Source organism: Pinus tabuliformis, chromosome X (assembly GCF_031772625.1).
Source record: "Pinus tabuliformis cultivar Carrire ecotype Pingquan chromosome X, CPIR1, whole genome shotgun sequence".
Classification (NCBI taxonomy): domain Eukaryota; kingdom Viridiplantae; phylum Streptophyta; class Pinopsida; order Pinales; family Pinaceae; genus Pinus; species Pinus tabuliformis.
The window spans coordinates 1,334,852,977-1,334,925,065 of record NC_142308.1 but is presented as its reverse complement, the minus strand read 5'-3'; the positions used below and the strand labels follow the sequence as shown (position 1 = coordinate 1,334,925,065).

The following is a 72,089-nucleotide window of genomic DNA, read 5'->3' as shown; positions in this document are numbered from 1 at the left end:
TTAACTAAGTTAAATTGACTTTTTTGGTTCAGGTAATTCGAGTTGAGGGTCTAACATGAGTCATGTAAAGTGTCTCCTACATTATAAGAGCCCTGGTTGAGTTTATTTTGTGTTGTAATTAATTAATTTATTTTAACTAAGTTAAAGCCAGTTAAACTAATTCCAACTGTTGGAGGAACTAGTGGGAGGTCTATAAGTGTGGTGTGTCTACAATGATCAACCAGTTAATTAATAATTCACTCATAAATAACTCATGAATATCAGATCTGAGAGTTACTGATTTGAGATTGGAGTTTAGGGACAATGTATTATCATTTGTATAATCATTTGAATTGTACAGGTAGTGCATGTAGTCAGAGGAAGGCCTACGAGGATTGCACAATTCCAATTGAGGAATTTCCCTATAATAGGGGTTAATTCCCAAGGAAACAATGCAAGAAAATAGGGACTTGGGCAAGTAGAAAATTGGTTAAGTATTGGCCAAGGCTCATCTAGGAAGTAGTGAGATAGATAGAGATAGTGAAGAGGTTGCTCGAACTTGAGAAAAGCATTGTAATCTTCTCATATTTTCTGACTAATGCAATATACATATAGCAGGGATTTTAGCATGGATTTCCCAAGGAAATCATTGTGTAATGTGTTGATTTAATTCTTTCTCTTGTATGCTTCATGATTTTGCGATCGTTTAATTGTTTCTACTGATGAGTAGAGTAGATTCAAGTCTATTGTTTTAGTAAATTACAATTAGTAGTTTGAATCTACAAGGAATTTCTACAAGAAACTCGTTGCAAAGTCACTTCAAGGAGACACACTGCAATTCCATCCTGTCACCTTCTTGTCCCTCAATACCATTTAATGGTCATATATTGTTCCAATTTTTTCCATCAACCAAGTTTTCATGTGGTGGCCCTATGCCCCACCTCCCTATCATCCCTAGGACTAACATAGTTTAGCAATGGGTTGGAAAATAATGAAGGTGCTCATGGACACCCCCATTGATGAAATCATGATGATATTGCTAAACTTTAGGAAGGTAAGATATTTTTTGAAGGCTTTTAGAATTTATTTCCTTGTTTGAAAAACATTAATAAGAAATTTCCAAGATCACTAAAATTTTATTTAGTTAAAAGGTTAATAAGGTTGGTATAGTGACAAATATTTTGAAATTTATATCTAATTTAAGTATATGGTGGAGAATCTAAGAGAAAGTTCTTTTCATATTCAACCTTCTTAGTGTTACAAAAGTGATAGACTCTTTCATCCCATGGTTTTTTGGCAATTGACCAACCCCAAGTTTCACTATGTAGCACATGATAATTGTTCTTACTTTAGCAATGCTTATTTTCTTCTTTACAAAAGTCAAGACATAGAGATAATTTTTTATTTTTGAGTTTTGGGTGAATTACCTCCTTATAATATCTTAATTTCCTTTAACCCTTTAGCGCACCACAATTTCTCCTTAAAGATTAATACAATAGTATTTTAAACATTATCCTTATTCTAAAAAATGATCTTTCTTTACCCCTCAATGGTCCCACAAATATTTGACATCCTTATGCCATCACTTCTTGAGATAAACATGGTTTTCGCTGTAGCTTCAAGCAATTTTAGGAAATATCTTTTCTTCCATGTTGTTTAACCTCTTCTTATACATTAGTTTATAGTCATTCTCTTAGTGGAGGAGAGTCTTGCTATGATGAGGACAATAGGATATGGTGTACTTTGTTTTTTGGTATTATAGGGTATACATTTCTTTTGGATCTATTGTATATTTCTCCATAACTCTCTGGAGATGCTGGATCACCAAACCTCAAATTGATATAAATAATAAGGGTAACGAGAGTCTAAAAAAGGATCTTTTTTTCTTTTATCCCATATCCAAATTCTTTTTATTGATTTATAATTGTTTTCATGTCCATAACAAGCTTTTCACCTTCCATTTATCCTTTTGTCAATTTTATAATACTAATTGAGCTTGTGATGGACATCAATCTGAGATATTTGTATGAACAAAATCATCCAAGTTATTGTTTTTATATGTGGAAGTAACATATGTGATCCTTTTGAATTTAATTATCATGAATTTTATTTTGTTAGTATTAATAGTGATACCTATCTTGGAACATAAATCTCAGAGGATTCACAGTTTCCTTCCAAGATTGTAATGGCTTACTCACCAAAAGTAGCTAAAATAGAAATATCATCACCATAAAAAGAAGAGCTTTGAGCATTGACTAAAGCAGTGAGAGTTGGGGCAACATAACTTGCTTCTTCCAAACACTCTAAAAAAAGGGCAAGGGATATGACATATTGTTGTTTGAATCCAATATTGTATTTAAATTCTTTTGACCAACTCTTAATGGCCCTAAACTAGGAAATGCCATTCTTATACAACCTTGCCACAATAACCTCAACTCAAAAGGAAACTTAATCCCTTCCAACCTCTTCCAAAAGTCTATTCTAAGAATGGTATCAAATTTAATTTTAATATTAGTTTAGTGATAATTTTGTTTAATTAATATTTAAAAAATACAACCTATCAATGCACTGTTAAGATACTCTTTGATATTAACATTAGTAGTTCAAAACCAATGAGTAGTTCAACTCGCTAAACCAACAATAAAAAAGGTATTTAAAATATACCAAAGTTTAGTACTTATTAAAATTGAAAATGAATTATGTTTAGTGTTTTGAATAATATATTAGATATTAAGTTTTAATTTTTTAATCCTTAAATTAGATATAGGGCTAAGGGAGAAAACTCAATTGGTGATTGCTAGGTTATGAAGTATTATGCAAACTCGAGATTCAAGGTTAAAATCCCTTGTGGGTTAAGCAAAAAGAAAAAAAATACATTCCTTTGGACAAGTATAAATACATTCCTTTTTTGGTTTTTGGTTTATTAAATTATTAGTAGCTCTTCTAACTCTTTATGACTAGTTTACACACAACTACTTTAACTCTTATACAAATGTAAGAACATATAGTTCTATGATCATGGAAAATATATGAATATTGTACTTTACGATAATAAAGTCACATTAAAAATATTAGTTTATCTTTATTATATTTTTCATTAATAATGCGGAAATAATATATTATTATCATTCATATATATATATACAAATATATATATATATATATATATATATATATATATTTATTTATTTAATTATATAATTTTTAATAATTTATTCGTAACAAATATTCAATAAACTCTTTTGCAACAAATTTCTTTGATTAATATATATCATTACTAATAAAACTTCCAAGGATATCAACAACACTCAACAATTTATGTTAAACTCACATGAAATGATAGATACCAGATTTCATGTGAGATGCATATTATTCACAAAGATATTGATGCAAGTGGATATTGGTGGCCACCCGCCAATTCCAATTGTACCCCACCTTTGTTTCTTTCATTTTTTCAGTTTCCTTAATTGTAGCACAATTTACTATTTTTAGTAGTTTTTCAGGTCCTGAACTTCCGGAGCCATTTTGAGGCCCTAAACGACATTTTTTTTTGGGAAAACAAGGAGCAACATGGGTCCATCATGTTATCGGGAAATCTAGTGTCCACTCGGAGCTGCTAGTCCCACTAAGACTGGTAGCTATCTTAGAAACAAACAAACTAAAACTACTTTCGCTTTCCTTTATGAGAAGTAGATAAGAGGGGAACAAAGGACACCAACCTCAGTCTTGCGCTTAGTTCCTTGCTTGGTTCCTCTCCCTTCTGACAGATCTTTGCCGCTTTGCCTTCGTCTACTCAGCTTCAAAGAGCACCTGTGGAATCAAAGCAGCATAATACTATTGAAGAATAGAGATCTACAATCATAAACAATATAGGACCAGATATATATTAACCACACAAATTCATATATCATCAAACATACAAGAATGTGTAGGAAAACTTGAATAGCTTTATTAATATCAAGAATAGCAAAGATGATTACAATCAATTGTTTTGACCTAGCATCATCCTCCCAGCATGAAAGCCCTTCTTCACCTCATGAAAAGCTTAGATCACCCAACACTATGATATTCCACCAAGAAACCAACAACACTTCCTTACAAGATACAAAATTCCAGCCTCTCGATCTCTTGGATGAGGGATCCATATATAGATGATTGCAGGGGGGTGAGTCAGCTTCTAGGATTTTGATTAGTGTCCTCTCTCTGATAGTTCTTCATTCCACTTGGAGATTGATGATCTCTTACTCATCCCTGGGCGAATTCAGAGAGGCAAGTGTCACAGGAGAAGTTTATGGAAGATTCCATGACAATCCACCTTGCAAAATGTCTCTGCCATTTGTCTACTCTCGCCCATCGCACCCTACAGAAGGGCTTTCCAGTATGCATCACACCCTTTACACTGGGCAGGTGAGATGCATCACACCCTCTACTCTGGGCAGTCTGTATGGTCCAACTTTGACTAGTTCTGAGCAGTTTTATGTGGAGAACTTCTGGGAGATGATGTAATCAGCTGACCTTGTTCCTTTAGGGTGTGAAGCAACACTTTTAGGGAATTAGGAGCCCTTGGTTTATGGACATGTATGATTGGGGTTGTAGTGCCCAAAAATGTCTATAACAGTTGCCCCCTAAAGCATGAGGCCGTTAATCTTTTGATGTCGGGTGAAATGCTTTATCATGAGGATCCAAAGTTTTTTCGAGCTGGAAGGCGACTTGTAATAATATACAATACAATACATTATCTTCATAATATTTTTCATGATCTAGCTGAGGCGGGCATTCCCATGCTCAGCTTTATAAATTCATTCTCATGTACATAAGACATACAACCGTCTGTGTGGCAGACTGATGATTCTAATACAGTCATCATCCTTTGATTTGGATGATCATCTGTGCAGCAATGATGTACATTTGATGTCTTTATTTTCCTGAATATACTGTAGCCCGGATGGATGAAACTAGATCCGGGGTCTTCAAACTCGTCCAATCTTCACTCGGAGTACAAGTCGATCCATGTGAAAGATGTTATGGAGTCAAACATGGAAAGACATCGCCTGAATACCAGCCAATGATGTAAGCTGTTAACAGGTGCGAGAGGAATCACCGATAATGATGATGACCCTCAAGGTACTACAGTACAATTTGCATGGTGTGAAAAGGGACTTGGCATTGAACACCACGCAAAATCTTTCAGTCGAAGGCCATTGATGTAAACCTGTCGCCGGAAGTGAGAAACTTGCCATTGAGGCATGCAAGCTTCAAAGTACTGAAAGGGTTGTCCCTAAGTCGACTTCTTGGATAATGAGCTGATGTCGACAAGAAGTGACCCGTCGTATGAAGGCCTTAATGAATCCCATATCTATGACACGGAACAGAGTAAATGATTTTTGGAGGTGAAAACGATCTGATGATACAGGGTTCAGGGTGGCGGTCATGAAAGAATGGAGCGTGAATGTATTGCAGCGGATGAGACACAGGTGAATTCTCTGAGCGACTTCTCTTGAACATACCGGCGACACTATCATGGATTGGTAGCATTAACCCCAAATATGGATGGTGCGATAGACCAATGGTGATATGACTGGTGAACGGACTAACCCGACCCGACTCGGACGTGGAGTGAAAGTGTCATGTTCAAGAGCGACTTGCTACCAATAAAGTTTCTTCAAGTTTTCTTCCCAATTTTTCCCCAGTCATTGCTGACTAATAACTCTTTATTTTGTCAAGCTTGAGGAGGATAACATATGCTTGTTCTATAATTTTCCCTTTGGGCAAACCCGTTGCTATGTTTTAATGAGCCTGGTGACAGTGAAACTCATTCTTGTCTATATGGAAAAGTTTGTCGCTATTCGGTTTTAACGAGTTTAATGACAAAGATAACTCAGTCCTTTTCAATTTTAAAGAGTCTGAAAGGGACGTAAAGGAGACTCAAATAATCCTTTTTCATCATATAATCCCTTAAGTCTGAAAAAGTATAAAATAATACGAAAGGGATGAATTTTCGGTAATTTTAATGAGCCGAACAAAACAAACGCTCGATATTTTTGTGTAATAATCCCTCAGGTCCAAAAAGATTAAAATCTAAAGGAGGGATAACACTTCCGGTAGCTTTTAACGAGCTGGAGAGGTCAATTTCTTGGCAATATTTTCATATTTTACGAGTCAGATGAAAAGAGCTTAAAGGAGACTCGCCTTTCGAGGAACGAGTGATAATTTCAGGTAGCAGCTGATTCCAGGTAAGGTTTGGAATTTTCCAATCACAGCAGTGTCACAAGGATGGCTAATAGGATAACTCATCGCAGCTGTTCGTCAAAAGGGGTAAACAATCAAGTGGAGGTGAATGATCGGCTAAAACAGAGTGGAGGTGATGGTAAGAACACGACCAAGGCTCAAACGCTGATGATAATGCATTCACAATGGTTATTTATCGGGGATTCGTTCATTTTTTAATGAGCTTAAACTCTGGGGGAAACATTTGCTCATTGCTAAGGTTTAATTTTTAACGAGCTTGAAATTTGCATATAAACTGCTCGTGCTAGTCGTATAATAAGGATGTCTCATCGATAGGTTCAATTTTTAGGGAGCTTGCACAATTCGAAACTCTGCTCTGGATCCTTTCACTATGCAAGCTAGGAATGACCAATCCTACGAGTTTAAAGGGTTGAGAAACTACAAACTAAGAAAATAAATGGTTGCTATTTACTTTCAGGAAAAAAGGTTGCATGCCCCCAGGCATAGCGAAGTAGAGTTTCCAGGTTACCATAAGATTGTTCCATCCGCGTTGTAGACAAAACAATTCCTTGGCGATGTCTACCGAAATAGACAAAGGTGAGTGGCGCGGTCGCCTCCACTCACATAACTTTGACGAAGGAATCTTATTCCAATCTAATCCCATTTTCCTAAACGGATGGGTGTGTCAGACTAGTCATATATCCTCTGCAAAAACCTACCCTATGCCCAAGGTTTTCCTACTGAAACAGAACAGGGTGCATGCCCCCTAGGTTTTAGTCATGTCCCCTCGAATCACTCACACTCTTCAGGTGGATGGACTGGAGATTGATGAGACATTCCTTCCATGAAAAGACCACTTAGGGATGGCATTTGACTATTAGCTATGTGTGAGCCGAGGAACAAACGCTGGTCTACGAGCCGGACCACTCGGCCTTCATGCGGAAAACACATTACTCTAAAGAGTGAGGAGACAATGGCTCCCATGCTATAAATATAGTCGCGCCAAAGGAGGAGATTATAATCTAGAGGTCCTTGGACTACCATTACGTTCATATAAACGGTTTTCCTTCTCAATGTTAAGGGCACATTGGGAAGGATCACTAATGGTCGACTGGTTCCTTTGTTGAAGCCTGTCAGATTTCTCATTTCAGGTAGAAGCGATGGCGAACCAAGCGCTTCCCAAGTAGTTGAGGAAAGGATACTCATAGAAGCCCCTTCATCTATGATGGTAACGACCATGATCATTTTGTAATCTTGTACAATAATTCGGAATGGCACATTAGCCGGTAAACAGGGTCTGCCTAGTAGGTTCCAATCGAAGGAAACGACTAGGTTGCTTGGAGGTGGGACCGAATAGACGGCTGGATATGACTCTAACGAACTTCCTTCCTGTGGTAAAGGACAGGTAGATTTCCCCCATGTTCATCAGAGTCTGTGTTTATGAAAAGAATTTGAACGGTGTCATTCTCATTCTCTTCGGTGTTTGTATCATCTGAAGATGGACCTTCTGAAGACAAGACCGGGTCGACTGCCGCCTCAACCTTTTGACTTTCATCTGGTATGGACTCAGCGGGTTTATCTTCAATGATAGATGCTTTGATCAACCACAATGACGTGTCAGTCGGATTTTCAACTAGTGATGGACTTGGCAAGAGTTTCTTGTATCTAGGAGGAAGTCGTAGCGGTGAAGCAGGACGGTTATCCAAGACTCTTTTAGTTTCATCTAGGAAGGGACAACGGTGGATGATGTGATCGCCTTCACACAGTTTACAAGGAAATTTACATTTCCTTTTCTGCCCAAATGCTTCGCTTTCACTAGTTGATGGTGTACTACCAACATGATCTTCAAAGGTTGATGACACCAGATTGTGCAAATGAGGAGACCAGTCCCTTAATATCTGAGGGATGCAAGGACAATCTCGATGATAGTGGTCTCCTTTATAAATGACACATGGAGATTAAGGCTTGGACAATGCAGTGTGTGGATTTTCACTAGACGATGCCTGGTTACCCCTTTTTTCCTTTGGCTCCTTCTTCTTCTTCTCTTTCTTCTCCTTCCCCTTCTTCTCCTTCTTAGTTACTTGATTTTTGGCTTTACCAGCTTTATCAAGCGAAGAGGAAGGAGGAGAGGGAGAATCAGATGAAGTAGAAGGTTTGGGGGTAACTTTAGTATCATCCAGTTGCTGACTCGATTGTTTAGGAATCACGGTGTTCTGAACGACGGAGGTCGAGGAGAGCCATATTGGCAAGCCAATCGTCAATCCTTGAAGTGACAATGTGGCCATATGAGGTGCACCAACATCTCCCCAAGAGGAGAAAGGACTTGGATTTCCTCCAAGGGGAAATCTTTGGTTGGTGGACTCCATTTTCCTCAACCTAAGACCAACGCAGGAATGGTGATATTATTCCGATTAAAATAAATTTTAGACACTTTGACACAACTTGTTTTTTCAATTTTTAAGAGTCGAGAAAAAACAAAAGATGACTCTAGTCGCCTTCGATTTTTAATGAGCTTGAAGTGACAAGTGCTCAGATGGACCTTTTCCTTTAAGGAGTCTGAAAAGGAACGAAAGAGACTACTCTGGAAATCTAGACAGAGGGATTATCAAACCAATTGCAAAACTGCAAAATACTTTTGACGGTACGGCAGTCAATCTTCTCGAATGCTGTGTTCAGTGCATTGCAATCGATAGGGCGACACACACGGCTTCCTATGGATAAAGGATATAGCCTATTGTGGTCTCCCAATATATACTCGACGGTACGTGGGAGCACAAGTCCATACTGGCACTTTTCATCTCAGAGAGGAGGAATCACCCAACCAACAATGAAAGCGACAATTACTAGGCTTTACGACACTGGAATATGTCTCTAGCCTAGACTTCTAGATGTTGTGCGTTAGGTTCCAAAGCGTTTTTATGTTCACTAAATTTATTTTAAAGTTGATCTTTCTTAAGAAATTTGCCTTTCAGGTTCACCGCGTGATGCATATATAAAATTCCTAAAATGCAATCTAAGATGATAAACAATCATTTAATCTTCTTTTTGCAATGAAAATCCTAGCTACTAAAGAAAGGGAGATGATATTCTTTCAACATAGAGCATAGAGCACACATTAGATGCACTGTCCTAAATCAAACCAACAAGTAGTCTAAATGCAAATGCACATGCATGTATTTGTTTTCAGCGTTCTTAATGTGTGAATGACAAGAAGAATGCTAAGTACAAATCTGAATTATCTTTTCAAAGTGACAGTACTAACAAATTTCTCTTCAAAAATGAAAGGAAGATAATGACGACACTTTGCAATTTTGAATTGAAAACTGCTTTCGACACTTGAAAAACTACTAATTCAAATCAAATACAAGAGTAACTGTATAATAGACCACCAAGAACGATATGATTCTTTTCCATGACTGAAAATGACACTTGCGACACTTCCAAATCAAGAAACGATAGTTCGATTATGCTACTACTTTGTAAAAGAGAACTGAAAATGGCTCACAATACATAAAAAATTTCATAGTTCTTTGCACAATGGAGGTGGAATGATGGAAAGGAAGGGGGTTTCCACAGTGGTATACTGATCACAGACAACAAAACTCCTGAATAGAGCTGAAAAGAGTGAAGAAAAACCAAAACCTGGAGGCAAGATTAGCCTTTTCTGATCATCACACCTGTAACACAGGGAATGGTACCAGGATGAGACTTTACTTGGCTCTTGGTCACAGTTTGCAGCTCAGTTCAGGGATTTAGGCCGAGCAAGTGATGTTCAGTAAATATAAATCATAGGGGTTGATCTAATGAGGTTACTACAGCTACCACTAGGGAAATTAGAATGTTTGCAAATCAATTGTTCAGTCTATAAACAAAACCTGGAGATAGACTGAAGCAACATTGATCTACTTTGCACTTGCATAGCAGATGCAGTTTGAAGGCCAGCTGGCTTGACTTTAGGCTTCGTCTGTAAGTTTATAAAATAGACAAATATAGACAAGCAAACAACCTATTCGCTATCCTACTATGGTCACCATTTTGTTATCGGGAAATCTAGTGTCCACTCGGAGCTGCTAGTCCCACTAAGACTGGTAGCTATCTTAGAAACAAACAAACTAAAACTAATTTCGCTTTCCTTTATGAGAAGTAGATAAGAGGGGAACAAAGGACACCAACCTCAGTCTTGCACTTAGTTCCTTGCTTGGTTCCTCTCCCTTCTGATAGATCTTTGCTGCTTTGCCTTCATCTACCCAGCTTCAAAGAGCACCTGTGGAATCAAAGCAACATAATACTATCGAAGAACAGAGATCTACAATCATAAACAAAATAGGACCAAATATATATTAACCACACAAATGCATATATCATCAAACATACAAGAATGTGGAGGAAAACTTGAATAACTTTATTAATATCAAGAATAGAAAAGAGGATTACAACCAATTGTTCTGACCCAGCGTCATCCTCCCAGCATGAAAGCCCTTCTTCACCTCATGAAAAGCTTATATCACCCAACACTATGATATTCCACCAAGAAACCAACAACACTTCCTTACAAGATACAAAATTCCAGCCTCCGGATCTCTTGGATGAGGGATCGATATATAGATGATTGCAGGGGGGTGAGTCAGCTTCTGGGATTTTGATTAGTGTCCTCTCTCTGATAGTTCTTGATTCCACTTGGATATTGATGATCTCTTACTCATCCCTGGGGGAATTCAGAGAGGAAAGTGTCACAGGAGAAGTTTCTGGAAGATTCCATGACGATCCACCTTGCAAACTGTCTCTGCCATTTGTCTACTCTCGCCCATTGCACCCTACAGAAGGGCTTTCCAGTATGCATCGCACCCTTTACACTGGGCAGGTGAGATGCATCACACCCTCTGCTCTGGGCAGTCTGTATGGTCTAGCTTTGACCAGTTCTGAGAAGTTTTCTATGGAGAACTTCTAGGAGATGATGTAATCAGCTGACCTTGTTCCTTTAGGGTGTGAAGCAACACTTTTAGGGACTTAGGAGCCCTTGGTTTATAGACATGTATGATTGGGGTTGCAGTGCCCAAAAATGTCTATAACACATCAACTGATGTTTCTCTTCCCAAAGTTGTAGTCCTCTGATAGATCCTTCTAACGAGGTATTGTGCGTGTCAAATAGATATCATATGCCAAAGTTACGACCTCGGGAAGTTGATGTACCAATTTACCCAAAACAGGGCCCATAGTTTGGTGCTTCATCTCCTAGGGTTAGATTTTTGGATGTTTAGGGTTTTCCATTGCTTCTTAATAATAAATAGGCCTTCGAGCCTCATTGTAAGATAGTTTAGAGGCATCTAGCTCCCACATCTCTTCTAAGAGATAAGCTACGATCGCCCTAGCTAGTTTATTTCCATTTCTATTTGTAAGCATATTTTAGTATTTTACATTAATGAAATGAAGTATTATTTCTGCTGCATCTCTATATGTATGATTATATCAGTATTTTTTTGCATTCTTGTTTAAATCCAGATTAGTGGTATCAGAGTGGTTGCTCTTTCTCTGTCTTTCTTTGCATGTCCCCAATGAGGTTGGGATATAAGGAGTTAGGGCTTGAATTGGTCAAACCTTTGCAAGATCAACCTCGCAAATCTTGACGGCCTCCCATGGCAGATGAAAAGAAAGACAAGGGAGCAAGAGATCCTATCAAAATCTTGCTCGAAGAGGCCCTCAAGCAACAAAGGAACGCGGTGATTGACAACTTTGCCTAGATCCTTCAATGGCTACCTAGGGGCGATACATCTAGTTCTAACAGCTACTCTAGAAGCGCCACACCCTTTAAGGTACAAGTTAAATTTGACATTCCCATATTTTAGGGTTAGATAGATGCAGACGCCATAGATAAATGGTTAAATCTACTAGAAGGGTATTTTTATGTTCATGATTTTTCCAGATGGGAAAATATTACTTTTGCTCTTCTCAAAGCTGCCCCCCATGTCAAGGACTGGTGGGAAACCTACTACAAGTAGAAGGATGAAAGTACGGCTTCACTGTTTTTAGCTGCACCGACTTGGAATTCATTTTGGGCTACGATCAAGGAGAAGTACTACCCTGTTGGAAGTTATGAGGATCAATACATAAAGTGGACCACGCTGCAGTAGGGAAGGGACCAAGAATTGCTAGAGTTTACAAATATTTTCCACGCCCTTCGCACAAAGTTGGGTATCAAGGATTCAGAGTAGCATTTGGTACCCAAATACCGCAACTGCTTGCACAGGTACATCCAGGATGAAATAGAATTCCTGAACATGTCCTCTCTTGGCACGACCTACTAATATGCGGTCAAGATCGAGCAAAAGTTTAAACAGAAGAAGCAAGACTTTGGATCTATGAATCTGAAGCAAGGGAAAGGTGCCCCCAAACCGTAGAACAAAAGGCAAACCCAAGGTGGGGCAGCCCAAGACAACCGACCAAAGCTGCAAGCAAAAAATAGTTCCGTGAAGCCAAAAAAGGGCACGGGAAAGTCGTGTGAGTTCCATAAGAGCTCCACTCACAATAAAAGTGAGTGTCAGGCCAAGTAGTCACTGGTGGCCGAGCTAAAAGTTTTAGAATCAGATGCATGTTCTGACTCTGAGTCAAAATCCGACAAGGGGAATGACAAAGGTAAGAAGATTATCGATGCGGAGCCTAACGCCATCATTGCCACCATGAAGATCCAAAAGGAGGAACATGAATATCCAGAGGAGGAGAAGCGCCTTTTCCACTCTAAGATGTGGGTAGAGGGCTCCCTGCTACAGTTCATTATCGACAGCGGGAGTCAAAAGAACCTAATTTCAGCAGAGGTTTTGAAGCGGTTGGGCTTATCGACCACAACACATCCACAACCGTACACCATCGGATCGCTTCACCAAGGACGAAATCTTTGCGTGAGCCAACAGTGTCACCTTCCATACAACATCAAGCCCTTCACGGATGAGGTATTGTGTGACCTTTCTCTCCTTGATATTTGTGATGTATTATTAGGCCAACCATACTTGTGGAAGTGATATGCTGTGTATGAATCAAGGCCTCATGTTGTTATTGTTACTTTGGAAAATAAGTTGTACATGATACAGGAGGTAGCACTACCTACCACCATCTCTTTGGTTACTGCAAAACAATTCAGTAAGGTCATTTCCAAAACCGGGAAATTTGTTTTCCTGATGATATGCCCTCAAGAAAAGAAGAAGACGGTGGCCACGACCTCGAGACAGGGCCCCTCCGCATGACAACTACAGATGGAAAAGGTCATGGAGGAGTACAAGGACATGTTCACCTCCTTTGTAGGGGTTCCTCTGCACTGTTAGGTCAAGCACTCCATCGATCTAACCCCAGGTGCACCACTACCCAATGGACCAATATATTAGCACTCCGTTCTAGAGAACAATGAAATCAAGAGGCAGATTCAGGAGCTGCTATAGAGAGGTCACATACGACCGAGTTCATCACCCTGTGGGAGCCCAATCATGTTGGTACGGAAGAAGGATGGGACTTGGAGACTCTGTATTGACTATCGCGCGCTGAACAAGATCACTGTCCAGAATAGGTACTCGATCCCATGGATTGATGACCTTCTGGACCAACTGAAGGGGGGAAAATATTTCAATAAGATCGATTTGAAGTCAGGATATCACCAGGTACCAATCGAACCCTCCAATGTGTGGAAGTTTCCTTCAAAGAAAAGGAGGGCCTTTTCGAATGGTTGGTTATGCCTTTCAGGTTGATGAATGCTCCTGCAATCTTCATGAGTCTAATGGATGACATCTTGTGGCCATTCACCAACTCATTTGTAGTGGTATACTTGGATGAAATCCTGATCTTCAGCCAGAGTTGGGAAGAGCACCTCCACCACATCCGAAAGGCTCTCCAAACACTGCGGTAACACAAGTTATGTTCCAATTTGAAGAAATCCACTTTTGGCATGACCCAAGTTAAGTATCTGGGATACATTATTGATGAACAGGGGGTGCATGTGGATTCATCCAAGATCCAAGTCATTTGGGATTGTCCATCTCCAACCACTCTGATAAAGCTCCATAACTTTCTGGGTCTTGCCAATTTCTGCTGTAGGTTCTTGTTGGGATTTTCTCATATCACTTGGCCCAAGTCACCAAGGGAGGAGCGAAAGCAAAATTCTTTTGGTTTGAATCTCAACAGAAGGCATTCATAGAGTTGAAACATCACCTCTGCTTGATACTTGTGCTCGCATTACCAGACTTACAACAACCATTTGAGATTGAGATAGATGCCTCTGACTATGCTATTTGGGTAGTCCTTACTCAACACGAGCATCCAGTGGCATATCATAGTGAGACACTTTCAAACATAGTCCAGAAGTATCCCACTTATGACAAAGAGATTTATTCCATTATGCAGGCCTACCGACAATGGAAGCATTACATTTTGGGGAAGGAAATGGTCATCCACACAAACCACCTGCCCATGTAGTTCATACAGATGCAAGGGAAGTTGCAAAATTATCGCCATCAAAAGTGGTCCACATACCTGCAAAATTTCCATTTGAATATCAAGTATAAGAAGGGCAGCACCAATAATTTTGCAGATTGCCTCAGTCGACAACCGATCATGGCGTTAACCACCATGCTCAACTCTTGTGGGCATGAGACTTTTGATTGGCCATCTCTCTATAAAAGCAACCCAGAATTTGGCCACACATAGCAGACACTCTTGGAGGGTTAGCATGTTCCAGATTTTCACCTCCAGGATGCCCTGTTATGCCACCTAGGTCACCTTTGTGTTCCTTCAAGTGAGCGTGCTAAGATGATTTGGGAAGCACACTATAATCGAGCTACTGGGAATTTTGAGGTTGAGAAAATGGTGGTAGTACTACAGAAGTATTTCTATTGGCCAAATCTTCGATAGGATGTCGGGAAGTACATCAGATCATGAACTGCCTGCGCCATTTCCAAACCAACCATCAAGAAGCAAGGCCTCTATACTCTGCTTCCTACCCCTAGTCGACCTTGGGAATCCATCTCCATGGATTACATGTCGGGCCTTCCTTCTATTAAGCATGGAAACGACTGTGTTTTTGTGGTCATCGACAGGTTCTCAAAGATGGCTATTATGGCGGCCTGCAAGAAGAATATCATAGCAGAAGCCACTGCTAAACTCTTCTTTGAACAAGTGTGGGTACACTTTGGGGTCCCACAATCTATCATCTCGGATTGGGATAGCAGGTTCCTCAGTACATTTTGGTCCAATATCTGGTCGATGCTGGACAACAAACTCACTAAGTCCACAACCTTCCATCCCCAAACTGATGGCCAGACGAAGGTTGTCAACAGGATGATCGTACACATTCTGCGATGTACAACTCAAAGCATCCAGGCACATCAGATGAGAGCCTCCCCTATGTTCAACATAGCTATAACCGGGCTCTCCACAGCTTGACTAGCCACAACCCTTTTTAGGTGGGCTTGGGATTCCACCTACTATGTCCCATTGATGTGGTCAAGGCTTTTGCAGCTACTCAGGCAGATTCGGCTCATGTCCAGTTCGAAATAGATAAGGAAAACAACCTCATTGAGCACATCCAGCATATTCACTAGTAGGTCCACGAAATTATGGAGAAATTAAATGCCAAGTACAAGCAACGACATGATCAACATCAGGTGCCACACAAGTTTCAGGTGGGAGACAGAGGCTGGTTGCATTTGCAGAAGGAACGTCTTATCAGAGCCTATCAGAAAATTTGACCACTCTGATATGGTCCTTACACCATTACCAAGGCTGTGGGAGACAATGAATTTGATTTCAGCATTCCCCCATTCCTTGGTTTGCACCCAGTGTTCAATGTGGATCGCCTTCGGCCATACTTTTCACCATTACTAGACACATCCGACATTGCAGAACAGCTCACACCAAAAAAATTAAATCTAGATTGCATGGAAAAGGATGCAACTGATGAGATCATGGACACACAGATCAAGCACACTCGCCAATAGAAGATCCACCTATATCAAAATTTCAAAGCAAGCCAACTCCTTCACTAGGGCAAGTGGCTTACCAGGGACCAACTTCAGTAGAAGTTTCCTCATCTAATGGAGGAACTCAACACAATGGGGACCATTTCTTCCTAAGGGAGGAGGAATGATCCAGGTGGATATTCGTGGCCACCTGCCAATTCCACTTGGACCCCCACTATTGTTTCTTTTAGTTTTTCAGTTTCCTTATGTAGTGTCCTATCTAGGGTGCTAGACTAGGCTATATTTATTATCGACCAGGATGCGTAAACTTAGAGGCATGCGTCTAAAGTATATATACATAAAGGATTATTAGCTAAGTGGTTATGATGGTAGGTCACAGAACTTCTTTACGGAAGAGTGAGGTATGTTACCTATCACCCAAACACTTAGGTCACTCAGTTAATCTACCTAATTACCACACTGTCACTCAATTCATTTATCAAATTAAAACACTGTGTATCACTTCAAACCAAGATTTCAATCTCCTTACAGAGACACCATACACGAAACCTCTGTTTAACAAATACTCAACATTCACTAATATTCATGCAAGCTAAAGACATCTGGAAATTATAAACATACTTTGAAATGAAAGCAAAGTTCATAACATTGCTTTAGAGGACAACAGAGGACCGAATCCCTTACAGGATACGATTCACGATCCCGATGATGAACTGTTCAAGCGATCTCATAAACATAAACCATACGCATTCGATTAAAATCAACAACCAATTCTAATTACTGTGCGTGTCATGTAATACCCTAAGTTGCAAATGAAAAGGAAATATCAGTATACCAGTTTAACGCAGGGCCCGTCCGTGTTCCAGAGGTATACTAGACTGTGTTCAACCGATTATCAAATCAACGCAACAAGACAAAGATCGTAACTGTAACTGTGTTCTTGATATTAAGTTCAAACTCTGTTTCAAATGATACAATGATTACCCAAACATTGATTACACAGGACTGTATTTACATATGTTTTTACAACCCTTACATTTCGAAAACGAATGTACATTCATGATATGGCTATTGCCGCTTTTATCATGTCGAGATTTTTAAAATGTTTCTATCCTAAACTGATTTCAAAAAGGAACAAAACTAAATCAATTTAGAATGCTTTGTTGTTGTTGCCTTTGTCGCCAACATGTTATACTTTGACCACTGTTGACCGCGCATGTAGGAAGGTCGATTCTACTGTAGGATAGGTATTCGTCCATGCTTGGACATTCTACTTTTCATCCCTACCCTTCGTTCTAGCCCAGCTGTCATGCCACATGTCAAACAATGAACCAATTACAGGATGTTAGAACTTCTTGTAGCCATTTTACCAAAAATCCCTAATTCTTTAACATAAAACTCATAAATCAATTTCAATGCATTTTAATAACTATAGGACTATTAACTAATCAATTTCCAAGGGTTCTAAGAGATATATGATGGAAAGAAGTAGGAAAATGATATGTTTTAGGAGGAAAAAGGAGGTCATAGGATGGTACCAACATCTCTCCCCGACTTAATGAATTAGCATGTCCTCATGCTAACCCCGAAGTGCTTCCCTTGAACTCTGTCCCTGCCTGGATCTCTGCTGCCTTTAGCAATGTGTCCACATTCTTTTTCACCCGGGCATCTTTCTGAACATTGAGCTCCTGCTTTAATCTTTTATACTTTTCTTTGAGGGTCTTCTTCTGGTTGTACCACTTGGTGGCCCATTTACAAATATCCGTTTTCTCAGCCTCAAGTTCACTGATTCGCTCCCTTAACTTTTCATTCTTCTGCTGAGTCTCTTTATTCTGTGCTCAGAGCATCTCATTTTCTTTCTTGATAACATTTTCTAACATATTAGCCTCCATGAGTTCTTCCTTCAATTTCTCAATTTGTTTCTCCTATTTCTTCTGTTTCTTAATGGGAGGTGGTGAACCTTTTTCCTGCCTGTTATGGCTTTCAACTTCTATATCAGCTCCTGGTCCTGGTGGTGAGTAGTCACTACTCTCAATATCCATTGGTATAGGTGCATTGGATTCAAGCTGGTCTTCTTGTAACTGGGCTTTTGGTGCTCTCCTTGTTCTTCTTGAATAAGTGGTGAAAATTTTATCTTGCTCTGCCTTCTGAGCATCTTATTTTCTCATTTTCCTAGTCCTTATGCTGCTCATAGGTGGAGGTACCTTGCTGGGTTTGGATACTGGGATCTCTTCATCAATATCCTTCATGAAACCTGAGTTCTCCTGCAGTTCTTCTTTGTCTTCCTCATCTTTAATTTGATTAGCAGCTAAGAACTCCTTCCACGGTTTCCCTCTTCTCTGCAATTCATACTCAATAAGAATTTTAATTAAGCCAAAGTGATATAGGCTCTTGTCCTCATTTCCCTTCTGCTTTTGTATGGTATTCGACATCTTGGTTAAGCTTTGTAATAGAAAATATGGTAGGCTGATAACGCATTGTCTTTTCAAGTGTAGAAGTAACTTAATATGGTATAGATAGACAATACTATAACGGCCTTCGCAGGTTACGAATTTTTGGAGAATATAGACCATCTCATCCCAGGGATGCATCAACCAACTCCTTGGAACACCTTTCTTCCAGTTAACTAATGAGACTCTGGATCTAGACATAAAATGAGTCCACGATTTCTCTTTAAATTGCTTTGTTTTAAAGTACTTCTCCCCTTCTGGGCTAATCCCTATTGACTGAGCTATAGTGTCCTCTGAAACCCTGAATGAGAAGTTACCTATCAGGGCTTTTTCTCCATTGAATGTGAAGGCAAATTGCTTGGTAACCTCTTCATTACTTCCATGAAATTTCTCTAAAAATGGCAACCACTGTATCTCTCTGAGAATCGAAATGCAATCTTCATGATATTGAGAACTATCAAACATGTTCGACTCGACCCTATTGGTCATTTTGGCAGAGGGTCGTGCTCTAGCAATTTCAACAAAGAAATTTCAATTTGTTACCTAGTGTGTCGCTCCCTTAATATTCAGTATGATGCTCGGTCGGTCGACTGTCTTGTGACTTTGGTGGGAGTCGAAACCGAATGGTTATATTCCCCTCTTGTGGTGCTCACTGCTTTCAATCCTTACTGTGGAAGTCACGGGAGTCAAATGCTAGCATGAAATAACTGAGAATGATGGTGAAATAACCACTATACTTACTTCATAGTGTATTCATCCTTTGGAACAGAGGAATGGCTGTACCGCTTGTATAGATGTCATCAAAGGAGTGCTGGAAGCGTATATGCAATACTGGGGTATGATTTCAGGGAGTCCTCTAAATCATTTGACCACGTCGGGTGGTGGAATCATAATTCGGCCATGTGGAATACAATGAATAGGCCCGCTTTAACATTTGTTTCCTTCCTTTTTTTTTTTAAAACACAATCCACCACGTGTCCTGTTTCTATTGGTACTCGGCCAAATGGAAGATGTTGGTATGACTATAGGGTGCAATTGGCATAACAAGGTTGATATGAAAAGGGGTAATGGATTTAGAAGTATGAAATACGTTGGGGTATGACAGATGATAAGAATTAACAGTGAGATAAGGGATGATGGAAAATGTAGTGCCCTTGAAATCGATCATAACAGTCACAGTCATTAAAATTAACATTAAAAATTAATCTAAGAAATTAAATGTTAGGAATAAGGAACATATTACACTTTTGTTGGTTATTGTTGCATTGACATGCTGAGTAGGATTGGCATTGGCATTGGCATTGCTGACTATTCTTTGCTGTTCATCACAGGTCCCCTGAATAGATTTGAATGCAACAGGTCCCTCTGAAATCTTGAAGATGTTCATGCAGCTCCTTATATGTATACAGGTTCCTTGAGCTTGGGCATTTGATGGAGTCTTGGTGCCCAGCAACCTGTGAATCCTTGTAGAAACTTGATGAAACTTTGTTGAAGTAGCCCTGAAGTATCAATCTCTTAACAGGTCCCTTCTATGTGTCTTAAACAGGTCCCATTACTGCTGGTGTTGGTAGCATGGTCTTCTGGACAAAACAGGTCCCCCTGCATAATGTTTATAACCAGGTCCCTCTAAGATAAAACAATGACAAAACAACTTATTTATTGAAATCTGGAATGCTGGAACAAATTTCTTTGAAGATGTACAGTGAGGAGATGAGATAAGAAATCTTTAAGAATTTACAATGGAGAGATAAGATAACAAAATTGGTCTTCTGGACAGAACAGGTCCCCCTACATAATGTTTATAACCAGGTCCCTCTGAGATAAAACAATGACAAAACAACTTATTTATTGAAATCTGGAATGCTGGAACAAACTACTTTGAAGATGTACAGTGAGGAGATGAGATAAGAAATCTTTAAGAATTTACAATGGAGAGATAAGAGAACAAAATGCTGATGCTTCTCTCCCCGACTAAAGTTTGGCTTGTCCTCAAGTCATTACTCAGTTGATAAATCAAACAGTGAACAAAAGAAAGAGAACTCTTACCCGCCAACGAATTGGTTTTCAAGTAGGAATTCGGGGTTAGAGTGTGCCAGAAGCTGGTTTTCACATCTAACCCATTGTTATTATATATATTTTTATTTTTATTTTTATATATTTTTTTTAGTTTTTGTTTTATGTTTTTTTTTTTTTTTTTTTTAATTTTCTTTTTGAATTTCTAAATTGAAAGGAAATGAACTAAGCCAGGGATACTGCAGCTGAGGGCTGCAATATCTCAACCTCTCTTTGCTGAGATACTGTATGGAGAAAATCTTTCTTGCTGATGGGCTTAGTGTATAGTTTCAGGCGATGACCATTGGCAGTAAAGGAATGACCTTCTCCATCAATAGTTTTGAGTTTGACTGAACGATTTTCGTAAGCCTGAATAATTTGGTATGGGCCCATCCAATGGGTGGTAAACTTGGCTTTATGATCTCTGAATTTAGAGTCAAAAAGTAAAGCCCAGTCACCTTCCTTGAACTGCTTCTTCTTGATATGTGCATCATGCCACTGCTTCCTTTGTTTTTGCATGAGGATTGTGGTTTCCTCTGCTTGCTGCCTCATTTCATCCAGCTGGTTTAAGTGCTGAATTCTCTCTTGTTGTGCTTGGTCCAAGTCAATTTGCAAATCTGCAGCCAGTTTAAAAGTATGTATTTGAAACTCAATAGGAAGCATTACCTCTTTGCCGTACACCAACTGATAAGGTGTAAATCCTGTAGTATCCTTCCACGTAATTCTGTAAGCCCAGAGTGCATCTTTGAGCTTCTCTTCCCAATTCTTCCTGTTCATTGCCACAGTTTTAGTAATGATCCCTTCCAAAGTTTTGTTTGTGGATTCCACCTGCCCATTGGCCTGTGGATGGTAAGGGGTACTTTTCCTATGCTTGATTTGGTATTTGTCTGTGATGTCCTTCACTAGCTTTGAGGTGAATTGAGTACCTTGATCAGTCACTATTTCCCTTGGTACTCCATACCTTACAAAAATCTCTTCAAAAAGGAAATTTACCACTGTGTGTTCGGTGGCTCTAACTAGTGTTTTTTCTTCAACCCACTTTGTGACGTAATCAGTACATACTAAGATGTACTTCTTACCATTGGAGGTTGGGTTAATGGGTCCTATAAAGTCTAGAGCCCATTTGTCAAATGGCTCTAGGTGAACTTGGGGCTGAAGGGGCATCTCATCTGTAGCTGTTGGCCTGCCCATTCTTTGGCAGCTGTCACAACTCTTCACATACTTCTTGGCATCCTTGAAAATGGATGGCCAATAGTATCCAAGAGTAAGAACTTTGAATGCTGTCCGCTTAGCTGCAAAATGCCCACCACACGGTTCATCATGGCAAGATTTTAAAATATCAATTACCTCATCATTTCTTACACATCTTCTAATGATCATATCATAACCAGTGTAAAATAGATTGCCATTAAGCCATGAATATCTAGCACTTTGTTTGACTAGTCTCTTCTTTTCCTTTGCAGTAAAGTGTGGAGGTGTCCTTCCTGTAGACAAATAATTGGCCAAATCAGCATACCAAGGATTTACTATGGAAATTGCAAATAAATTTAAATCTGGAAAAGAATCTTCAACCGGAACAACCTCACCTCGATTTTGCAGTCTAGAAAGAAAATCTGCCACTTGGTTCTCTTTGCCTGGTCTATCTAACACTGTGATGTTAAATTCCTGTAACAATAATAACCACCTTGTAACTCTGCCACTAGTTATTGGTTTATTCATTAAATGTCTAATGGCAGAATGATCAGTATGTACAAAGACCTCATAACCAGTTATATAATGCCAGAATTTATTCACATCATATATGATGGAAAGTGTTTCCTTTTCTGTGACTGTGTAGTTTAACTCTGTAGGTGTTAGATTTTTGCTAATGAAATAAATGGCATAATTACAAGATTCCTCTTTTTGGCCTAATGAGGCACCCACTGCAGTGTCAGATGCATCTGTAAAGATATGAAATGGTAGGCTCCAATTAGGCCCTCTCAAGACTGGTGCGGTTGATAACTTCTTTTTGAGTAGTTCGAATGCTTGTTGGCAGTTCTCATTCCAGTTGAAAAGTACATCTTTGGTTAGAAGTTTACACAAAGGTAAAGATATTTTACTAAAATGTTCAATAAACCTTCTGTAATAGCTTGCATACCCAAGGAAACTTCTTACCTCTCTTTGATTCTGTGGAATTGGCAAATCAACAATGATCTGGATCTTTGCTGGGTCAACTTTGATGCCTTGAAAAGAAATATAGTGGCCTAATACTATCCCTTCGTTTAACATCATGAAGCACTTTTCATGGCTGAGGGATAGATTAGCTTCAATACATCTTTTCAAAACTCTCTCAAGGTTTTCTAATGCATGTTCAAATGAATTGCCATATACTGAAAAATCATCCATGTAAACTTCAACACAATCATGAATTAAATCAGCGAAAATAGCTAACACAACTCTCTGAAATGTAGCTGGAGCGTTGCAAAGTCCAAATGGCAAAACATTGTAAGCATAAGTTCCCCAAGGACAAGTGAATGTGGTTTTGCCCTGCTTTTCTGAGGCTATCCTGATCTGGTTGTAGCCACTGAAACCATCAAGAAAAGAAAATGATGATTTCCCAGCTAGGGTGTCTAACACTTGGTCAATAAATGGTAGTGGGAAATAATCTTTGAGCATTGCTTTGTTCAACTGTCTGTAATCAACACAAATGCGCCACTTGCCATTTTTCTTGGGCACTATAACCAATGGGGATACCCACTGACTGTCAGAAATAGGATATATGAAATTAACTCTCAAAAGTTTTTGCAATTCTTCTCTGACAATATCTTGGAGCATGGGGTTCATTCTTCTCTGTGGTTGCCTCCTGGTTTGATGGTGCTATCTGTATAAATATGGTGAGTGCATGTGTCGGGTTGAATCCCATGCATATCGGTGTAGTCCCAAGCAAGGGCTTTCTGGTATTTTCTCAATAGTCGAATCAATTTCTCTTGCTGAGATGAGTCTAGGTGATTGCCTATGTTCAGAGTTTTCCCTGGACTAATCTCTATGATCTGACTCTGTGTGTTGGTGATGGATTGAACTGGAAAAATGTCGTGAAATGTGGTTTGCAAAGATTGAATGGTGCATGTTTCCTGAAAGTTTTGGGCCAAAAGTACATCTGCAGCATGATATTGGTCATTTCTCAAATTTTCGGACATATCAGGTTGAGAAAGGAATAATTCTACCAAATCATTATTGTCTTGTTCTTGGAAATCATAGATTTGGTCAATGCTAAAAACAGATTGTACTTCTTCTTTATCATTTAATTTATCATCAAGCCACAAATTGTGTGTTACTGCTGGTGATTGTGCCGATGGATAAAGGGTGAGTTGTTTTCTTTCGGTCCCTCTTGAAATGATCATGTTGCCTGATCGACATCCTATGAATGCATCAGCAGTCGCTAACCATGGTCTACCAAGGATGATAGGGTGCCCTCCTAAATTGGATTTGGGTTGAAGAACTAAGAAATCCACTGGATACTCCCAAGAGTCCAGTGAGACAATTATGTCCTCCAAAATCCCTTCAGGAATCACTTTAGACCTATCAGCTAGTTCTAGAACAATCGTTGTATGTTGCAAATTTATGAGCTGGAGTGTTCTCATGGTTTCAAGAGTCATGACATTGATTGCGGCCCCAAGATCTATCAAAGTGTTTGGAATTTGTATGTTGTTGATGATGGTGGTCACTTTGGGAATGCCAGGATCAACATACTTTTCCATGGAGACGGTATTGGTCATAAGGCCTGCTAAATGTCCTATAACATGAATGGTTTGAGGATCAATCTTTTTTCTAGCAGGCTTCTTGAGGCATATGTCTTTGATGGCTTTAGTATAGATGGGAATGTCTTTTATAGCTTGTAGCAGTGGAATTTTTATCTAGACATTCTTGAGTTCATCTAAGACATCAAACTGTGGTATAGACAGTGGAGGTTTTATTTGGACCAATCGGTCTGGAAAAGGTGGATGCAGTGGTTGCATCTGCTTATCTTTGGTATCATCATTTGGTTTTCTTTGATTTGTCATTTCATTTTCATTTTCTGTGTTTTCTTCTTGCTTATCTGTTATTGGAGAATCTTTGTGGAGTACCCTACCTGACCTCAAGTTGATATTTTGCAAGGGTAGTGTGGAATATGAGGTTCCCTCTTCTACATTGTAGGCTGGCCTCTCTGCTCTATTATTTGGATTTGGGACAGTTTGAGCAGGAATTTGAGTGGGTCTGGGAGGTTGTGAGTTAGCTGGAAATTGCAGTTGTGGTGGATTTATTGGTGGAGGAGCATGCAGTGCTTGTTGAGTAGGTTGAGGCTGATAAACAACTTGCTGAGGATACTGCTAATATGGTTGCGAATGTGATGAATAAGGCTATTGGTATTGCTGATATGGTTGTGAATATGGTGGGTATGATTGAGGGTATGTATGATAAGATTGAGAGTACTGTTGAGATGGTCTCCATTGTTGCTGTGGTTGGTTTTGGTGCTGCCATGGAATGGGTACATTCCATGAGTTCTGTGCATACATTTGATCATTTATAGGAAATTGCAAATTTTGATTTGGAAACATACCTTGAGGTGCTGGCCTTGGCTGCCATGGTCTCTTTGTGCCCATGTAATACACGTTTTCCATCTCTGCATTGGCTGCCATATTACAGTTCTGCAAAACCTTAACTTTAGGACAGTTAAACATATCATGATGTTCAGTACAGAAAGCACAAACTTGGATGTTTTCTAGTGGGCAGTCTTTTAATGCATGTTTCTTCCGGCATTTTGGGCAGAAGATAGCCATTATCTGATCTTCATCTTCTTGTTTCTTCTTAGCTTTTAAAGTGTCAATTTGGTTCCCTAGGGTGCTTAACAGATCTGTTTTAAACTCTTCTAAAAGATTCCCTATTTCAGCCCTTGTGACACTTGCAGAGGCAGATTTTGTGACTTTGGATGACAGGGTTCTTTTTCCCATTTTAGCTTTACTCCTTGAATACTTTTCGCACAACTCAGCGATTTCTTCAAAGGGTAAGGCAGAAATGTCACCTTTGCCCATCAAGTTAAGATCATCCATGTATTCCTCTCGGATACCTTTCAAGAATATTGTGCGGATCAGATCAAGAGGCGTAGTTCGGTGTTTGGATTTTTGTAAGTTGTAGACAAACCGTTCTAAATATTCCTCTAAGGTTTCATCCTCTTGCTGGCTCATTCTAAAGATATCATCTTTAGAATCTTTAGATCTGCAATAAGGTTGATATTTCCTTAGAAATATTCTCCTCATGCCATCCCAATCAACTATAGCATGCTCACCAAGCCTCATGAACCATCTTAAGGCTGATGCCTTTAATGTCGCTAGGAAGAGTCTAAGCCTATGGGCATCATTTGTATAGCCATATGTTCGACATACAATGTCAAACTCGAACAAGAATGAGTATGGATCTTCCGAAGCCATAGCATAGAAGTTTGGTAGCACGGATGGGGGTATGTTTTTCATTTTGATCTCATCATCTTCTTGTGGTTCATGTATAGGAAACTTAAAAGTTGACTCCTCTTCATCTCCTTGTCCTTGATGTGGTATTGATCCAGCTCCTTCCTCAGCCATTCTAATAGGTCTCTCTATGTCAGTGTCACTTGTTTGATAGAGGAGATTAAAGAAAGATTGTTCGGTCACTGTGCTACTTTCTCCTTGTGTGGAAGATCTAGGAAAGTGCTTCTTCTGTGATTTATGTGTGAATAAAGTTTGCCTTTCGATGAGGGTAAGTCTCTGTCCTGAATTTTGTTTTTCTTCTAATGCTTGGATGACTTCCTCAGCTGGTGTTGTATTCCCTAAAGAGTCTGCTCCTGATGATGATGGGTTAGTTTTTAGATGGTGGGGGGTTTTTACGAATCTACCCTGACTGTCTCTAAATCTAGGCATAAATGAACATGATTTCTAACTGTGTTTTTGTTTGTTTTTGTTTATTGAATTTTTTTCTTTTTAAATCCTTTAAGTACACCTCCCCGGCAACGGCGCCAAAATGTAGTGTCCTATCTAGGGTGCTAGACTAGGCTATATTTATTATCGACCAGGATGCGTAAACTTAGAGGCATGCGTCTAAAGTATATAGACATAAAGGATTATTAGCTAAGTGGTTATGATGGTAGGTCACATGACTTCTTTATGGAAGACTGAGGTATGTTACCTATCACCCAAACACTTAGGTCACTCAGTTAATCTACCTAATTACCACACTGTCACTCAATTCATTTATCAAATTAAAACACTGTGTATCACTTCAAACCAAGATTTCAATCTCCTTACAGAGACACCATACACGAAACCCCTGTTTAACAAATACTCAGCATTCACTAATATTCATGCAAGCTAAAGACATCTGGAAATTATAAACATACTTTGAAATGAAAGCAGAGTTCATAACATTGCTTTAGAGGACAACAGAGGATCGAATCCCTTACAGGATACGATTCACGATCCCGGTGATGAACTGTTCAAGCGATCTCATAAACATAAACCATACGCATTTGATTAAAATCAACAACCAATTCTAATTACTGTGCGTGTCATGTAATACCCTAAGTTGCAAATGAAAAGGAAATAACAGTATACCAGTTTAATGCAGGGCCCGTCCGCATTCCAGAGGTATACTGGACTGTGTTCAACCGATTATCAAATCAACGCAACAAGACAAAGATCGTAACTGTAACTGTGTTCTTGATATTAAGTTCAAACTCTGTTTCAAATGATACAACGATTACCCAAACATTGATTACACAGGACTGTATTTACATATGTTTTTACAACCCTTACATTTCGAAAACGAATGTACATTCATGATATGGCTGTTGCCGCTTTTATCATGTCGAGATTTTTAAAATGTTTCTATCCTAAACTGATTTCAAAAAGGAACAAAACTAAATCAATTTAGAATGCTTTGCTGTTGCTGCCTTTGTCGCCAACATGCTATACTTTGACCACTGTTGACTGCGCATGTAGGAAGGTCGATTCTGCTGTAGGATAGGTATTCGTCCATGCTTGGACATTCTACTTTTCATTCCTACCTTTCGTTCTAGCCCAGCTGTCATGCCACATGTCAAACAATGAACCAATTACAGGATGTTGGAACTTCCTGTAGCCATTTTACCAAAAATCCCTAATTCTTTAACATAAAACTCCTAAATCAATTTCAATGCATTTTAATAACTATAGGACTATTAACTAATCAATTTCCAAGGGTTCTAAGAGATATATGATGGAAAGAAGTAGGCAAATGATATGTTTTAGGAGGAAAAAGGAGGTCATAGGATGGTACCAACACCTTAATTGTAGCATAATTTACTATTTTTAGTAGTTTTTCGAGTCTTGAACTTCTAGAGCCATTTTGAGGCCTTAAACGATGTTTTTTGGGAAAACCGGGAGCAACATGGGTCCTTGGACCATGTTGATTTTCTCAAAGTTATAGTCCTCAGATATGTATTTCTAACGAGGTATTGTTCATGTCAAATGGAGATCGTATGCCAAAGTTACGACCCCAGGAGGTTAATGTACCAATTTATCCAAAACGGGGCCCATAGTTTGGTGCTTCATCTCCTAGGGTTAGATTTTTGGATGTTCAGGGTTTTCCATTATTTCTTAACACTAAATAGGCCTTTTGGCCTCATTGTAAGACAATTCAAAGGCATGTAGCCGCCACATCTCTTCTCAGAGATAAGCTACCATCGCCCTAGCTAGTTTATTTCCATTTCTGTTTGTAAGCATATTTCAGTATTTTATAGTAATAAAATGAAGTATTATTTCCACTGCATCTCTGTATATATGATTATATCAGTAATTTGTTGCATTCTTGTTTAAATCCGGATCAGATATACATATAAATATGTGGTTTCTGACCCTTGGTTTCATATTCCAAGTGGTCTCTTGGACTCCAATGACTGTTCACATTCCACACCACAACCTTTAGCGAATTAGGTATCCAACATTCCCCCGTTAATCTGAAGGGGTCTATATGATTCCAAGAAGAGAGTTGTAATACAAAAATGCAAAAATTGCATGGCAACAATTAGCTGGGTGTGCTCTCCGAAATGATGATATAAGGTCAAAGAACTCGAGGTCTCAACCAATGGTGATTTGAGGCCGACCACCAACACTGTGACGTTTGGTGCAGTTCTTGGAACAATTCCAAATCTGGCTAGAAGTTGAAAACTTTTGCTAGAGGAAGTGCTCCCTAATGTTGTGAAAAGGGAGACCATTAAGGTCTCAACCCAAAACACTTGACACGGTTCTTGGAATAATTCCAAATTTGTCTAGAAGCTGAAATATTCTTCTAAAGGAAGTGTTATGAAAAGGGAGACCATTGAGGTCTCAAATGATGGTGGTTTAAGGAAGGCCACCAACCAAAAGCACATTCAAGGGGCATTACTCTATCTTTGGCTACAACTCTGAATCTGGGTATGGCTGACTTTGGCTCTAAACTCAGGAAACAAGTTTAGGTTGTGGCTCAGGTTTGCTTATTTATATTTGAAGCTTGTAGATGACCATCAATTCTCCCCTATAAGATACAAGGTGAGAGATGAAGAAATATCAACTACAAGATGTGTCAATACTCGAGAACAAATTCTGTGGTATGATCGAAATATCTTCTTGGTTGTTAAAGGCCATTACTAAGAAGCCATCCATGAAAGGCTAATCTTCGTTCTTGCAGGAGGCTTGTGTTTGAAGCATCTATTTGAATGCTGAGTATTTTTATGACAATGATAACACAAGTGAAGATTAAAACAATGATCTTTCACATGGCCAAATCTATCACAATGTTGGACTTTAACAATCTGTGCCTTCTGTGGAAGAGGAGCAGTAGGTGAAATTGATTTGCCTTGAAGAAATCCAACACTCTAAAATTTGATGGGCTTAGAATAGTCTAGAATATGAAAGGAAACATCCTTTTCATATAAAAGACTAGTTTGGTGCTTGTTATGAACAACTTCCTCCCAAGGTATGATGATGGGCTTGAGAAGTGAAAATTGAGCTTCTACATCTACATGTAAATATTCTCTTGAAATTGGCACTGAATCAGCGTCAACCTCACTGATGTGATTATTTTCCGTTTGCTAATGGGAGCTTGTGTCAATCTCAAATAGAGGATTGTTCTGAAAAAAACTAGTTCATAGTGATGACTAAGGTACTGTACCTCATCTCGTTGTAGTTGTGATTCAAGTTGGAGAAACTTGATCTTTTCTTTTTCATTTTGTAGACATAAATTAATACCAATAAGAGTGGTTTTGCTGATTTTGATTGTGTCCTCAATAGTAGATAATATCAATTTTTTTAGTAATTCTAATACTCCATCTGTCATTTTCAAATTGAAGTATATTCGTTAATTCAAGCTATGGAGGGGTGCTCGACCAAAATGAAGTGCTTATATCTATTCACACATGTGCATGGATTTTACGACCACATACAACATTATATACTACAAATTCCATGTCACGCTACCTATGGATAACCACCAGATTGGAATGTGAATCAATTATGCATTGTCCATATCTTCAAATATTCCTCTTGAATGCCAATGCAGGGTCCACAAAGAAAAGATCTACTATGGTGAGTGAGGAAATGCTTGAATGACCTAAACTCTCAGCTACTCTCATAGATTCTTTTATAAAAGCAGTGCAATGCATAGTCCCTCCAGAACTAGGCCATAATCAACATTGTTATCTCTTGGTAGTCACCACCAGCACATCCTTGGGGTCTCTCAGAATTGTGTAGTTGAAAAAAATGCATAATTCATAGCTTTGCATGCCTTTTGATTTTGAAAGAATGAAAAATAAAATCTCCAGAGTCATTCTCTATTGTCTTCTCATAACAATCCACTTATTCTATGAAATTTCTCTCACTTCGTGTTGAAGAATCCACCATTGTGAAGAAAGGGAAAAAATCAAAACCTGCAAGCTCGAAGACCCTACTCACTTCCAACGATCTCGTTCTCTTTTTCTCCCCAAAGGACAATCAATGCATCCACTTCATTTTTTTATCATTACATATATCACATTTCTCTACATGAAACTTAAATCATCTAATGCTGGATAACAATATCAATAACATACAAAAGGGCATGAAGCGACTGGATAGAGAAACATGTGCGAGAAGTTAAATGTTAGATACTAGGAAATGTCAATGTAATGCCCCTTGTTAGGATTTCTGCACTGTCTCTATTTGTTAGAGTTCGAATCAATGATCAACACACCTTTAAATCATAGGGAGGCATTTAGGAAGGACTTGTTGCAAAGTTAACTAGTAGGACTGGATAATAGTGCTAACATGTGCAGAGAGTGATAAAATACATGAGAGAAAACAAGGTTGAAGAATGCAACATATAATCAAGATATACTCATGGTATGAGAGTTCATATATGAACCAATGCACAAAGCCCTGGAGAGAGTATACGTGACCCTCCATATATGCATTGGATATTGCAATCTACAAAAATTGAATACATTGTATAAACTTAATGTTTAATGCCTTGAAAAGGAATCTATTTTTGGAGTGAAAGGGCAATGTTCAATTCTCTAGGTTAAATGAATTCATCCAACCCTAATCTCGAGCATAAAACTTGTCATGTTGTCACTGCAACAAAATCTCTCAATAAAGAAAATCACGATGATGATAATTACAATAGGTATGAGGATGTAGCGATGATAGATTAGAATTGATTGTAGCAAACAAATTCATAGCCAATGAGTAGGGAGAGGGAAGCGTTTTATTGTAGGTATGCAGAAAGAATAACGCAGAGTGGAAAAAGTGCGATTCTACAAGGGTAAAGAGAATGACAATGTTAGGTTCGTAGGAAAAATGCTCAGGTGCAGTTATGACAAGTAGAATGAGGGTGTCCAGGTTGAGGCCAGAAAAACCAATGGCTCAAACTTGAGCAAGGAAAGATTTCACTCTCTCAAATACCATGTTAAATTCACATAAAATGATAGACAACATATTAGGATAAATGTGAGATTCATATTAGTCACAAAGATATACATATCAATACATGTTTTTTGACCCTTGGTTTCATATTTCAAGTGGGCTCTTGCACTCTAATGAATATTTAGATTCCACACCATAACCCTTAATGAATTAGGTGTCCAACAATTTACACTACTTTAAAATAAAAGATCCAAATATGTGCCTTACAATAGATTCACCATATTCTCCACTAGTGGAAAGTATCATTTCTAATTTGGATAAAACTACAAAACTTACTTAAAGTCCTTCCAACACTCAGTGTTAATGTTCAAAGAACATTGTAATTATCTTTCCAATTATTAGTTCCTATTACTTCAAAATGACTCCACATAATATCTAATTTAATTTAGATGAACAATGTTTTGTTTTGTGAATTGAAGCACTTTGTACTCATAGTCAAAATAAAGAATTATATTGAGTTCATCAAAATCAATCATAGATCCCCCAAAAAATACTAGATCAACTAAACTCCCTAAACACCTCCACTACAACAATCCAAACAAAAGATGTTCATCAATATATCAGTCACCACATCAATGTATAATACCTAGATACTCTTCTAGACTATAGAGACTATGTATGAGCCTACTACATTATCAAGCACATGCCATGAAAACATAATTAAGAGATAACATTCACTCCAAATTGGGCTACAATATTCTATAAATACCTTTGCAAATGATTCACATCTACACTTCTCTTCAGAATCCACCAAGATGTGTACATATATGTGTAGAAACCATTTCTCATTGAAACAGTAAAAACATGGGGTTCGACAACCAAAACTCTATAAAGTCTGCAACATAAAACTGATTATCAACATACCGAAAGGTGAAAGAATTGTTAAACATTAGGAACATGATAAACCAAGTTGCAAGTGCATGAGGGATGCTAACCTAAATGCCGACCTACACAAGCGTCATATGTATTGAAACAAAGTATTGTCGATAAAAAAGAACTAAAGCAGACACAACACTCCACCAAGAAGCGTTGAAAGAATATCATCAGTGAAAGAAATGAGAGTCATCCACCTCCAAACCATAAACATAATGTACATAATAAGAGTCCCTCCAGAGTGCATAGAAAGCACCTGAAACTAAATTCACCACAAACAAATCTGTAATAATCCACAAGATCACATCAGGTAGATAATAAACATAATTTTAGCATTGTCCACTTAAAAAGATAAGAAAATTTCCATAAAAATTATAGCTGAAGGACACATTATGAAAATTGACAACAAAACTTTTGAAACTCACAATCACTAATCTTGATATGAGGAAATTATAGTAGGGGTTTTCCCATGATCAACTAGAGGATTAGTGAGGTATCTATAGGTAGAGTCACTCACCAGGAAGCCTTCTACACTAGCCAAGTGAGAGTCCACACTATTAAATAAATACATGAGGTTACAAATCTTTTTTTTGACATCCTATAATGAAGAAAATATATTATAGGTCTCAACTTGTTTGTCTTTGAATATCAAGCATAGAAAGGTGGCCATTTTCTAGTGTAGGGCCAACAAATTCATAAAATTATGTTGTTGTTCCTAAATCTGCTAGGGTCTGGTACCCAGTTCATATCCTCCCCCATCACCTTAGAATCCAAGTGATAAGGGTAGTCCCCAAACTCTTTAATTTCTAGGAGTAAAATATCCTTCCTAACTTCCAAAGGAAATGCATCGAAAAAGGTGACAACAAAGTCATAAGAAAAAGGTCGACTTCTTTTTGTTATGACATTGCCTCCTCCACCTCTCCTACTAGACATCCTATACCTAGGAGGCATGAGTGAAAAACCAAAGGCTGAGAACAAGAAAGAAAAAAATCCCTTCCTTAAAAACAAGAAAAGGGACAATATACACCACCCTTAAATCTCAACCTAAGAACTACCAAATCATCCCCCAAATGCCATACAACAAGATCAAATTCAAGCAAATTTTTAATCTCCCTACATCTCAAAGACATGACATAACCCCATATCCAACAATGGAATTCTTTGAATCATAGTCCGAATTCAAAGAATCTATGACAACACCTAGAATCCTTAAATCTATCAATTGATACCATAGTGTGAGCAAATTGACCAAATTGAGCTAGGGAAATTAACCAAAATCCCAGCACAAAAGTCATTAACAAAAAAACCTTTAGAAGGAAAACACCATGAATAGAATTATAAATTACCCACAAGTCAATAAATGCCTTTAAATACTAGAGAAATATAATTTCGACATTCAATAAACCAGGCAAGGAAAATAAAAAGACAAGTTGGCATAAATCATAACACTGATCCATCCTAGGAGAAGTGACAAACTTGAAAACTTGCAAAAATATCAATTGAAAAATGTTGCACGGCCTAATACACACTAGATGCCTGAGAAATTTACCATGCCACTTTGGAAAAATAAGGCTAGACAAAAAATTCACCAACTCATAACACATAAGGGAGGACAAGGAGTTGATCTCGCCTCTACTCACACAGACTTCGTACCGTAGCCATCCTGTCAGCATAATTTCTCAAAGTTGCAAACCCAACTGGTTACCTTCTCTCATGCCTCACTGACCCCCTGCTACTTCATTTAAGAATACATGACAACTATGAGTTATAGCACACCATCCAACGAATCTCCCATGGCCAGAACAACACCCCCATCGTGGTAATTTATATGAACAATGTAAACCAATAAAAGTAACATTAACCTTTTTCTTAATCATACTATGAAACATTTTTTTAGTAAACTCTATTCATCAACAAGTCACTTTATATTACATTTTTCAGATTCAACATTTCCAACGCACATAATGGGTTATGACTATGTCCACACTTTTTACAATAAGGTTGGAGTGATTGTAAATGCATTATTTTACTAAATAGTAAAACTTTTTTCCTTCATTCAAAAAAACTATGGATAGTTGAGGTAAGATGTGCAAGAGCATTGGAGCTTCTAAGAAACTAGGTTCTTGATGTAACAAAGTTTCAAGAAGGGTATTGATTTTTGAGAAGAATTTATATTCTTCTATGTAAATAAATTGTATTTTCCAAGTTGAGATATTTTATGAGTTTGAGAACTAGATGAGTCATTGTTTTAGAAATTCTATGGATATGTGAGATTTTGACCATAAGGAAAAACTTAATTTACCTTGAAAAGCATGAGACATTTAGGGAATAAATCATAAGAGATTTAGAGAATAAATTATGGAGTGATTTATGGAAGTAGGAAAATCTACTTTCCTTTTAATTTTGTATTTAATCACTGTAAGCCTCTGGATAAGGCTAATGGCCAAACGAAGATAGAATCATGCTGAGAGCAGAACAAGAGAGTTTACGAGTTTATGCATGTACAATTTTCCTTGGTTTAATGGAAATACAGATTCACCAAATGATGTGTGTATGATTCTTTGAATTGTTGTTCATCATGTTAAATAATCTAAGATGTGGTGAATAACAATTAGTTGTGTGAATAATTGAATTTGTGCATGCAATACTAATAGTAGATAATCCATCTACGTGATCAACTATAGAGAGAATCAACAATATTGATAAGAATTTTTTAGAGATCTTGGCATAATTCCCATTTGGAATTCTAGTTATATCAAGATAGAATATAGGTAGAACCTATATAGGTTCCAAATTCTGTATGTCTCTATGACTTAGAAGTTGATGTGCGAATAAATGAATTTGTACATGTAATCCTAATAGTAGATAGTCCATCTAAGTGAGAAACTATAGAGAGAATAAACAAGTTTTATAAGACTTGTTTAGAGATCTAGCCATGGTTCCCATTTGGAATTCCAGTTATATCAATATAGAATTTAGGTAGAACCTATATAGGTTCCAAATTTTGTATGTCTCAATGACTTAGAATTTGAGCTTGTAGGAAAAACCAATTTTTTCCCACATCAAGTGGTCTCATAGCAAAGGTTTTCTCTTAGGGATTGAGGAGAAATGAGAACAAGTTGATGTTGTGTGGAGTGTAAATGTGTAATTGGTGCGAGTAATGAACCATATGGAATTATTTTTCTATTATGAGTTAAATGTATTGTAGACCTAGTGTTATGGCATGTGATTATGCAGCTTGAGGAAAGGCCAATTTACGTTTGAATGATTGGTACTTCTGTCTGTTCTCACAAAGGAATGATACCCAATGTATCTATTTTCGAATTTTTCTCATGAATGAAAGACATGGAATGAAGTAGAGTAACGATTTAGTCATAGTGAACAATGTTATACAAGCGATTTTGAAGAGGAACGATATTACATAAATTGAGAAACACTGCATTCTAGGTGACAACAGTCCACGTCATCCTAGTTTTGATACTTATGACAGAGAACCTATGAGGCTTACCATAGAAATCAATCTATTAACTAAAGTTTGCAGCATTGAAATTAATTATAATTCATAGTGGTTAAAAGAATTTCTAAGCAGTAACCTTTTTGTGTTCCTTGAGAGAGAGAAAAGGTGCATGCCTTGCATCAAGCATTGAAGGTGTTTTTTTATATAATTGTTTATTGTTTGTTGGATTTGGTATATCCAAACCATAACACTTGAATCAAAAGAAATTTGAGTCATCTACACAACTAGGAGTTGCATACATGATTAAGAGAAGTGTTTGCCTGCACCAGATTGATGCGGGCGTTGTTTTAAATAATAAGAACTAAATATCGTTAACCTGCACTAGAGTGGTATGTGGTAAAGGATGTGGTAAGCTCTTGGGAGGAGACGCAGGGTTTGACGAGCCAAGGTTTATTGGGAATTAATAATAATCAATGTTAAAGAAAGGAACACCTATAACACAAGAAAACTTGTAACAAAAGGATAAGGAAATAAGGGATACCTGCAGATCAAATTTGATATTAAATTCTATTAAAATTAATTTCTGAGAAGAAACCTGGTATTAGGAGACTCCATGGGGGTTAAATTTGGGCCACCATATGAAAGTTGCATCTTGTTGCATGAAGGTCATATTCATCACACGATATTTACCCGCTACTGGTGGTGGAATGTGGTTTTTGTCGATAGACTACTCTTGTTATGTGCTTTGTTGTTGAAGGAGATAAAAGTGATTAACATAAATTTGATGTAATTATGTATGGGAGCATATTGCAAACATTTATATTATTATTTTGGTAAGTTTGAGTTAACAAAGGTGTGGAAGCATTGAAGATCATCTAATTCTTCACAAAGAGGAACACTCAAAGGAGTTGAGTTTAAACAAAGGCCACAGAGGGAAGAAGAATGTTATGAGGATGTGAAAAAGAATGTTATGAGGATGTGAAAGGACATTGGAAGAAGATGCGACAACATTGTGCATGTTCACATGAAGTTGAATACATAGGTAAAATTGATCCTTTTATGTTTTCAAATAACATGTTAGGCAAATTGTTGATTACAGGTAGCAGTGATGAGGTTAATTATAGTAAGAGAATTGTAACCAAGAAAAGAGAAAGTTCTTGGAGGCAGTGGCAAAGAACCATATAATTTACAGCTGATGTTGGAAGGAGGAGGACAAGTGGATGTTTGAGAGGAAGTGAAGATCCACAAAAGCATAAAAGGAGTAGAGAATCTCAAGAGGTTCTAGAGGAGAGAACCAAAGATACCAAAAAGGCTAGGCTCAAAGATAGCTTGGTGAGGTATTGTAACAGTTAAGGAGTAACTTGTTATCGCAGATCCTTGGGTGTAGTCTACAAGTGGTCAAGGTAAAGTTCACAAAGGAAGAAGGAATATGAATACTAATAGTCACATCATGGGTTCAAGGAGAAGCCACAATAGAAGAAAAGAATATGCCAAAGCAAATGGCATAAAGAGAAGCATGAGTGAAGAGGAAGTTGACTGAGAAGTTGCTGAGATAAAAGTACAAATGAATGTTACTAATAAAATTTCTATAGGAAGGTGATGAAGACCAAATATGCGAATGGATTCTGCAGAAGAAAGTGAATTGGATTAGGTTATAGGTGAAGTTGAAGAGTAGGTTGTGTGCTTGGTTGAGGAGAGAACTCAGGGCAACATAGATGAAAATTCGCTATTGTCAACCTAAATAAGGACCTATCCGTTGTGAATATGAGGATGAAGGAGATTATGAGATCCAAGGATCTCACGATTTTAAAAATAATAAAATGTTTTTGAATGTAGGTCATGCAGGTGTAGTTTCCTCATGAAGGGAATACCAGAGAAATTCCAAATAATAGAATTGTGGATGAAATTCTTATACCATAGGAAGGATAATCCTTGGAGAGGAGGATGAAGAGAATGAGAGACTTACTACAAGTTTCATGAGCTATTGTGGATGTTTAGATTAACATGATGATTTGATGTCTGAAACATCAGTCGAGGCCACATAGCCTTATGATTTTAAATCTGACAAATTGTTTACAGTTGCAAGTTTTGATGAAGATGGATAGCCATTTACAACTATCAAAGAGGTAAAGGAAAGGAAAAATATAAATTGTGTTCCAAGTGAAGAATAAGGAGTGTATTTACAAAGCATTGGAGGAAGAAAAAATTACAACTTTATTATGGTGGAAAATATGATGATAATTTCTCATAAAGACAACCAAAAGGAAGACCACACACCTTTGATCGAAGAAATTTCTAAAGAATAGTTGCATAAACCTATTGTTGCAAAATATTTGGAAGAATTGTCTCATGGAGATAGTCAAAAGAAGCATAAATAGGAAGGGAAATATTCATACATAATGTTGAAGAAGTGTGAGAAAGAAATCAGGTTACTAGAACAGATGTTGAGAGAGCCTGAAACTGAAATTTTATTTCACTCAACACAAAAGGTTGAGGAGGATTGATTTCTAAGTTAAGAAATTTTTTTTTTTCTTCTGATTTGGATGAAGAGTTGGCTTATTTGGAATAAAATTTATTAGATCCTAAGGTGCATACTCAACATGAACAACAAAATCCAATGGAAGAAGTTGTTGTAAATGACATCCAGATGGGTGATGCTGCAAGGTATGATCAACATAAAGTATTTGAAGAGGAATTTAATAAGAATTTTGATATTCTTATGTACATGAGTATGCAACAAATGAAAATAGACACCATAAAATTTCAACATCCAAGAATAAGGTTGAATGATGAAATTGCTAGGTTATGGATGTTGATGAGGAGGATATCGAAGAGAAGGTACAATAAGAGGAGAAGGACTACCAAAAACAAAGTACAACTCACTAAGATGCTTTGCATTAGAAAATCAAATGAAAGACAACAACATAAAATTTGGAAACGTGGAAGGTTAAAGAAGAAATAAAAGCAACAAAGCATCGGTACAAAGGGAAGAAGGGAAAACTACAAAACAAAGTTTAGGATCCTAGAGGATTCAGAAATCAATGACACATGACCAAGAGAACCAAGAGACCATGAGATTTTTCTACATTTGGAGTCTGGTGGAAGAGCATTAGAGCTTCCAAGTCATTAAGTCCTTGATGTAACAAAGATTTAGGAAGGGATCTTCACTTTTGAGAATAATTTTTATTATTCTATGTAAATAAATTGTACTTTCCAAGCTGCTATATTTTATGAGTTTTAGAACTAGATGATTCATAGTTTTAGAAAAGATATGGATGGGTGAGATTTTATCCATAAGGAAAAATCTAATTTAGCTTGAAAAGCATGAGAGATTTAAGGAATCAATCATGAGATCTTTAAGGAATAAATCATTAGATCTATAGGGAATAAATGAGGGAGTGATTTATGGAAGTAGAAACATCTACTTTTCTTTTAGCTTTGTATTTAATCATTGTAAGGCTATGGGCAAGGCTAATGGCCAAATGAAGGCAGAATCAAGTCAAGAGAGGAACATGAGAGTTTATGAGTTTATGCATGTATGATTTTCCTTCATTTAATGGAAATGAGAATTCACGAGAGGTTGTGTGTGTGACTCTTTGTATTGTTGTGTGCTATGCTAAATATTGTGAGATGTGGTGAATAATAGTTAGTTGTGTGAATAACTGAATATGTGCATGTAATCTTGATAGTGACAATCCATCTATGCGAGTGACTGTAGAGAGAATAAACGAGATTGATAAGACTCATTTAGAGAGTTGGGCAAAATTACCATTTGCAATTCCTTTTAGATCAAAGATAGAATTTGGTTAGAACCTATATAGGTTCCAAATTCTGTAGAAGTATATATGAATTAGAAGTTGAGCTTCTAGGAAAAGTCTATTTTTCTTGCATCATAAGACCTTTCAAATTTAGTGGTCTAATTTTCAAATCCTTCTTTATTTATTGTATTAAGAGGTGCATTTTATAGTTTGGTATGAGGGAGACATGTAATTCATTATATATGGGAGAAGTGTAATTCATTATATATTCTATATCAAGTTGATATATATATAAATATATATAATCTAAATAAAAAAATGATGTTCACTATAATAAAATAGGAAAATGAATATATATGTTTAGTTATTTTAAATTAAAAACATTGTAAAAATCAATAATCCCACTTTAAGTGTGAGTTTGTTGTTGATAGTAAAACTGAGTATGAAGTAGATGTAAAAATATTTCAAGCTCACTCTTAACGATAAATAAACTATTTTGATATTCATATGAAGTTCTAAATAATATGTTTCTATGTTTATGTAAAGTAACATATATATATATATATATATATATATATATATATATAAAACACGTAAAGAAAATATTTGAATATAAATTGTAACTAATTTATTTTAATATCGACTTCATATATATGTATATATATAGAGAGAAAATATCAACTAAATAAATAAGTATTTTAATGTTCAAAAAAATGAATAAATTTAAAATAAAATAATTTTAGTTATTTTTTAATAAGAATAATAAAAAGATACATGTGTAATATAAAATTAATAGGTGAAAATATCAATATTAATAAAGTTATAAATAAAATATTTCAATATGCAAGTTTAAGTAATAGTTATATGTATTTAAAAATATATTAATAACAAAAAAATATTTTAATTAGCATATTGAATACTATATTTTAATTTCCATTACACACACACATAGAGAGAGAGATTTTCTTCAATAAATTTTCTTTGAAATTCATTGCAAGTTTAACTTGTATAGTCTTTACAATCTAAGTACCTAGGAATATTTTCAAGATATTGATCGTTTATGCATTCAAAAATGTAATTTAAACATTAAAAAATTACACATGGTATACATATATACATGTGCAAAGAGATAAATATCCACTTTAACAACAAATCTATAGATGCTAGAAAAAATCACATTTTTAAGACATAAAATTTTCCTCATATTTTACATTTTAAAATAAATTTAACCCTTATAAACCCTTACTAAATCTATAGCTAAAATACATTTATATTTATATATTTTATTCATTTTTATTTATATTTATATATTTTTTATTTATACCTATTAAAAAAATTATATATATATATATATATATATATATATAAATATAGATATAAAATTGGTGTGATTTGATGTTACAATCCAATATAGAGACATACTCATGATATTTTGAAATCTTATGACATATAAAACTATTTATTATTTGAATTGAAAAATAAAATATATATTTATCACAGATAAATATATCTAATAGGTTTTGTGGAAGTTAAACACCACCATCTTTATATTGGTATATAATTTTGTAATAATATAATATTTATAAAAAAATTATGTATTAAAAATTTAATGGATTTTTTAATAATATAAATTTAAAGTGCAGATTTTTATTTTTATTTTTTTATTTTTTATTTTTTTTTCTCGATAGAGTAAGCTTATATGGAAAACAATGTATTATATTTTAGAGTTTTTTAATTATAAATATTAATTATAAATTTAACACTAAACAATTTTTTTTCTTCATTATTATCATTCAATGAAAATTTGTGATTTGATTTATTAATTAATTGCATTTCATAAATTAGCAATTTTCCAAAAGGTGCAAAGAGAGGTAGATATGATTGTTAAATTAGAATTGTTTAGTTGCAAAAGTTGTACTTTGATTTGAAATAATAATTGTTGTATCAGATTTAGGTCGTTAAGTGTGTTTGTATTAAGTTGGTAATACACAATTAAAATAATAATTGAAATATTAAGACGTTGAAAGTGAATTGAGATATAATTTACTACTTATTTTACCAATAAACTATTAAAATCATTGTGAAGAAATATTGATTTTATAGAATGGGAAATTTCTACTAAGAGGAAAAAATGGGTACAAATTACTTTTGCCTCATTTTAGGCATTCTATGTTGTTTGATGAAGAACATTTAATATTTTTTTTTTTCCTATGTCTGATATGGTGGCATTCAAAATATATGTTGTATTCTTATTCTCATTTTCTATTCCTTATTATTGATGATTATCTCATTTAGGAAATTATCTATAATTGTTGTAAATCAAGACAATGTATTATTACTTTACATCAAGTTGAACTCAACCCAAAGGATGACAAATTAGAAGAATCCTACTATTGTTGTATATTGGTTGCTTCAATAGTAGGTTTTGGATGATATTTTTTGCTTAATGTAAGATCATTTGTGGAGTAACTCAGAAACAATACATTTCTTCATCTCCATGGAGTCCCATAGTTTGTCTATACATATCAAATAAGCCTTGGTGCCATATGCACACTTTTCTTCATAATGAGAAATGAGATCTTCTTGTCACCTACAATATAAGATGTGGTAGCTATTCAAAGGATGGTTCTTATATTGTGAGAAATGGAAACTTTGATAATTCTACATCATCTAATGGACTTGCAATCCATGAAGATTTTGTATGAACTCTCTAGTATGATATTCACCTAATGTTTTACACTATCAACAAAGTAATTTTCCACTTCAAAGGTAAGTGGAACATATTTTAACTCATAAGTAAAGACACCCTTATTGTTTACAATTATGCATAGGCTACACTGATGGACATCATTTAGAAATCATTTACCTAGGTTTTATCTTTGCATCATTATTTAATAGTAAACGAAAAAACATAGTGCCTAACCCGAAAAAAAATTAAATATTTTTAGTTTTCAACCAAAAAAAATCTAACCCATAACCCATTTTTTAAAATCTAAATTAAATACTTTTGAAAGATCCTTACCACAAATCAAAGAGTGTTTTTTATTGGAGTTGGGATTTGAAAAACATTTAATTCATTAGAAATATAATTAATATTATAATAATATTTTTTACAATTTAATTAAAATCAAATGTAAAAACAGAGTATCTCATTACAAACATTTTTCCTTCTAATTTTTACACAATACCATAAAATACAATAAAATATTAAGTGATAGAAAAAAATTATATTCTGCTACAAAAATATGTGAGTAAATCCTTGTTGTTCCATCTGAATTGCAAGGTTTCACCAATGTTAGTGTCCTTCCCATTAAATGAACAACACGAGTACCTTGATGGCTTGTCCTTCACCTTCACTTCCCAACTCTGACATCATAATCCATGACTGACTTGGTCCTCTTGTGGCTTGTCCTTCATGTTCTCTTCCCCAATTTGACATCCCTCTACATATCTTGTAGGTTTGGTATTGTGTTGATTATCTGGTATTATGTTGATTATCCATGGGCATAGAGCTTCTGATTCCCCCCCTTTATGATGATGATGTTAGTGCTCATGATTCACGTTATTACTTTTCTCCACGGGTATTAGGATCGAGACTTTGACAACATCATTTTATTTATCTCTCGTTCATGTTTCATATTTTTATTGACCTCTCATTTATGTTTCTTCCTTGTTTAAAGACTTAAATTATGATGGGAAGTCACTAATGGAAAATATATTATTTACCTAAGTATCAAATATTTTTAAAGATTTTAATTTTGAATGTTTTTTTCCATAGTTTAAGAATAAAAAAACACTACACCTATTTAAAATTCATGCACGAATATAGCAACAATATCTAGAAATAATGACATAAAATATATGAGTCGGTTATCCATATTGAGGAAGAGAGCACACTAAACACATATTTTAACACTACCTAAGATATTCAAAGTTGTCTAGATTGTCAGAAAGGAAACCTCATCAAATGGGGGTGAAGGGAGTCCATTTTCATCATATGTAGTTGATGATGAAGCAGAATGTGGCAAGGTACCTGCAACATGCAAAATGGCACATATGAACAAAAACGTATTTTCAAGAACAAAAAGCCCTTCTAGTAGAGCATAGGATAAACTTCAACAACTTTGGCACATTACCATTCCTACAATTGCTGCCACAATGGCATTATCAACAATCTCTGCCCATTCATGTTCAACTTATTTCCAACCACTGCAGAATACCACAAAAGCAATAAGCACGTTTAAGCGTTTTAGTAGGTATGTAAATAGGTCCAAGTCATAGTAAATGAACTAGAATGAAATCCACAAAAGCTGCTTATTTTACTTGTATTAAGATAAGTTCCCATAATGAAATATAAAAGAAACTATTGCTGTGATTAGATACTACATTTTTGCATAACCAAATGTGGGAATTCATAGTTAGACTATCCATGCTTCCAATATTGAACCAATTCTCATATCACAATCTTCTGTAAACAAAACTGTAAGAAATATTTGTTTCAAGTGAGTGAAGAAGGATAGCCTTTAAGGCCAAAAGTAACCAATACTATCCCAAATAGTCTAAACGATGAATGTCAAATCAATGGCATTTTCTCTTATTTTGTTTGAAGTTGAAACATTAGATAGTTGTAAATTTACCAACCAGAAGATGCGAGATTTCATAGATACCTGTGGTAATCGTCATAGTCAAATTCATAACCCACTCCCTACATAGATCGAAGAATAAATTTAAAAATAAGCAATGAATTAATGAACATGAAAGTCGGCAAAGAGGATCCCAATCCAATTGCAATTCTCAGCCATGACGTTGATCATAAATGCCTAAGTGACATATTTTAGAAATTGTTAAGGGTAATGGTTGTTAAATAAAAAAATCTAAAACACCTTAAATTTGCATTCATACATCATCATTACTGGGGAAAGAAGAGAGATCTTGAGGCTTAAACCCCACATATGAGAAACAGGTTTCAGTAAAAGCCAAATTACATTTACTGCCAATTTCAATGGCTTATTGGTCGTTAAGCATTTATGGATCTACTAGCCCCGATCAGTATGTTATTTACTAGGAATGAGTTCGCTGAGGGAATAATGGTGCGGAGTAGAGTAGTCTGGTAGCTCGCAAGGCTCATAACCTTGAGGTCACGGGTTCAAATCCTGTCTCCGCCAGACCAGAACATACGAAGTATTTTGGTCCGGAAAGGATTGCTCTCTCACTTATAAATTTATAATTGAATTATAAGTGAGGAAAAGAAACGATCAATACATGAACTATTCTTTTTCATATTCCATGTGAAGGGCGGGTAGCGGGGATCGAACCCGCATCTTCTCCTTGGCAAAGAGAAATTTTACCATTCAACCATACCCGCATTTCAATTATATGAATATCTATATATTCATATAATTGAAATGGAAAATACATATATGTTCAATCCCATTCGTAAGTAGATACCATTTTTGAATGGTCCAATTATTAATTCAATTACGGATATGGAAAACCCCTCCTCCTTGGGCCTGAAGTAAAAGGCCCTTCAGAAAAGCTATAAAGCCCTCCGGGAGGAGGGGGAGGGAGTGTGAACCTAAAACATCTAGAACATATCTAAGATATGAAAGAATTAAGGATACCTACAAAAAGGACTGATCCGATCCATAATGATACACCCGAAAATACAACATTTTTGCTACTTGACCAACCATCGGGAGAGGCAAGTGCAACAGGTACACCAATCACTAGTAAAAATGAAATAGCAATTAATGCAAACACAGCCGATTGGAAAGCAATAGTCATGGTTGTGATCTTACAAGCTCCCAACAGATTGAATAGACTATACCATCCGATCCCCAATTTTGAATTCTGATCAAATGCACTATGGAAAGGATTTTACCATAAATTGATTGAGCTTTCAAACTTTTTCAATTTGATATTTGAGTGTGAGAGGAGAGGGAAATTCGTTTCTTTTTTTTTCCATTCCAAATGATGAAAAATCATCATATGTCACAGGTATAGTTGGTATCGACCCGAATTTATGCTTATAGTTAGGGATTATACGAAGGGGTAGAAAAGAAGTTGTCCCCGGGAGAGATGGCCGAGTGGTTAATGGCTCCGGTCTTGAAAACCGGTATAGATAAAAAAACTATCGAGGGTTCGAATCCCTCTCTCTCCTTTTGTTTTTCAACAATTGCATTTACCGGTCCAATAAAAAATATCTCGGGGGCTAGAGTATATGGGATCGAACAGGTATTGGAAGTTCTACAAAAACTTTTTGCAATTGATCCACCCAGGAATTAGTTTCGGGTTCATAAAATGGTTGGTTTCATTTCATCTCTTCATTTCCTTTACCCAAGTTCTTTTGGAGAGTCATGAGAATCTTTGACATATCTCTCTTTCGTGGAATATTCGAAAGAAATATCTGACAATATGGGTATATCTAGGGAGATATAATTTTTCTTAAAGCAACTACTCCCTAGATATATGAACAAAAAAATTGAAAATCTAAACATAAAAGAAGAAAAGAAGATAATAGTTACTTGGTCCCAGCATCTGTCATTGTACCCGCAATGATCGGTCATACAATTGTTGTTCATAATGGGAGGGAACATTTACCCATTTATGTAACAGATCGTATGGTAGACCACAAATTGGGGGAATTTGCACCTACCCTACTTTTTTAGGGACATGCAAGAAACGATAAGCAATCTCGTCGTTAATTGAGAAAGAATTGTCATTCATTAGGGAGGATGGAGTCAATGGGAAATAATAGTCCAGGTCCAGAGATACGAGCTTTGGCGAGAAATATACGTATGTCTGCTCATAAAGCGCGTAGAGTAATTAATCAAATTCGTGGTCGTTCATATGGACAAGCACTTATGATATTGGAACTGATGTCTTATGGGGCCTGTTATCCCATATCACAATTAATTCATTCTGCGGCGGCGACTGCAAATCACAATATGGGTTTGAACAAAGCCAATTTACTCGTTGGTAGAGTCGAAGTGAATGAGGGTGCTGTTTTTAAAAGGATTCAACCTAGAGCTCAGGGCCGCGGTTATCCAATACAGAAACCCACTTGTCATATAACTATTGTATCGGAGGAAATCTCCAGATCGAATGATCCGATTATGTCAATAGAATCCTGAAAAAAAGGATATGTATGGCGCAGAAAATAAATCCACTTGGTTTTAGACTTGGTGTAACTCAAAATGAGCATTCCCATTGGTTCGCACAACAAAGGAATTATTCCAAAGATCTCCGAGAAGATCAAAAAATACGTACTTGCATTGAAAACTATGTACGAACGCATATAAAGAGCTCCTCAAATTATGGAGGAATTGCACGTGTAGAGATTCGTAGAAAGATCGATTTGATTAAGGTCAAAATCTATATTGGATTTCCCAAATTGTTGTTAATAGAAGGTAGGGGTCAAGGAATTGAAAAATTAAGAAACGATGTACTAAATATGCTCGATTTTGTGGACCGAAAACTTCACATTGCTATAGAAAAAGTTGCAAAACCCTATAGAAAACCTAATATTCTTGCAAAGTATATTGCCCTACAACTAGAGAAGAGAGTTCCATTCAGAAAAACAATGAAGAAAGCTATTGAACTGGCTGAACGGGAAGAGGTAGAAGGTATTCATATCCAAATTGTAGGACGTCTCGGTGGAAAGGAAATTGCCCGGGTCGAATGGGACAGGGGAGGTAGGGTTCCCCTACAGACAATTCGGGCTAGGATTGATTATTGTTATTATCCGGTTAAAACCATCTATGGAGTTTTAGGGATAAAAATTTGGATTTTAGAAGAGTAGGAATAATTGGTCTTTTTTTTCCAATCTGCCCGATCATGGATCATCAATTCTATCAGATCGAATAGAAATTAGATTTACCATTTTGGAACCTGTTACACTAAAAAATGTCACCATGACTATTTACAGTTAGTATGGCTCAATCAACAGTCATGCTATCCTCTTAGGCAAGTCTTATGCCTCTGCTCTCCATGTCAAACTCCAAAAGAGAGAAAGTCTTTTATAAATGTATTTATCTCTGGGGACGCAGGTTCTCTCAACCTTACCTGCGGGGACGCACCCAATGTTCACAAAAGCTGCGTCTTTGGACGCTCTGTATGTAAAGGGGCAGGTGCGTCCCCCTGTAAAGGTTAAAATGCGCAAGTTTCATCTTTAAAAAGTCACTTGTGGTCATTTCTAGAGCATTCTAGAAGGTTGTTCGACGTGTATTGAGCGCCTCCAAATGGTTCATGCACTCCTACCAAAGAGGAACTTATCCCATCAATAAGGGAGCTATCCCATCCAAAGAGGGGATTATCCCATTGATGGTGGACCTGATTAACTTCCTCTTGAGCACTATAAATACAGGCATTGGGCCAGAAGGAGAAGAGGTTGAAAGCTATACATTTCTAAGGGTAGATGCTGCAGGAATTAGGACTCCCATTTAGAAGCTTGTGAGGAGAGATTGCCATCTTTGCTTGTTCTATTTGGAAGTGGGTGAGCTTTGTCAAAGTAAAGGAGAACTCTTGATGGTACCTGGGAGGGACTTGCACAACACCAAGGCTCAGGTTGTATTTGTTCCTTTTGTTACCTATTAATGCAAATGAGTCCATTCTTCTCAATAACTTGTTATTTATGAGTTGTTTCATGTACTCCTTGGTCTATGTGTTAAATATGTTTTATTCTATGAGATTATTAAGTGCTATTTAATCGTTTGATTGTTAGTGTATGCAGGTTTCAAAGTGAAGGAGGAGCTCATCCGGATCAGCGGAGCTGGACTGCTACAATAGCGTTGGATTATAGGTAGGATCTAAACACTTGATTTCCCGTATAGTAAATGCATGTTTAGAGAAGGATTGCTCTTGTTTGTCTTGTTTGTCACTAGAGAGTCTTAGGCTCCTAGGGAGGTTGGTTGTGTCCACACAATCAACTCTTTCCGCCTGACAGAACCATGCTATGCTTAGTGTGCAACTCGTTGGAATCGAGCTTTTCATTCTTTTCTGAAGTTATGTTATGGAGAACTCGAAATAAGAACGGATTGGTCTCTATAAATAAACTAGAGACTAACTCATTGCTTCATATTGCCAAGATCCAATAACTATGGGTAGCTACTATCACCTCGTAAATACTTTCTTCCAGGAGAGAAAAAATGATATTTTGATCTCTCGTGAAGCGAGAAAGGTGTTTGGTAATGCGGAAAAAGAAGAAAAAGGAGAAATATTCTCCCAATATTGTATGGTTCATTAACTACCCTCCAAAAAGCAGTGTGATAAAGCATAAGAATCATCCTGATTCATTCAAGCAAGATTGAAGTAATTCAGTTTATGAAGGAGAAAGAGCTTCGAGTCGATGGAAACTAAGGAAATTGATTCCGTAACAGATGAAAAGAAAGCTCCATTGCAGAGGGAAGACCTGGGAATTTAGATAGAAGCTATGGAACGATGGAACCTATGACTGCATAATATCATATAGGAATCTTAATCATTCATTGGATAGGATGGCGAAATAAACCAAAAACCAATTAATCTCATTGGAGTCTATAGGTAAGTTGACCCCATGGAGCAAATACTGGAAGAGTAAATATTCGCCTGTGAAATTATTTATTAAGACATTGGATGGAAATTTAAGAGTTATTCGTCCTGTAAATTAGATTCTATATACAATATGTGTAATGCATAGATATAGACTCATTTATCTACACATTTATTATTCACGAGGATCCGGATGAGAAGAAACTTTCATATCCGGTTCTGGATTAGAGATGGGATCAAAATACTATTAACCATCAACTATAACCCAAAAATAACAAAATTTGATAAACAACATAGGGGAAGAATGAAAGGGGTATATTACCGCGACAATCGCATTTGTTTTGGTAGATTCGCTCTTCAAGCACTTGAATCCACTTGGATCACATCTGTGAAGATAGAAGCTGGACGAAGAACAATTAATTGTTATGCCCGTTGTGGCGGAAAAATATGGCTACGTATATTTCCCGACAAACCTATTACAATGAGACCTGCAGAAACACGTATGGGTTCCGGGAAAGGATCTCCCGAATATTGGGTATTTGTCATCAGACCAGGTCGAATACTTTATGAAATGGGCGGAGTATCCGAAACCGTTGCTAGAGCAGCTGCTAGAATAGCTGCATACAAAATGCCTATACGTACTCAATTTGTTACTACTTAACCCAACCCATCCATACAGAATCAAAGATTTATTTTTGGTGGAAGAAGATTACTAGTTTGTAAGAACTCTTCCTTTTTTTTCATGTTATCTGTCGAGGTAAAAAATATTTTGGAGGAAAAATGATTCAGTCATAACATTTCAACCCCCCGATCAATATATTGGCAGTAAATGGTAACCAATTGAAAATTCGAGAGTAAGAGTATTTCCAGTAGTTACCTATTGAGTTATCATCCCCGTGAGAATAACATTTTCCTTCAAGCCTTTCAACCAATCGATGCGACCTTGTAGAGCAGATTTAGCTAAGACCCAAGCAGTTTCTTGGAAACTCGCTTCAGATATAAAACTTTGAGTATTCAGAGATACCCTTGTTATTCCTAATAACATGGTTTGATAGTAGATTGCCTCTTCCAAAGCACGATCCATTCTCTGTGCTCGTGATAATACAATGAGTTCCCCCGGTGAAAAAACATTAGCCGTTCCATCTTCTGAAATTAAGACTTTCGATGTCATTTGGCGTACAATAACCTCTATATGCTTATCACCAATTCGTACCCCTTGGGATTGGTAAAATTTTTGAATCTGATTGACCAAATGAATCTGACTTTGTTCCATAGTTATCCTAGCGCTTATGAATAACCCCCAAAGACTTCCAAGAAATCTTGTCATATCTCCGGTCCAATTTTCAAAACTTTCTTTCAAATTCATCGATATTGAATTATTCAAACGGGCTTCTGACAATTATTCAACTTTAGGAAGACCTTGAATTATATCACTGGATTTGAACCTTTCATATATCAATGTTATCAATGTATCTCCTTTGTCAAGAATTTCTCCACAATGACTATGGACAGTCGCTCTCTGGGTTGTTCCATTCTTTCTATATAACATCTGGTTATGTAATCGCGAAGCATCGTTACGTGTTTCAATTCGTTATGAAAATCTGCAGCCGATCCGTCATAATAGGAACTAGCAGGTTGGTGGATCATAACCCTAGCGTGAGGTAATGCTATACGTTTAGGCATTTCTCCCCCGATTAGGATGAAATATCCCATTGAAGCAGCTACACCCATGCATATTGTATGTACATCTGGTACTATTGCTTGCATCATATCGAAAAGACCTACCCCTGGTATTACTGATCCACCGAGACAGTTGAGAAATGAGAAAATATCTTTATTTGAATCTTCTGCACTCAAATATACCATGAGACCCATGAGTTGATTTGCAATCTCGTGATCGAGATCCTGAGCCAAAATAACCATGAAAAAGGCTCCTTCTATAGTGAGATTTCAAATGATGGAACCAAAATATGTAGTTGTCCTGGAGCATGTACTATCACAGAGAAATGTTTGGTACAGATTATTATAGTACCGTTCGCAAAGTAGATAAGTTAATTCTTGTGGATGTCTATTCGCCAGATTGCCCACTTGAACCAGAGGCTATTATAGATGCTATAATGAAACTTCGTGAAAGAAAAGAAAAGATAGTTCGATGGATATATGAGGCCCGAACTCCAACAAGGAAAGAATAAAATATTTCACTATAAATCACAGGGATCATCATATTGGATCCAGTATTCATACTAGAAACTATGGTCAAAAGTTATTACATCAATCTTATGAACCTCAATTCGAATCTACTTTCGAGATACCCTCTGCAACGTTTGGATCTACTTCAACTCTGCAATTATAGATCTATCATTGGGATAATCTATCCCGTTTCGATTCAGATGGAATAGGATGAATAGATTCCGACTAGTGCCGAATTATCAGTCCCACCGTCAAATCTTGACTTCTGAGTTCTCGATCCTACTTTTTTATATGTACAAAGTATCGTGATTCAATTGGAACGGACAAAGAGGGACAATATGAGCAAAGAAGAGGGAGAGAACAGATTGATCCATCTATCTATTTTGATCGGGGTGTCTCCGTATGTAGATATACATCTAGATAGAATAGATTTAGATAGATGGATTTGGAGACATGGATATTGACATCTTGCCAGGAACCAGATTTGAACTGGTGGAACGAGGATTTTCAGTCCTCTGCTCTACCAACTGAGCTATCCCGACTCTTCCCTGTGGATCATCCTAGTACAGGGTTTTAACTTGTGTCAACTAAAAAAAAGTAAAAAGGTATTTTTACTAGTTTTTAGAATGATCTTTATTATTTTCGATCTGGAAGTCACTAATATGATAAAAATGGACTGCAATTGAATAATTTCAAACTGATCTAATCTATGTAGATCATATATCACAAAATCAATTGATCATATGATCAACTTATTAACAGATCAACTCAACTGGTCATAAGATGGATGAAAAGATTCATGTTCTAATTTCTTCTCTTCATGAAAAAAATCTCAACAACCCCATTCCCAATTACCAATCGTAAAAAACTATACGACCCAACTTTAGCATAATCACTCTGCTATAGCTAGCCCTTTGGGATACATATTTTCCGATCGATCTTTTCAGCGCATTTACCTTTATTTCCTCTGCGAACATAGTAGCGCAATAATCCCATTACGTTACATAGGGGAGATATTGTTCGGTTCTAAACAATTTGCTTCCTACCCCCCTATGTAAATAATCTGATAGAGGCTCACAGCCAATAAAATCTTTACCATCTAGGAATAAGTCGAAGAACAACGTGTATTGATGGATAATGAGGATCCATACTTACCATCAGGGGGTATTTGAGCAAGCATGATCATGTGTAACCCCTCTTCAATTCGTTTTCTAAATGAGAAAAATAAAAAGAAAAAAGAACGACTGGATCCTGGATCTCTAAAAATTGGATTGGAATTGAAAACTTCGAAATTAACGGGTTTTTAGCCCACGGATACCCAATTGACCAATTAAATCATCGTAACGAAGTTTATCCCTCTTGGATAGATAAACCAGAAGTTGCTTACGTTTGCTCAAAATTTCCACAAACCCCTTTGGGATGAATAGTATCTTCCGTGCAATTGCAGATGCTGGGTAAGTCTTAGGACCCGATTGGTTAAATAAAATACCTGAGATTCAACAGATCCTCTCTGTTTATCGGGAATCAGAGATGAACTAATGGACAAATTATTGATCATAAAAAAAACACAAATTTTTCCAGGGCTTAATTTTTTTTCGAGTCAGAAAAAAGAATTAGATCCATTCTTTCATTTTCATGGTTCATATAATAATTCTGATTCGTTCCGTCCGACCATTTAAGAAAAAATGGTCGGATTCTTCCTATCTTCTTGGACGAACATCTGGTTTTAACCTATGGCAAAATATGATACGAGATGTAGAATCTTTTCACATTGATGAAACAGAACGAACAGATTGGTTCAATTTTTGCCATATTTTGAAACTCCATTGAATCAATCCATTCTTTTTTTTTACGAAAACGGAATTGAAGCAAAAAAATTATCAATTGATAGTTAGGGGATACATATGTATTCTCAACATCGCGGATCGACTCCCATCATTTGTATTGAACCAATATCTATTCATGCAAATAATATCCTCTAATCGATAACTAGGCCAAAGAAAACATTTAATTATTTGTGTTGTATCTACGCTAAGATGTTGGTCTCTTCCCATGAGTTCTTCATCATTTTGTATGTCTTTTCCATTGGAAAATACTACATGATCGTTCTCCAGATCAAACCGATTCAAGATTTGAAGTTTTCTACGACATTTTGGAAGCAAAATATCTTCTAAATTGAGGGAGCTAAAAATCTTTTTTTCATCCCCCAGAATTTTCCCGCGTTGCACAGATCCATCATAAAAATCTCCATCTATCCATTCTCCGGCTCTTTTTTTAAACTTCAACGAAATACTTACAATTTTATACATCAGGAATTGGTCATCCACTATGCTTGATAAATGATATGGTTGGAAGACCATTATTTTTTTTATCTTCCCTTATTTCATTGTCATTGCGTACCTTTCCCCGAACATTCCTCTGAAGAGCAAGTTCTTTCGATATTTTATTTGCACTGCTATTCTTCTGAACAACAATGCAAAAGGCCATTAGACTCAGGTCAATATTTCCCTCTTGGATCCGAAGATATGTTCCCGGATCCTTCATTCTGGACACAACCCTGCAAATATTCGCCAGATAGAAGAAACGTTTTTTCCCTAGAACGTCTACTACTTTGCATTGGAAAGACCTTTATTATTTTTTTTCTTTCCATCAGTTTTTTGATCTTCTACTTGACCATCTTCTACTTGACCATCTTGATCTTGACCATCTTGATCTTCTACTTGACCATCTTGATGTTCTACTTGACCATTTTTATCTTGACCATCTTCTACTTGTTTGTTCTTAACATTTGATCTAATACCTATTATTTGTTCTAGAACATTTGTTGTTTCCTTCTGTTCTTCTTCCTCTATCTTTTTCCACTCTCGTTCTTCCTATAAAAGTGAATTTCCTGGTATGAATTTCGATTTAGTTTCATAATATATGTTCTTTATTCTTGAAAGTTCCGGGAATAACCAGAAATTGAGATCTAATTGGGATATTCTCTTCTCGATTTTCGGAGAATCCATAATGCCAACATTTTCTCTTCGCGTCTTGTCAATACCCTGCTGATTCGTAATAAGATTAGTCTTTTTCTTTTGCCTGTCAATACTTGTTGTATGATCGTATTCACAAGAACGTATAGCATCGTAAATATCAACAGTAGAACGAGAACCATTCATGATATTGAAATCGGTACCCTTCCAATCCTCCTCGATAATATCATTAATAAACTTTTCCTTGAGAATTCCTTCACGATCGGTAATATCCCGCTCATCTGGTATAGCAGGTTGTACTGGTGGTCCGGGAATATCTATCAAATTGAGAATATCCGAATCTTTTGTAGAATTGAGATAAATATATGATAAGAGATCGTATCTGTAACGTTTGTTCATTTTCCGAAGTAGTCCCAAAAAAGGTTCCATCACAGTTGCAAATATAGAATCTTCTTGTTGTTCATAAGGAACGAATCATTCTTCATAACACGTACATTGCTTATTTACTATATTTCTACATTTATTTGGGTTTATCCTAGACCATATCTGTGGGGATAAATTGTACTGGTCAAAACATCTCAACCATTGTTTCCAGTCATTCTCTTTCAGATCTTGTGGTTTTTCGTGATCCAATATTCTTTGTATATCTAATGCCCTTATCTGAAATATCTTGTGAAATATATATGCTTGGGACATTGAGAACATGTTTCGATCAGGACGAATTTCAAAATCTTGTATTTTTTCGTTGATTGAATAGTAGTTGGTAATTTTACCTCTATTGATTCTTGAAATGTCTTTATTGATAATGAATATTCGTCCGTAAATTGTTGTTATATTCCTCGTGGATCGAATCCAAGCGGATTGAATCCAAAATTTGATATTTGACGCAATGAAATTAATGGTAACAAGTAAAAAAGGCTCATAAATAGTCAATAGATCCATAACATTTACCTCATTCGCTACCTCACCAATTGAAATTTACTAGGATAATTTTTGGTCGTATTTTGATGGATGCGAGCTACCAAACCATTTTAATGGTTATGGCCCGTTCGTTACAACTCGAATAACGTGGGATCTACCAAACCAATCTGCAAAACTTTGTTAGTTGAAAACTAAAATCTAATAGGGAAAAACAATAATTATCGCCCATGAGTGAATAGAGAAAGGATCGATACGAAAGAAGAAAGATTCTTCTTTCACGTTCAAAAGAACGGAGGGAAGATGGGATTGGGATATTTCTCCGGGAGAAATACAAAATACTTCATATTTATCACATATTTGATAATAAGCCATACAACTTGTTCGAGAGTTGAGAGTTAGTCATCGATCTTGCTTTGATCCCCTATCAGAGGTCACCAACGACCCACATAAGAACAAACGTTAGCTCATTTTTTATTCTTGGAAGAAATGACTGTAGATAGATAAATTGGTTTTTCTAGGGCGGACGTAGCCAAGTGGACCAAGGCAGTGGATTGTGAATCCACCACGCACGGGTTCAATTCTCGTCGTTCGCCTCATAAAAGAAGATAAAAAACGGACTGGATCCGAATCTGATTTGTTGTCATTTTCATATTTCGGTGAAAATATTTCTATCTATGTAATAGAAATGGACACCCGAGACTTCTTTCTTCGTGGGAAACATGAGCCCTTTATCAGACTTGAACCGATGACTTACGCTTTACCATGGCATTACTCTACCGCTGAGTTAAAAGGGCCCCCTCATCATAAATGAATGAGTGAGTCTACTATGGTAGATTGACAAAAAATTGGATATGGATGATCCATCTATCTTTATAGATATCAAGTTGAGAACATATATTATAGTAGCTCGTAGGGTAAGGATCACTATACTGGAAACTCTGGGCTGAGCTGATACGAAGCAGATGGAGACAAGTTATGCCTGAGAGCATTTGTTGTAATATGTTCGTATTGCTAGAAGAGATAAAGGCTCAACGGGTCAGGTCCTATTTCAATTACTTGAAATGCGTTTGGATAATATTCTTTTTCGATTGGGTATGGCTCCCACCATTCTTGGAGCTAGTTGGGATAAGGGGTGTGAACCAAAAAAATCTTGAAAAGTGTTTTTTAATAGAGTTGAAGTGACCAAGTTCTAAGGAGTTGATTTGTGCTTGGTTGCTCTATGTATAGTTCTTTTAACTGCATATTCTAAATGACCTAGAGCTAATCTAAATTGATTGTGAAATAAATCTGCTACAGAACGAATCCATCGATTTCTGAGGTGATCTATATCATTGAGTGTACCCATTCCAAATTTCACCCCGATAAGGTAATCCACAGCAGGCAATACATCTTGTGGTAATGAAAAAATCTCGTTCTCGGGTATATCAAGGTTCAGTTTTTGGTTCAGATTTCGTCGATCAATCTTTCCCAATTCACATCTTTGTCGGAAAATTTTTTCTTGCAATTATTTACATAGAGACTCGGAAAATACTAAATCGCCACTTATACAGTAGAGTTTTTTTATAAAACTCCAGAATGGCTTTTTCCCTCGACCATAGATATTCCTCCCACTCCCACCTCTCCTTCTTCTTCAATAAAAATAAAAATCTTTCGGGATAGCGAGTATTGTCCAGAATCTCTTCGAGATTTAAACCCATAGCTGATAATAGAACTGGAATAGATATTTTTTGTTTTCTGCTTACACGAGCCCATATCCTTTCTCCCACATCGATCTCTAATTTCGATCTTCTTCCCCAATCTAAAATCAGAGTGCCAGTATATATATAATTAATTCTATTATGGTCTAATTCCAAACGGTAATAAATACCAGGAATTATTAATATTTTATTAACTACGACTCTGTAAATCCCATTTACTACAAATGTTCCATGGGAATTCATTAAAGGAATATTTCCGAGAAATACAGTTTGTTTCTGTAGCTTCCTACTATTCCTCTGAATCGATCTTGCTGGTACATATAATTTAGAGTAATATGTAAGGGACTGATATACAACATCTCTCTCTTTGATGAAAGGTTCTAATAATTCATATTCATTACCAAAAAGCCTGAATTCAATTTCTTTATCTATATCCTCAATTTTTGGAAAATTATGAAGTTCTTCCATCAAGCCCTGATCGATAAAACGACAAAATCCTTCAAATTGTATCTTACCAAATTCAGGGATTGTAAACGCTCCCTCATTTTCATCTAATCGCATTGGAAGTTTCCCATCTGTAGAAAAATCTATTAAATTATTCCCGATTGATCTATATGGATCAATCCGACAAAAAATATTTGGATGTATATTCAGTCTTCACCATATCCCATGAAATTCTACCCGTATCCAGATATACTTCCAATTAAAAAAAAAAAAAGGATAAGGAAGAGGTACTTTGATACTTTCTTCCAACCACGTGAAATGGAGCTATGAACGAATGAATCAAACCATTCTTAAATGTTAATCTCACTTAGAAAATTTCCTAATGAAAATAGTCAGATTGAAAGAAAGACGGAGAACAAATTAGATCCATTTCCTTTATGGTTGACTTTAGCATACATCTCATACTATACTTAAAGGACGGAAGAATGACTTGAAAGGAAAAAAGATTTGATCTGTCCATGGGATTCCCATATCTCGGTGACATAGCCAAGCGGTAAGGCAGAGGACTGCAAATCCTCATCCCCAGTTTGAATCCGGGTGTCGCCTTGTTGAGGTAAGTAAATGGAAGGAAAAGTCTGTATTTCCATTACAGAACCTCTGGAGACATATTGGTACATATTACCAATATAGATAGTGAGTTACCATTAAAACTAGGAAATAAATGCTTACCAATTGAAATTTACTGCCATTCAAACTCCAATGATCTCCAAACCCATTCCTGGATATACTCTATTATGGTATATGGAGGGGATTATGGTTATTCCTGGATAATCTTCAAATTACGAAGGAATTGACGAATAGGACAAGATCGGAAACCCAATTAGTTCTTCGAATAATGAAATAGGAGAATGGGATCAGAGAAAATAGGAATCTTCTCCAAGATTGCTTAGTTATTCCCTCATCTCTCCTCCCTACGATCTATCTCTATTTTCCGGACTTCCCTCCCCCACTCGGAAATTAAGGACCATTCCAATGTTCCTCTTCACCACGCATGGACTGAACCAACGATGAAAATAAGCACGAGAATCGAAGCTCCTATAAATGTAGATATACCCTGTATACTAGAACTCATAGCCCATAGAGAAAGGGAGACTGTTCCAACATCAAGAACAACAAGAACTGGAGCGAACATATAATGATCTTAGATCGGATCCAAGTATCTTCCCATTGGTTCGATACTTGATTCGTAACCAGTAGTCCGGTTCTTGACCAATGGGATCCAAAGCTCTGGAAATAAAGGATGCAAGAATAGGTAGGAATGAGACTATATATTAATGAAAATATCCAGCCAGAAAGTATTATATTAGGGAAATAGGAACACGAATATACTCCTATGAAATAGATCAAATTCTTATATTTTTACGTCAACTTCTTCATTATTATCCCACCCACCATGAGTGGAAGACCAAAGGACCGAACAATAAATACAATCAATTCTAATTGATTCACATATTTTGTTTCTTCCATGGCTTATTATCAAATTAATTCAATGAAATGTTATTTGAATATCTATTGAGAATATTTGACATGAATCAAGTATGAGAGAAAGAATGTAAATGGGTCCCAATCCCGAACTACCCAATTTTAGATCTGAGTCTATACTCATATTATAGAATGAATATGTTGATGATCTTTATCCAGCATCCATGGCTGAATGGTTAAAGCGCCCAACTCATAATTGGCGAACTCGCGGGTTCAATTCCTGCTGGATGCAGGGGAACTGCACATATCCATTATTGATGGAATGGGAAGAAGTATGAAGAATAACACCAAACAATTGAAGCATACCAAGCCTTTCAATAAAATGAATGAAAGGCTTGGTATGCTTCAATTAAGCAATACACAGTAACAATCCATCAGAGTATTATCCACCTATTGAAACTGTTATCACTTGGAAATATAGTTCATGTATATAAGGTTGTCCATAAGTTTTATATAAAGTCTTGAAGTCTTGTGTATAGGTTTATTAGCATATGTCAATTTCAAATTTGAAATTCAAGAGCTATTGATGTGAATTCGTGTAAAGGAAAAATCATTAGACACCCTCCATCATTGTTAGTTAAAGCATGTCATGTCATTGGTACTTTGCGCAGTTTCGCAGCGTGGGTATGATGTCTTTGGTACTTGCGCAGTTTCGCAGCGCGGGTGTGATTGGTCAGTTTAGCTGCAAAATAATGTTTTCGTGTTTTCGCAGCGCTCTGTTTGTCAGCGATTTCGTAGCGCATCCTGTTAAATTTGAACTGCCCGCGCTACGAAATCGGGGTTTCAGGGTTTTTTGCAGCGTTTTTCTCTGAATGTCAAATCCGAGAGTAGTGAGTCACAAGTCCGTTCATGATTGTCATTTCACACCCTCTCCATGTCATGATAAGCCATTATTTCGCCATAAGGTCCGAAGTCATGTAGTTGTGTGTCAGTTTAGGGGATGTTATAAGAGGTGGTCATTTCATAATGGGTTCTTCATATCATATGAACGTGTTTGCTATATGAAAAGCTCAAGCTTTTATTTAAACGGACTACTGCAAGCGAGCCTGCTCTCCAAAGCTGAAGTTTGTTTTCGTGCTACAAGCCACCATTAGTCCTTTGTGTTAAAATACTCAAAGCAGCATGGAAAGAAAGGAACACCGTTCTGGTAAATGTGTGAGGACAGAGCCGGAGGGGTTAGATGTTACTCTCAGGGATGAAGAGGTAGCAAAGGCATTTCGAAGTGCTGGATGCTGGCGATTTTGCGAAAAATTGAAGGGAGGACATGCAGAAGTGACCAAGGCTTTCGCATTAAACTTCACTGGACTGAATTCGAAGGTGGCCATGTTGGAGTTTCCGGTGTCCCCTGAAGTTATTTCCACTGTCACAGAAATCCCGAGGGGTGGCCAAGAATGGTTCAAGAACTTCAAGTTTGACATGGGTCCATGCAAAGAGTTTTTGAAGGCACCTTATGTAGATGAAGATCTCACTAAAGCAGTCCCAAGGAGCTATCTAAAGGAAAATTATGCTATGCTATTGACATGCATCCAGAAGTACCTGACATGTGAGGGTAGGTACAATAAAGTTTACTCCTACCACTTCAAACTTCTGTTACACTTCACTGGTAAGAGTTCAATAGACATACCTTTCTATTTGTTCAGGAGTATTAGCAAAATGTGTGATAAGATTCAGTTAAAGAAAGATGCTTATGAAACATCCCTTTTTCATCATGGTCTAGTGAAATTGCTGGTGTTGGATAGTTTACAAAAAATTGGTAAAGACTGGGATTCATTTGTGTTTATGGCCGGTTTCCCAAGCAAAACAGGCCTCACTCCATTACCTGTGAGAGAAAGAGAAGAAAGGAGTGAGGAACCTACTTTGGCTGAACTTAGAAGAGAAGTGACAGACCATAAGAAGCCTAAAGCTAAAACAAAGAAATCAGAGAGGTCTGTAGCAGTTAAAGAAGCACCGGAAGCATCAATGAAGAAAACTCCTAAGCCAGCAGTTAAAGAAACACCTGAAGCATCAGTAGATAAAACTCCTAAATCATCTAGAGTATCTGAAAAGGAAACCCCTAAGTCATCACCTAAGGAAACACCTCAGTCATCAAAGCAGAAGACTCACAAAAGGAAAGATGAAACTAAATCCAGTGAAGTTGAAAAGGTTTCAAGGGTGAGAACTAGAAGCCAACTAAGCAAAGAGAAAGGAAAGTCAGTCCCTGTGGAAGAAAGTCCTATTTCAAAGGGTAGTTTAAATGACTTACTTGAAGCCATTGAACTAGAGCAAGATCATCCAATACAAATTGAACCACTTGAACTTGAGCAAGATCAATTGGTACCACCAATGCATATTGATCTAACTCAGTCTTCACCTGAAAGTTCTAAAAAATCAAGGGCTTCTAAAAGGTTAAAGTTTGAAGAACCAAGTGAAGAATATGCCTTTAAACCACGCAGACCAGTGACTAGAAGGCAAATTAAAGAAGTGGAGAAAGCTCAGAAAGAGAAAGCACCTTTGGAAGTGCCTAGGACAGAGGCACTTGAAATCTTCTCTGAAACAGTTCAAGCAGCCAAAAGCAAGAACAAGGATAATAAGGTTGTTATCAGTCAAAGTGGAAATGTGATTGCTATTAAGAAACAAGCTGGAGCAACAAAGGAAGAAATACCTCAGGTTCAAAATGTTTTTAAGGAAAAGGCAGTAAGATATACAAGTTATAAGAAGGCTGTAATGAAGGGCAGAACAAGTTTGATCAGTCAAGCTGACTCAGTATCTGATGCATATGTGTGGACAGTGCCAGCTCTGAAGCAGGCAAAAATCATGAAACAAATGAATGCAAGTTTAAGAGCAGAAAACAAGATGTTAAAGGAAGAAGTCAGCAGCTTGAAAGGGAAGCTAGACAAACTAGCTAAATGATCCAAGGACAAATGTGCTTTCCAAATTTTGGTATATTTTGGCTGTCAACATTTTAAAGCTTTTTGAGACTTTTTGATGTCCTTACACCTGTGTAGAATGACTGAAGAAATCACTGAGTTAAGTTATTGTTGCTTTAAGGTTTATATGCTTAGTTTTGATTACCTACAGCAGTTTCGTAGCGCGCTACGAAACTGCTGTAGATGACTGTTTATATTGAAAACTTGAGTTTGAATGCTGAGGTCAGCAAATATTTAAAGGGATGACTTAATGCCAGCATGGAGACTATAGAAAGTCAGTCAGATGTTTAAAAAGGATGCCAGGTGTAAGTATTCGAAGAAAAGGTGAAATTTTGTCTTTTGTTGAAAGTTTTCACTTTATGTCCGAATTTTTAGGGTTTTGATAGAGCTGCCGAGGTGTTGAGTGGTACACATGTTCAGTTATGGGATGGCCAGGTCATTAGTTTTCTTCAGTCATACGGGACTATCAGGGGATTAAATGGCTTGAAACATGATCATTAATGCATAAACACTAATGGGAGGCAGAAACCGTGAATGTAGGGTACATATTCTTATTGGTTGATGAATCATCTACACATCAGGCATCCGAAGCTGCTCATCCATTGAATGTGTTTTCAGTTTGTTTTGGCTATTATTGAAGTGCCACAAGTGTCAAGTTTCCAGAACACAGCAAAGTACACGAGGAGATAGACTTGAAGTGTCAATGTAATGGAGTCCTCTGTTTTCGTAGCACAATATCTCTTGTAATTAATTAGTTTGTTTATGATATAGATAAGGTCATTAATGACAGAGTTCCGAGCTCCCTTCATGCTTGTTGAGGAGTCTCAGGTAGTAATGTTTTGATTGGCTATATATAGAAATGACTCATATGTAAAAAAGGTTGGACATTTTATAGAAAAACAGAGTTGTTTTGGGCCATTGTAAGACTTTTTTTTTGACAGTAATAGTAAAACAGTGTTGTTCTCTACTCAAGATTCTCGATGGATTGTTATGTTCAAATATAATGATGGTGTTTTATACTTTATGTTCTTTTATAGCCTTGTTGTAACACAATCACTCAGAATTCATAATCTTATGCTCTGACTTCCTGTGTGTTTGGCAAGCTATGTTTTGATGGAGTATGTTTGACATATAATGCAAAGAGCCTTGACTTCCATGAGATGACTATGTTTTCCTTGTTTACTTAATATATGAGACTCCATAGCCCAATGAGAACCAGTTTGATATGTTTCCAACCAGCTTTGCTTTCATGAATGAATAAAGAGTTAGCCATCTATTGTAGTGAAGGATTTTATCAAGAGTTTGTGAGAGAGCCCTCTCTGATCAAAGAGGCTAATCTTTGGTCTAAAGTTAGGTTGAAATAGTTACATGAAATCTTGCTTGGTTGCAGCCCTCAGTAGTGATTTTGTGATAACATTTTGGTGCGTCTGCCGGGAGCTTAAGATTGAATTTCTGAAGGTAGCAGGAGTTCAAATGATTTTCGAGGCTGCATTCTACCTTGGTGACTCCATTTGTTCTTTAAAAGTTTAAAGGTGGCTTCGAAAGGAAGGTACACAAGGAGTAACCCTGATCCAAATCCACCTAGTCCTGTGGAAAATCCTAATATCATCTCAAGGAGTAAACAAAGATTCTCTGATATACCAGGTACTTCAAGTATTTCAAAGTCATTATTTCCTGAGTTTTCTAGAAGTCCTGAGAATAAACTTGTTGATGATAAAGTTCAAGAGGTTATATTAAGGTCTGAAAATGAAGAAGAATTAATTGGTATTATTTTGGATCTACAAAAAAGAGGTATTGATACTTCTTCTTTAATTTCACAAAAAGATAAAGAGGAGTTTTGGGAAATTGTTTCTTCTGAGCTATTATTAGAGAAAGAAGATTTAAAACAGCTTAAGGAACTTGACCCTTTCGAAATTCTGCTCAACTCAAAGATTGGTTTACCTCTCCCAAATTGGAGTTCTTTTGTTAGTGGTTTACAAAGTCCTAATAGCCCTTTTCGTACTCATATTTTGTCCTCTGCCTCTGCAAGTCCAAATAGCCCTCAGGCCACATTTCATACTAGCTCTGGTCATAGCATACCTATTGTCACTCTTCCTCCTTTCATTATGGCCGTACCTGCTAGGTATGCTCCTTTGGCTCTTCCTGCTGTTCTGCATGATTTACCAAATAAATATGCTGCTAGGATTCCAACATGGGGAGGAGATGAAGACATTACAGCTGAAGAGCATGTGGATAGATTCAATGACTTTATTGATAGATATGAAGTGGATGATGAAGATGTCAAATTGAGATTGTTTGCTCAGTCTTTCATTGGAGAGGTCAGGAAATGGTTCAAAGCCTTGGGAGCTGGTAGCATTCACAGTTGGGCTGAGTTTGAAGATAGCTTTCTGAGGAAATGGGGAAATAGAACTAATCCAGTTCAGGCCCTCACTGAATACAATAATTTAAGAAGAGCTCCAGATGAGACTATTCAAAATTTTTCTAAGAGGTTTAATAAGATTTATAATTCTATTCCAGCTCACTTGAAACCTCCTGGAGCCTTGGCACAATTAAGATATGCTGAGTCCTTTGATTCTGACTTTTCTCTCTTACTCAGAGAAAGAGAGTCTGCTACATTGGCTGACATGCAAAATGATGCTATTAAAGTGGAGGTGAATATACTTGCTGCTAAAAAGTCCAAGATGGCTAAGACTAAGATAAAGGAAGAGGAAAGGCCTTCTACTTCTGCTCAAGAGGATAAATTTGAAACCATGATGAAGACTATGGAGAAATTGATGGACCAATTAGCACTTGGGAATACTGCTGCTCCTCAAGCACAACAAGAACCTCGGTTTAGAAATCCTCAGTTTAGAAGGCCTCAAAATCAGCAAAGGCCAAGGGAGAATAGAAATCAACAAGCTGATCCTCCTGTAAGACCTCCGTTTCAGCAAAATATGGTAGATGGAGAGGAAGAGCCTGAGGAACCTGAAGAATCTATTCATTGTCTTGGTGAAGAAGATTCAGAGATCTTTCTAACAAAGGAGGAACATGATGAGTCTAGCCAACAAAAAGCCGAGGAAGAACCTTCAGATTTCTTAAAGGGTTATCAGCATGCCATATTTGAAATTCAAAAGCAATACAACCTCAGAAATAGAGATGTCCCCATTACAGCAAATAAGGGTCAGCCTAAGAAGAATGTTTCAAAAACAGTGGAAGACAAAAAAGAAAAGCCAAAACAAGCTGATGAAAAAGGTGATGCTCCTATTGAGAAGAAGGATAATCAAACTCTTGCTCTTCCTAAGGAAATTGAGAGGTCTACTCCTGTGTTCAATATAGAAAATGAGATTGCTAAAATCAAAATATCAGTCCCATTTAATGAAATCTTGAAAGTAAACAAGTATAGAAGTAAGATTGTGGAAATGCTTAATTCTCCCCCAGGAGGAGCTGATATTTTAAATTTGCAAGAAGACAATCCTATCATTTGTTTAGGCCCAAGGCTTGAAGATGAGCAGAATGATGAATTTCCTCCTTTTTATATAAGCATCAATATACATGAGATGACTCTTCATAATGCCATGTTGGACTCAGGAGCATCTCATAACCTTATGCCCAAAGTCATTATGGAAAGGTTAGGATTGGAAGTGACCAGACCTTATAAAGATTTATTTTCTTTTGATTCAAAGAGGGTTCATTGTATTGGGTTAATTAAGGATGTGGTTGTGGCACTCACACAAATCCCAGCTAAAACCACTGTCATGGATATTGTTGTGGCTGATGTTCCACCTAAATTTGGAATATTACTCTCAAGGTCATGGGCAGCTAAAATTAAAGGTACCATGCAAATGGATTTGACTTATGCTACTATTCCAGTATTTGGAGAGCAGAGAAGATTATACCGTGAAACAAGGATGGCATATATGGTGAGTAGCAAGGATAAACCACAGAATTTTCCCATTTATTCTTGTGACACAGGCTTGGGATCAGCTATTCTATTTAATGAATCAGTGGGAGAAGAATCACAGAAAGAAAAAGCAGAAAATCAGTGTGAAGAGTTGCAGCAAAGTAATGAAGAAGATATTTCTGGTTGCTGGTCTTTGTATTTTGATGGAGCAGCAGGGAAGGAAGGTGCTGGCGCTGGAATTTGGATCATGAGTCCAGCTGATGAAAGTAAGTTTCTGTCTTATAAACTCAATTTTGATTGCACAAATAACATGGCCGAGTATGAGTCCTTGGTTTTAGGCTTAGAAAATTTGATTGAGTTTAAGGCAAAGAACATTGCTGTGTATGGAGATTCTGAGCTAGTTATAAAGCAAGTTCAAGGTGCTTATCAAACAAAAGATGCAAGAATGAGAGCTTATAGGAACTTGGTGTTAGAATTGTTGGAGAAATTTCAATCATATACTTTCAATATCAAAACCAGAGAGCAGAATTCCATGGCAGATTCTCTTGCTGTAGCAGCTAGTCTTTTTGTCATTCCCAAACATGCTTCTGATAGTTATGAAGTGAAAGTCCGCCATAGGCCAGTAATCCCTGATAATATATTAAATTGGCAAGTCTTTGAAGATGACCAGCAGGTGAAAAGTTTCCTAGAATTGAAAGGAGAATTTGAGCATTGTCAAATTGATCAGCAAAACATGTTAGTAGAAACAAAAGAAAAGTCTGAGGTGTTACAGCTGCAAAATAATCTTATTCCTAAAGGTCTGATTCCACTTGAGAAGCTTTTTGATCAGAATGATGTCTTTAAGGCGCCAAGGTTGCAAGCAAATGAAGAGGAGATAGAGAACTGCAATCTAGGTGATTTAGTAGCGCCTAAATTGGTCAAAATTTCAAAATTTTTATCAGCTGATCTAAAGGTTAAGTACATTGATCTAATGAAGAGGTTCATTGATGTGTTTGCATGGAATTATACTGATCTCAAACAATATGATTCCTCAGTTATACAACATACAATCCCAATCAAGCCAAATGAGAAACCTTTTAAGCAAAAATTGAGAAGAATAAATCCTCTGCTAATGCCATTAATTGAGAAAGAAGTCAAGAAGCTGTTTGATGCAAAGATTATTGTTCCTATCAGATTTTCAAATTGGTTAGCTAACTTGGTACCAGTTAGGAAAAAGAATGGAGAGATAAGGATTTGCATAGACTTCAGGAATTTGAACAAGGCCTCACTGAAAGACAATTATCCTCTTCCTAAAATGGATCTTATGTTGCAGAATATTGTTGGCTCTCAAAGAATGTCAATGTTAGATGGCTTCTCAGGATACAATCAGATCCTTGTTCATCCAGAAGATCAGGAGAAGACAGCCTTCACTACACCATGGGGCACCTTTATGTATGCTAAGATGCCTTTTGGCCTCATGAATGCAGGGGCGACTTTCCAAAGGGCTATGGACATTGCTTTTGCAGAGGAAAAAGATAAATCAGTAGTGGTATACCTTGATGATATCACAGTCTTTTCAAAGAGAGAGGAAGATCATTTAAAGCATCTTGAAAAGATACTATTGAAGTGTAGAAGGTTTGGCATTTCTTTGAACCCGACTAAAAGTATCTTTGCTTTGACTTCTGGTAAGTTGCTTGGGCATATCATTTCTCAAGAAGGCATTAAGATAGATCCAAATAGAGTCAGTGCTATTTCAAAGCTGGATTTGCCAAGGAGCAAGAAAGAGGTTCAGTCTTTTCTTGGTAAAGTTAATTTTGTTAGGAGGTTCATTCCCAACTTTGCAGAGGTGGTTAAGCACATCACAAAAATGCTAAAGAAAGGAGCAGACTTCAAGTGGACAGCTGAGGCAAGAAAGTCATTTGAAGAAATTAAAAAAGCACTCACTCAAGCACCAGTTCTTATTAGCCCTGATTTTTCCAAGGAATTTTTAATATTCACCTATGCCTCTGAGGATACAATTGCTGGAGTTCTTTTACAGAAAGGAAATCAAGGTACTGAGCAGCCTATTTCATTCTTTAGTAAAACATTGGCAAATGCTGAATTAAAGTATAACATTTTAGAAAAGCAAGCATATGCTTTGGTAAAGGCAATCAAAGATTTTAGAATCTATGTGCTACATTCTCATATTATTGCATTTGTGCCAAGTGCTGTTATTAAAGAAATTCTCACACAAGCAGACCCGGATGGTAAAAGAGGGAAATGGATAGCCAAATTGCTGGAATATGATATTGAAATTAGGCCAACTAAATTAGTGAAGGGTCAAGGATTGGCAGAGCTGCTAACTCACTCAAATCTAGACTGCAGTGACATTAATTTTAATGCAGAAATATCAGAAATTTTTGAAGAAGAGGAAGAGTTGGTTCAAATTAATGAAAAATTTCTGATATCTGAATGGTATAAGGATGTCTCATTTGTTCTACAGCACAACAGAGCCCCTGATAATCTTTCCAAGTCTAGAGCTCGTTTCATCAAGCTGAAATCCCTTAGATATTTTGTTTATGAGCAGAATTTATTTTGGAAGGATGCTGGAGGAATTCTATTAAGTTGTCTGATTGAAGAGGAGGCTGATAGGGTGATTGAAGAATTTCATAAGGGAGATTGTGGAGGCCACCATTATTGGAAGGCTACTGCTAATAAAATATTGAGAGCCGGGTATTTTTGGCCCACCATGTTCAAAGATATTTATAAAAAGGTTGCAGCCTGTCATGAATGTCAGTTGTTTGAAGGTAAAAGGAAGCTCATGCCTATGCCTCTAGTTCCTATTTATGTAGAAGCGCCCTTTCAGCAGTGGGGGCTAGATTTTATAGGTGAGATACATCCCTCTTCATCAGGCCAACATCGGTGGATACTTACAGCCACTGATTATTTCACAAAGTGGATAGAGGCAGTACCAACTAGACAAGCTAATGATGCAGTCATTATTTCCTTCTTAGAGAACAATATTTTATCAAGGTTTGGATGTCCACTCAAGCTTATCACAGATAATGCTCAGGCTTTTAAGTCTAAGAGAATGATAAACTTTTGTCACCAATACCATATTTCTCTTGGTCACTCAACAGCCTATTATCCACAAGGCAACGGTCTAGCTGAAAGTTCAAATAAAAGTCTTGTGAGGATTATCAAAAAACTGCTGCAAGAAAACAAGAAAACTTGGCACTTGAAACTGAAGTATGCATTGTGGGCTGATCGCATATGCACTAAAAGATCTATTGGAACCTCACCTTATGAACTTGTGTATGGAGCAGAAGCTATTTTTCCAACGTCTCTTGGTGTCCCAGTTATGAAACTAATTCAAGGACTTGAAGAAGAGCCAAATGCCATACAGCGGAGGATTAATCAATTGATAGCATTACAAGAGAAAAGGAATGAAGTGGTTGAAGATTATCAACAAAATCAGAATAGAGTCAAGAGGGCTTTTGACAAGAAGATTAAAGATGTGACTTTTCAGATTGATGACAAGGTTTTGAAGTGGGAAGCCAAGATTGAAGAAAAGGGCAAACATGGCAAATTTGAGAATTTATGGAAGGGGCCATATTTGATCTCTGCTTTCCATGGAAACAATACTTATATTTTACAAGAAGTTGATGGATCACAGTATGCTGGTGGGCCTGTCAATGGCAGGTTCTTAAAGCATTATTATCAGTGAAAATTCTGCCAAGTAATCCATGATCATTGTAAATAATCATTTTTTTTGAAAGTGTTTTATGTTAGTAATAAGTGACAAGCTGAACTAGAAGACTTTAGCCCGAGGAGAAGGCCCACAAGGTTTGAAAGGAATGCTTGTCAGCCATATGTGAGTGCAATAAATGGATAAGGCACTGGTACTACGTGTTCTTAGTGTACCACAGGGGCACACTATCCCTAGTGGAGCCACTGTTATCACTTGGAAATATAGTTCATGTATATAAGGTTGTCCATAAGTTTTATATAAAGTCTTGAAGTCTTGTGTATAGGTTTATTAGCATATGTCAATTTCAAATTTGAAATTCAAGAGCTATTGATGTGAATTCGTGTAAAGGAAAAATCATTAGACACCCTCCATCATTGTTAGTTAAAGCATGTCATGTCATTGGTACTTTGCGCAGTTTCGCAGCGTGGGTATGATGTCTTTGGTACTTGCGCAGTTTCGCAGCGCGGGTGTGATTGGTCAGTTTAGCTGCAAAATAATGTTTTCGTGTTTTCGCAGCGCTCTGTTTGTCAGCGATTTCGTAGCGCATCCTGTTAAATTTGAACTGCCCGCGCTACGAAATCGGGGTTTCAGGGTTTTTTGCAGCGTTTTTCTCTGAATGTCAAATCCGAGAGTAGTGAGTCACAAGTCCGTTCATGATTGTCATTTCACACCCTCTCCATGTCATGATAAGCCATTATTTCGCCATAAGGTCCGAAGTCATGTAGTTGTGTGTCAGTTTAGGGGATGTTATAAGAGGTGGTCATTTCATAATGGGTTCTTCATATCATATGAACGTGTTTGCTATATGAAAAGCTCAAGCTTTTATTTAAACGGACTACTGCAAGCGAGCCTGCTCTCCAAAGCTGAAGTTTGTTTTCGTGCTACAAGCCACCATTAGTCCTTTGTGTTAAAATACTCAAAGCAGCATGGAAAGAAAGGAACACCGTTCTGGTAAATGTGTGAGGACAGAGCCGGAGGGGTTAGATGTTACTCTCAGGGATGAAGAGGTAGCAAAGGCATTTCGAAGTGCTGGATGCTGGCGATTTTGCGAAAAATTGAAGGGAGGACATGCAGAAGTGACCAAGGCTTTCGCATTAAACTTCACTGGACTGAATTCGAAGGTGGCCATGTTGGAGTTTCCGGTGTCCCCTGAAGTTATTTCCACTGTCACAGAAATCCCGAGGGGTGGCCAAGAATGGTTCAAGAACTTCAAGTTTGACATGGGTCCATGCAAAGAGTTTTTGAAGGCACCTTATGTAGATGAAGATCTCACTAAAGCAGTCCCAAGGAGCTATCTAAAGGAAAATTATGCTATGCTATTGACATGCATCCAGAAGTACCTGACATGTGAGGGTAGGTACAATAAAGTTTACTCCTACCACTTCAAACTTCTGTTACACTTCACTGGTAAGAGTTCAATAGACATACCTTTCTATTTGTTCAGGAGTATTAGCAAAATGTGTGATAAGATTCAGTTAAAGAAAGATGCTTATGAAACATCCCTTTTTCATCATGGTCTAGTAAAATTGCTGGTGTTGGATAGTTTACAAAAAATTGGTAAAGACTGGGATTCATTTGTGTTTATGGCCGGTTTCCCAAGCAAAACAGGCCTCACTCCATTACCTGTGAGAGAAAGAGAAGAAAGGAGTGAGGAACCTACTTTGGCTGAACTTAGAAGAGAAGTGACAGACCATAAGAAGCCTAAAGCTAAAACAAAGAAATCAGAGAGGTCTGTAGCAGTTAAAGAAGCACCGGAAGCATCAATGAAGAAAACTCCTAAGCCAGCAGTTAAAGAAACACCTGAAGCATCAGTAGATAAAACTCCTAAATCATCTAGAGTATCTGAAAAGGAAACCCCTAAGTCATCACCTAAGGAAACACCTCAGTCATCAAAGCAGAAGACTCACAAAAGGAAAGATGAAACTAAATCCAGTGAAGTTGAAAAGGTTTCAAGGGTGAGAACTAGAAGCCAACTAAGCAAAGAGAAAGGAAAGTCAGTCCCTGTGGAAGAAAGTCCTATTTCAAAGGGTAGTTTAAATGACTTACTTGAAGCCATTGAACTAGAGCAAGATCATCCAATACAAATTGAACCACTTGAACTTGAGCAAGATCAATTGGTACCACCAATGCATATTGATCTAACTCAGTCTTCACCTGAAAGTTCTAAAAAATCAAGGGCTTCTAAAAGGTTAAAGTTTGAAGAACCAAGTGAAGAATATGCCTTTAAACCACGCAGACCAGTGACTAGAAGGCAAATTAAAGAAGTGGAGAAAGCTCAGAAAGAGAAAGCACCTTTGGAAGTGCCTAGGACAGAGGCACTTGAAATCTTCTCTGAAACAGTTCAAGCAGCCAAAAGCAAGAACAAGGATAATAAGGTTGTTATCAGTCAAAGTGGAAATGTGATTGCTATTAAGAAACAAGCTGGAGCAACAAAGGAAGAAATACCTCAGGTTCAAAATGTTTTTAAGGAAAAGGCAGTAAGATATACAAGTTATAAGAAGGCTGTAATGAAGGGCAGAACAAGTTTGATCAGTCAAGCTGACTCAGTATCTGATGCATATGTGTGGACAGTGCCAGCTCTGA

General features: G+C 36.9%; 3 non-coding genes across 3 annotated transcripts; 2 read left to right on the top strand and 1 right to left on the bottom strand.

Annotated features, from left to right (window-relative positions):
- The first annotated feature begins 44,805 nt into the window (after nucleotides 1–44,805).
- Nucleotides 44,806–44,879, top strand: TRNAM-CAU (transfer RNA methionine (anticodon CAU)). Its single transcript has one exon. It is a non-coding gene; the product is annotated as a tRNA-Met (tRNA).
- A 129-nt stretch (nucleotides 44,880–45,008) lies between these two features.
- Nucleotides 45,009–45,079, bottom strand: TRNAG-GCC (transfer RNA glycine (anticodon GCC)). The gene has a single exon. It is a non-coding gene; the product is annotated as a tRNA-Gly (tRNA).
- A 707-nt stretch (nucleotides 45,080–45,786) lies between these two features.
- TRNAS-UGA (transfer RNA serine (anticodon UGA)) lies at nucleotides 45,787–45,874 on the top strand. Its single transcript has one exon. It is a non-coding gene; the product is annotated as a tRNA-Ser (tRNA).
- Nucleotides 45,875–72,089: the final 26,215 nt, after the last annotated feature.